General features: G+C 51.1%; 5 protein-coding genes across 13 annotated transcripts in view; 2 read left to right on the top strand and 3 right to left on the bottom strand.

Moving 5' to 3' along the window:
- The window catches only part of Rundc3a (RUN domain containing 3A), an 8,994-nt gene extending 1,555 nt beyond the window's left edge, over positions 1 to 7,439 (top strand). Inside the window, exons 2-11 of one of the 4 annotated variants that reach the window (XM_027947244.3) lie at positions 2,104 to 2,219; positions 2,578 to 2,726; positions 2,898 to 2,983; positions 3,886 to 3,975; positions 4,081 to 4,161; positions 4,303 to 4,468; positions 4,583 to 4,740; positions 5,467 to 5,604; positions 5,712 to 5,818; positions 6,837 to 7,439. In XM_027947244.3, coding sequence (XP_027803045.1) covers positions 2,104 to 2,219; positions 2,578 to 2,726; positions 2,898 to 2,983; positions 3,886 to 3,975; positions 4,081 to 4,161; positions 4,303 to 4,468; positions 4,583 to 4,740; positions 5,467 to 5,604; positions 5,712 to 5,818; positions 6,837 to 6,979 — 1,234 coding nt within the window. In that variant the 3' untranslated portion in view covers positions 6,980 to 7,439. Of the gene's footprint in view, positions 1 to 2,103; positions 2,220 to 2,577; positions 2,727 to 2,897; positions 2,984 to 3,885; positions 3,976 to 4,080; positions 4,162 to 4,302; positions 4,469 to 4,582; positions 4,741 to 5,466; positions 5,605 to 5,711; positions 5,819 to 6,233; positions 6,598 to 6,836 lie in introns of those variants that run through there. The other 3 variants (XM_027947241.2, XM_027947242.2, XM_027947243.2) reach the window with 3 other exon arrangements.
- Positions 7,440 to 8,407: 968 nt separating this feature from the next.
- Slc25a39 (solute carrier family 25 member 39) lies at positions 8,408 to 12,736 on the bottom strand. 3 transcript variants are annotated; one of them, XM_027947085.2, is made up of 12 exons: positions 12,632 to 12,736; positions 11,593 to 11,692; positions 11,410 to 11,469; positions 11,239 to 11,283; positions 10,855 to 10,988; positions 10,248 to 10,315; positions 9,983 to 10,107; positions 9,616 to 9,789; positions 9,416 to 9,525; positions 9,115 to 9,196; positions 8,957 to 9,037; positions 8,408 to 8,877 (listed from the first exon to the last, which is right to left on the bottom strand). In XM_027947085.2, the coding sequence occupies exons 2-12, from the start codon at positions 11,675 to 11,677 to the stop codon at positions 8,762 to 8,764; spliced, it is 1,080 nt and encodes a 359-aa protein (XP_027802886.1). In that variant the 5' UTR covers positions 11,678 to 11,692; positions 12,632 to 12,736; the 3' UTR covers positions 8,408 to 8,761. The 3 variants fall into 3 exon arrangements, with proteins under 3 accessions (XP_027802886.1, XP_027802887.1, XP_027802888.1); XM_027947086.2 differs by having other exon boundaries at positions 10,855 to 10,964; XM_027947087.2 differs by lacking the exon at positions 11,239 to 11,283 and having other exon boundaries at positions 10,855 to 10,964.
- Positions 12,737 to 31,240: 18,504 nt separating this feature from the next.
- On the top strand, positions 31,241 to 37,946 carry Grn (granulin precursor). 4 transcript variants are annotated; one of them, XM_027947062.2, is made up of 13 exons: positions 31,241 to 31,327; positions 33,879 to 34,023; positions 34,147 to 34,272; positions 34,385 to 34,469; positions 34,925 to 35,037; positions 35,138 to 35,273; positions 35,372 to 35,481; positions 35,716 to 35,839; positions 36,124 to 36,221; positions 36,311 to 36,556; positions 36,789 to 37,022; positions 37,114 to 37,344; positions 37,434 to 37,946. In XM_027947062.2, the coding sequence occupies exons 2-13, from the start codon at positions 33,886 to 33,888 to the stop codon at positions 37,584 to 37,586; spliced, it is 1,794 nt and encodes a 597-aa protein (XP_027802863.2). In that variant the 5' UTR covers positions 31,241 to 31,327; positions 33,879 to 33,885; the 3' UTR covers positions 37,587 to 37,946. The 4 variants fall into 4 exon arrangements, with proteins under 4 accessions (XP_027802863.2, XP_027802864.2, XP_027802862.2 ...); XM_027947063.2 differs by lacking the exon at positions 31,241 to 31,327 and adding an exon at positions 31,347 to 31,371; XM_027947061.2 differs by lacking the exon at positions 31,241 to 31,327 and having other exon boundaries at positions 35,375 to 35,481.
- A 107-nt stretch (positions 37,947 to 38,053) lies between these two features.
- Fam171a2 (family with sequence similarity 171 member A2) lies at positions 38,054 to 48,192 on the bottom strand. The gene is made up of 8 exons (XM_027947060.3): positions 48,010 to 48,192; positions 44,152 to 44,379; positions 43,828 to 43,920; positions 41,297 to 41,455; positions 41,037 to 41,216; positions 40,812 to 40,928; positions 40,564 to 40,690; positions 38,054 to 40,013 (listed from the first exon to the last, which is right to left on the bottom strand). The coding sequence occupies exons 1-8, from the start codon at positions 48,125 to 48,127 to the stop codon at positions 38,552 to 38,554; spliced, it is 2,484 nt and encodes an 827-aa protein (XP_027802861.1). The 5' UTR covers positions 48,128 to 48,192; the 3' UTR covers positions 38,054 to 38,551.
- A 3,613-nt stretch (positions 48,193 to 51,805) lies between these two features.
- Itga2b (integrin subunit alpha 2b) lies at positions 51,806 to 66,107 on the bottom strand. Its single transcript, XM_071604008.1, has 30 exons — positions 65,840 to 66,107; positions 63,937 to 64,058; positions 63,750 to 63,847; positions 63,476 to 63,641; positions 63,153 to 63,206; positions 63,037 to 63,078; positions 62,823 to 62,951; positions 62,402 to 62,449; positions 62,225 to 62,268; positions 62,016 to 62,069; positions 61,827 to 61,879; positions 61,434 to 61,645; positions 58,539 to 58,721; positions 58,252 to 58,297; positions 58,048 to 58,152; positions 57,909 to 57,964; positions 57,665 to 57,816; positions 57,351 to 57,476; positions 56,907 to 56,974; positions 56,628 to 56,775; positions 55,997 to 56,089; positions 55,656 to 55,735; positions 55,276 to 55,356; positions 54,945 to 55,044; positions 54,687 to 54,839; positions 54,453 to 54,575; positions 53,898 to 54,011; positions 53,568 to 53,669; positions 53,097 to 53,213; positions 51,806 to 52,042 (listed from the first exon to the last, which is right to left on the bottom strand). The coding sequence occupies exons 1-30, from the start codon at positions 66,025 to 66,027 to the stop codon at positions 51,989 to 51,991; spliced, it is 3,111 nt and encodes a 1,036-aa protein (XP_071460109.1). The 5' UTR covers positions 66,028 to 66,107; the 3' UTR covers positions 51,806 to 51,988.
- Between the last annotated feature and the right edge of the window lie 1,345 nt (positions 66,108 to 67,452).

Raw genomic sequence — 67,452 nt, 5'->3', positions numbered from 1 at the left:
AGTATATAGGAGCCTAGCCCAGTGCCTGGCACAGAGAATCAGTCCTGTCCTGATGCCACTTTTCATGTTCCTGTCTTGGCTTTTGACCTCCTAGGTTCCTCTCCTTTCTCTTGCCTATCAGGTGAGCTGGGCCCCTTGAGTGCATGGGAAAAGGAACGAACTCCCCTTGGCCTAGACTAGAGACGCAGAGGTTCAGGTAGACTGGAGGTAGCTTACAGCTGGGGGATAAGGTTAAAATTTGGGGGATTAGGGACATGAAAAAGGCTCAGAAACCTTGGGGGACCCCTGCTGCCTTTTCACTGTCACATGGTTCACCTCCGCCTCCCAGAACGGCTCCCTTTAGCAGGCAGCAGTCTCCCCTGGGCCCTGGCCTCCCTGTCTCCATGGCAACTTGCAGTCACTGCACCTCCTAAGAGGGAACACACCATGGGATTCCCTGGGGGCAATGACCAGCTCTGCAGCACCCCTGAGGACAGATGGTAGATGGCTGCCATACTGAGCCAGCCCTAGGCCCCTATCAAGGTGTGACCCAGATGACCCAGAGAAATCAAATTGAGAGGGGTGCATAATGAAACCCAGATAACTTCCTGAACACAGGATTCCTCCCAGCAGGGCCAGCCTTCCATTAGTGGCCCAGCTCTCATCACCCCTGCCCAGCAGCTTGTGCACACTTACCCTCCCCCATCCCTGCCTGGGATCTGAACCAAAATTAAATGAGGCAAGAACTAGTATTCCTGTTTTCACCCAACCAAATAGGATTTGAACTGAGCAGGACGACCCCCTCTAATGTGACTCAACACTGACCTGGCTCTGATCTCAAGCCAGACCCATTCTAAGCCTAAAGGGAAAATGAGGGACACAGGCTTGGCAATGCCATTGGCTTGAAAGCCTCAGAGGCCAATGCTCCAGAACTGGAGGGTTGCAGAGTGGAGGGCTGAGGAGTCAGAAGCTGTTCAGGTCCTCAGTAATTGTGACAAGCCGCCAGGAGGCCACAAGACATAGCAGAAATAACAAGAGCTTTGGAATCAGACATACCTGCTTGACTCCTCATTTGGCACATTATAGAACTTGATTAACAAAGATGAAAGGAGGGTTCCAAGGATGTTCCATATCCCTGGACACCCCACCCCTTCTCTGCCCCCCATAACAGGGAGATAATGGGATGCTAGAAGCCATGTCCTTACCCCTGCTCCACTCCACTGCAGGGGTGGCAGGTGGAGACTGTAGGGCAGGGACTGCAGAGGGAGCAGGAGGCACCCAGCAGCACTGGGGAGCGGGATGGGGGCTGCCTGGCTCCAGGCCCTCAGACTCACTATCTTCCCTTGGTTCCCTGCCTCCCTAAGAAGCCAATGTCTGGGCCCCCATTCCCCTTTCAAGGATCTGCTGCCAATGTCCCCTCCCACCCAATGTGCATTTCAGACCCATACCCTGCACCTCCCTCTACCCTGCTCTGCACTGCCTAGTTCTGGGCAGCTGGTATGTGGGTGACAAAGCCAGGAAGGAAACATGGGGAGGAGGACATCTGTGGGTTGAGAGCCCACCTGGCCACCCATGCACGCCCATGCTCCATGTGCATATGCCAACTCACATGCCCAGGCACAGGTGACTGGCCTCATCCCCTGAGGAATGGAAGGTTGCTCTAGCAACAACAGAAGACAGCTCAGGACAGGGTCACAAACCAGTTTCTGACTCCTGGTCAACCCTCAGCCCACACACAAGAGAATACAACTCTGAGGGTAGTCCAGAAGGAAGGGGTTGGGGACAGCCTCCTAGCTCTTGGTGCCTCATCTTTCTACCTATTGTTTCATCCCCTCTCATACCTTGTTCCTGAAGCTTCCTTTCTCTGGCTGTCACCTCTCCTGTCACCCACTTTGTCAGTCTCTTACCTGTCATCCCCCCCACACACATCTGCTACCCTCTCACACCACATGCCATGGCAAACCTATGGTCCTCCTAGTCTCACCTGCCTCCCCACAATATCCATGCCCTTCATGACCTCTTCTCTGCCAGTCACTCCCTCTCTGCCTGACACCTTTCCTCTACCACCATCACCCTATCTTCTCACCTGACCCCCCACTGCCCCGTCTCCCTACCCCCAACCAGGTTCTCTGTGAAAACCCTGCTGGAGAAGTACACAGCAGAGCCCATCGATGACTCATCTGAGGAGTTTGTTAATTTTGCAGCCATTTTGGAGCAGATCCTCAGCCACCGTTTCAAAGGTGGGCCTGAGTTCCTGCCCCTCATTCCCCAGCCCTTCCAACTTCCAGCCTTTAGCTTCTAGGCACCCCACTCTGATATCCTCCATGGATTTCTGAACCCTATTACTGACCCTGGCCCCCAATTCTGGGCCATATACAGCTCATGTGCACAGCTGGGGAAAGGAGCAGGGCTTCTGCCATCACTGTGCATGCAGCTATGTGCTGGCATGCCCTTTGTGTGCACGTGTGTGTGCACATACTTTTGGGGAGGTGGGATATGTGGGCGTGGCTTCTTACACTGATGCATGTAAGTGCCTCATTATGTGGATCCTCTCCAAACTCCCTGGTTTTTCTGAGCCCCCTCCCTGCCCTGGCTCAGCCTGTGCCCCAGCAGGTCCAGTGAGCTGGTTCAGCTCAGATGGGCAGCGGGGCTTCTGGGATTATATCCGGTTGGCCTGCAGCAAAGTGCCCAACAACTGTGTGAGCAGCATCGAGAACATGGAAAACATCAGTACTGCCCGAGCCAAGGTGAGGGGCCTGAGGTGAGCAGGGCCAAGGCAACTAATTCCTGCTCTGGACACAGTGTGCCTGCCTGCTCCTTGATCTTTACCCCTTGCCCAAAGCACTGGGGAGAAGGGCCACACCTGATGCTGGACATATGGGTCCCTCTGGGACAAGTAAACGTGAGCATGTTTGCAGGGTCGGGCATGGATCCGGGTAGCACTGATGGAGAAGCGCTTGTCAGAATATATCACCACAGCCCTGCGGGACGTCCGGACTACCAGGTCAGACCCATAGGCAGCTTGGACCATAAGTCCCAGTGTGCCCATTTATAGTTGCCTGAACATAAGTTCCAGCAACAACCTTTAGTACTTGGACTCCAAGTCCCAGCATGCACTGAGACTTGTAGTCCCAATGGGACTTTTTCCAGACCACTCTGGGTCAACCTTAGCACCATCACCAACACTTCCAGGTCACATTTTATTGCCCATTATTTGCCTTTATTTCCAGTGCCTCCCCCGCATGCATAGCTCTACTCTTGGACACAATTCTGAACAAGCCTCAACCATGGTCTGTTTTACTCCTTGGCCCTGTGCCATGACCTGTGACCCTGTGCCCATGGCCCTACTGAGCGTGAAGTTCTTCAAACAATGCAGCAGCTCTATACTTACTTCCCAAGAACACACAGACCCTATGTGGGGAGCTTTAATCCCTAAACTGAAGGTTCCCAGAGACGGGGTTCCTGGGGCAGGGGAACAAGGCAGAATGTGCTTGTGCAGGAAGGTTTGTGGGACACTGTCTGGGTACAGCCCTGGGCATGTACCTCCACCTGTCACATGGCCACACTCAATTTACGTTTTTACTACAATCTATCCCTATCATTTCAGAGTGATTTATTTTTTGAGTACCTACTGTATGCCAAGCATAAAATGCTTAAGATTTAAAGGATCAGGTGACCAAGTACTTGGTGGGGATTAGTTACCTGACAGGATGGAGAAGTCTTTTCTTAGAGAACACATTCCATTAAGCTGGGACACCGGCACTAGCCCCAAGGAGCCCCAGTCTGAGGGGAAGACAAGACCCACCCCCCGAGTACTGAGCAGGAAGTTTGTAGTAAACCCGATAAATCCTGGGAGCGGGGCTCCTCGGTCTAGCTGTACCTGCAGTCCCTCCCGGCTCCTCACAGGCGGTTCTATGACTCCGGAGCCATCATGCTGCGGGAGGAGGCCACTCTCCTCACCGGGATGCTGATAGGACTGAGCGTCATCGACTTCAGGTGGGTCGTGGGGTCTGCATGGTGGTAGCGGGGGCAAGGGGACTGTTTTCCTCCAAAATGTTCGCATTCCCGTTCCCTCCCCCAACTCTGGCTCTTCCGCCCCAGCTTCTGTCTAAAGGGCGAAGTTCTGGACGGGAAGACTCCCGTGGTCATCGATTACACGCCCTATTTAAAGTTCACCCAGAGGTGAGCGCCCGTTATTGAGGTGGGTACTCTGCTGGCGGACAGGAGGCGGGGCACAGCATCATCCTAGTCCACACCCCGGTGGGTATAGGACGAGGCTGGGGCAGTGCAGGGCTGGCCCTACCCACTGCTCCCTCCCGCAAGCTACGACTACCTGACGGACGAGGAGGAGCGGCACAGCGCTGAGAGCAGCACGAGCGAGGACAACTCGCCCGAACACCCCTACCTGCCGCTCGTCACTGACGAGGACAGCTGGTACAACAAGTGGCACAAGATGGAGCAGAAATTCCGCATCGTCTATGCGCAGAAGGTGCGCGACGAGTGGCTTGGGGCGAGGGAGCTGCCCGAGGTGGAGCTACCGGGTGAGCAGGGCCAGGGCAGTAGCTGGGACCGGCTTGGCTCAGGCTGTGCGGTCGCCCCACAGGGCTACCTGGAGGAGCTGGTGCGACTGCGCGAGTCGCAGCTGAAGGACCTGGAGGCGGAGAATCGGCGGCTGTTGCTGCAGCTGGAGGAGGCTGCGGCGCAGAACCAGCGCGAGAAGCGGGAGCTCGAAGGCGTGATCCTTGAGCTGCAGGAGCAGCTGTGAGCGCGGCCGCCTGTCCTGGCCCCTGATCCCCGACACATCATCCCGGTGAACCCCATCACCAGCCCCACTGGCTAGCATCACCTTTCCTGACACCAGCGTTCCAACTCACCTGCATCAGTTCACAGATGTCATCACCTCTGCCCTGAGATTTGGGCAATATCTTCCAAACATTATCCTCAACATAAGAGCCAGTGACCTCCCACAGTCCCCCTCAATTCCCCCCCCACATCAGCTAGAGTGGCCATCCTACATTAATGCTGGGACCCCAACATTTACTCACAGGACCTCTGTTACTCAGAGACCTTCAACGTGATTGTTATCATTCCCACTGTTTAACACCCGGATCTGCATCGTAGGTCCTCTAATGCCGCACACCGGAGACCCCTACTTCACCCCTATGGATCCCCATAAAGATTTTTGTAACTTTTCTTCCCTAATCATGACCCTTCAGCACCATCTCCTATGACTTACTATTCTCTACTGTCCCCCACACCACACACACACACACACCATCCCAACTTACTCCTACAACTCCATTCCAACAACCACTAGTGGCATCTCCATGCTTGCCTGGGTCTGCCCCAGTGACCCCAACATTGTTTCCACCTTTTTGCTACTCAGGTTTCCTTCCTATCCCCTGCTCCAACCCCTTCCCTGCTGAGTCTCCCTTCCCTATTTCTGCTCCCTTTCTCAGCCAGGCCTGACCCCCCTCCCCCTCCCAGGACAGGTCTGATCCCTGGTGACCACGCCCCCCTGACCCAGGCTTCCAAGGAACTCACAACACCCCTGGTCAGCCAGTGGCCCTCGCTGGGAACACTCAATGGGGCTGAGGGAACCAGCAAATCCAAGCTCTACAGGAGGTAAGTCCCAAGTAGGCTTAGCTTGGGGCTGAGTGCTGGGCCCCCAGGGAAGAATGGCCTGGGGCTGTAGGCCTCTGCCAGCACCATCTCTCTCTGCTCTACTACAGACACAGCTACATGAGCACCGAACCGCTGTCAGCTGAGGCCAGTCTGAGCTCTGACTCCCAGCGCCTAGGAGAGGGCAAGCGGGACGAAGAGCCCTGGGGCCCCATCGGTGAGCCCCCCACCCTGGCATTCAGCACCCCTCCAGGAAGGGCCTCAGCTGTCTGCAGTCAGGCCCTGGCCAAGCCCCTCATACTCTCAGCCCTTCTTGAGCATTTAGGACAGCCGTGAAGAGCTTGGTTTGGGGTGTCAGACAGAACCCAATGCAAATCCTGGCCATGCCTCCCCTAAGCTGTGAAAACTTAGCCAGTCACTTTATATTGCTGAGCCCTGTTCCCACCGGTCCAATGGCAATGTTGGTAAAAATGATCACCATTGTTGGCTTATGGCGAGGGCTCAATGGCTTTTTGATATGACAGCCTCATGGGGCTTACAAATTCTTGGGGAATCCCTCAGCCTAATTTACTCTTATGCACACTGTGAACTGCTTGCCTGACCATTGTTTCCCCCTTTTCTTTGGCTGCCAGGAAGCTCAGAGCCAAATTAGTGGCTCCCTTCGAGCGAATACCCAGGACTTCAACGCATGCGTTGTGTTGCCCTCACCCCTGGCTTCATCTTGTTTTTCCCATCCTAGCTCTCCCTGTGCTGGACTTCCTGTCTTTTTTATAACCACACTGTATTGGATGACCCTAGATCTTCTTTGAGACAAGGCAGGCTGTGGACATGTAACCCACCACACTGTGTTTGTGATTGTCTGTGTGTCTGTCTCCCCCACCAGACTGTGAGCTCCTTGAGGGCAGGGACCACGTCTCTCCGTTCTCTGTATCCCCAGTGCTTGGAACAGAGCAACTGCTCACTGCGTGATTAATAAAGGGATAAAAAGAGAACGAACCTCAGGGGGAGAGAGACATAAACTGATGATTACAATACAGTGTCCCCAGCATGGTGCATGACAGAAACAGGTGCTTAATCAAGGTTTAATTGAAAATGACAAATGCTCCAGAAGAGATCAAGAAAGTCTCAGTGGGTGACCTGAGGGCTGTCCCTTCACTGCCCACCCTGCATTCCCCTCTCCCAACTCACACACAAGCAGAATGGTTGGTCCCACCTCACCCGCCCTTTCTTCCCAGGAAAGGACCCCACGCCCTCCATGCTGGGCCTCTGCGGCTCCCTGGCCTCCATCCCCAGCTGCAAGTCCCTGGCGAGCTTCAAATCCAACGAGTGCCTGGTGAGCGACAGTCCTGAGGGCAGTCCAGCACTGAGCCCCAGCTGAGAAGCGGCATGGGCAATCCAGCCCCACCTGCCAGGGGCCATGGACACCTGCCACTTTTCCTTGAATCCCCCAGTCCAGGCTGCCCTTCCAGAGAATGCTGCCCACCCAGCCAGGGGTCTCTGAGGAAAAGATAACCAACCCCTGCTTCTTGCCTGTTTTAGCTTCCTGCCCAAGGAGGCCTGGGCTGTAAAGGGAAGCAGTGGGGGAGGGAGGCAGGAAGACCAAGGCCACAGGGAGTACTGGGGAAGCCACTCCATTCTTCTGGTGGTCCTGAGGCCTAGCTGAATCCCTCTGGACTCTCCTTCGCTCATCTCCCACTCTCAAGAGCTGACGGCCCAGCCTTGGCGACCCTGCTGCCCTGCCTCTCTAGTCTGTCCTTATGTACCCTCTGGAGTCACTCCTTCCTCGTCCCCACATGGGGGTTCTGGGGGGATCCGGCAAATAAAAACCAGAGGACTGAGGGTGGCCTCATCTGTGGGGGTCTGGGATAGGGCCCCATGCCAAGTTCAGAAAGCAGTAGAGCCAGTGCCAGGCCTGTAACAAGGCAAGGCTCACTGTTAGCAGAACCAACTTGTTTCTGTATGACATGTTGTAAGTAATGAAGTCTGCCCAGGGCAGGACCAAGACCTGAAAATGCCACTTCAACCTGACTTTCTTTTATTATTTTGGTACAAGGGATAAACCCAGGGGCACTTAACCACACCCAGGCCTTTTTAAAAAAATTCTGAGACAAGGTCTGGCTAAATTGCTTAGGGCCTTGCTAATTTGCTGAGGCTGGCTGTGAACTTGCAATCCTCCTGCCTGCCTTCTGAGTTGCTGGAATTACAGGCATGTACCACTGTGCTTGGCCAACTGATCTCTTTAAAATCTTTTGTTGTTGCTGTTTTTAGTAGTTTTAGATGGACAGCATGCCTTTGTTTATTTTTATGTGAGGCTAAGGATCAAACTCAGTCCCTCACATGTGATAGGCAAGCACTCAGCCCCTGAGCTACAGCCCAAGCCCAACCTGACCTCTTTTAATACCTGCTCATCACCAGAAGAGATAGAACCCTCTGGGGACAGGATAAGAGTCAGCCCTGGGGGGTGTTTCCATGCCACAGGTCCAACCATTTCAGCTTTAGCCCAAAGTTGCAAACGTGTCCATTAGCCGGAACCTGGCAGTTAAGAAACTGCCTGTCTTTCCCTGTCACCTAAGTGTGCTTTTGGGGAGATGTCTCTCTCTTCTAACACACTGGGTCCACACTGAAGGGACCTCACGGCCACAATGTCAACTTGTCACCTCCCTCAATTTTGGGTCTTCAACTTGACCCTCCCTAAGTTAAGGAGGGCTTCTTCATGGGTGCCACTCTGGTCAGTCAAAGCCAGCATCAGGATCCCTCCTAGGCCACTCCCCCCATGCCTGGCCGCAGCAGACAGAAGCACCACACAGAAGTTCATCATTTTTAGACAGCATGAAGAGGCAGGGAAACACTTAGCTCAGGGCTTCTTGGCTCCTGGAGGCCCAGCTACAGCAAACACAAGAGGCAGGCAAAGAACAGATTTGGTCTTGAACTTGGGGGTGGGAAAGTGATGATCCTGGAAAGGGGGAGCAACAGGAATCTAGCTGGGTCTAAGGAAGGCCTGGATGGCCCAGGGTTGGGGGACAGCCCTACCTGGGGCTCTTGGTTGGGAGAAAAGGGAAACGAGGCCCGTCCCCTGAGTGCTGAGGAAAAGGCACTTGACTCAGTCTCCTCCTGCCCCCGATCCACGGGAAGAGCTAGACAGTCCATCTCCTGGCCCCATTTAATGGCCCAGAGGCTTTTCTCGGTTGAGCCTCTGGAAGAAGCTTTTGCCAAACTCGTAAGTGCTGATCATGATAGCACAGGAGGGGGCAGCCTTGATGATCCTCGGGAGGAAGCCTAAAACAAGAAGGAAGGCCCAGGTCAGGGGTCAGGGTTCCAGACAAACAGATGCAGGCTCGCACAGACAGATACCCACCTGCAAAGAGTCCCTTGGTGCCTGATTCTGCCCGTATCCTCCGAAGCAGCAGCCAGGTGGAGTCAACGCGCGGGGGCTTCACTGCAAATTCAAGGCCGATTCAGCACGATCAACTTGGGCCCCTGCCCGCCCCTCACTCCACTTGCCTGGCAGCTCACCTCTTACAGCCTCTACAGCTCCCAGCGCTACCTGCCGCTGTGTCTTCACCACATCAAAGGGTAGAGTCAAGACGGCAGCCACCTGGTAGGGTGAGAAGAGGGCTAGCTCATCCCCATTCCCATGACCCCTATCCTTGGCACACTGGTGGCTCCTGGAGAGGGATAAAGGCCTTCTAGGTATGCCTAAGGACCCTGATGTAATGTACTGCTGGTGAGGACTCTTCTCCTGGGCATCTCCATCAACCCTCAAGTGCCCCCAGGGATACCTCCATTGGCCTCAAACCTAGTCCAGTCAACTCACCGTCCCTGAGATGCCGCCAGCTACGAAGCTGATGCCCACAGATGTCTGGTCCTTTGGTCTGGGCCCATTCAGCCATCTCTTCACCAGCTCATAGTTGAACCAGTACAGAGCTTGGGAAGTGGGGGGCACTCATAAGAGGTGAGGAGGCCACAACATTCCAGGACTCCCATACCCCACTCCCTATACTCCTGGATGCCTACCTGAGAAGGGTACATCTCGAAGGGCTGTAGGGCCCCAGCCCAGCCACAATGAGCGCCAGCCACCCTGAGCCACCGCAGCCCGGACACATGTACCTAGCTCACGGTATGATACGTGCTGAGCCTGCAGCTTTGTCCGTACAAGTTCCAAGGGACTGATCACTGTCACAGTGCCCACTGCAGGGGGTGGACAGTGCAAAGAGTTCAGATTTCAGGTCCCATATGGTAGTTCCCACTGCTGACCTAGGACCGGGGGGTCTAAAACATCCCCCCACCCTCAAGGTGGCAGTTTAGGCCTGGGAACTGGGACTGACTGGGCTCAGGTACAGGCAGGGACAGAGGGAGATCAAGGGCATAGGCCTATGCTCACAGCGAGCCAGTGCACCAGCAACCATAGGTGCATAGAGGTCAGAAGTCAGGGCTTGCCCACAGAGGAAGGTCTTGAGTTGATCATAGGCAGTGAAGTAGACGGCAGTAGCTGGCACAGTCATCACCCTAGGGATGTGGACAGAGGTAAGCTAGGACTCCCAAAGGCTCCCAAGCATCCCCTGCCCCAGCCAGCCAGCCAACAGAGAGAGAGAGCAAGGGATCAACAGGCACCAAAGGAAGGGAATACCCAGGACTTGGCTACTTACAAGGTGGCTGGGAGGCCACTCCACAGGGTCCTGGTGCCCTCATGCCTCACAATCTTCACAAAAGCATCCTAGCCACATGGGCACCAGAAAAAAGGGGAAAGAACAGACATGAACAAAGCCTGAGATGGGCTGACCAGGCTGGGCCCTGGCCTAATGCCCTCAGCCTCTGCTCACAGCCCTGAGAAGTAGTTAGTCCCTCAGGTCTCCATACCTATAGCCTACCAGTTAGCTCCAGGTGGACCCCAATTCCCCCTTCAAAACCTTTTGGGGGCTGGGGTTGTATATCAGTGGTAGAGCACTTGCCTAGCATGTGTGAGGCACTGGGTTCGATCCTCAGCACTATGTATAAACAAATTAATAAAATAAAGGTCCATCAACAACTAAAAAATAAATAAATAATAACAATAATAAAGCCTTTGGAAGTTTAGGAATATGGCTTAGTGGTAGGGCACTTGCCTAACATGGGCAGAGCCCTGGGTTTGACCCCAATACAGGAAAACAAAACGAAACAAAAACCTCAGAGGCACTAATTCCTCTGGGAAGCCCTTCCCAAAATGAACTGGCTGCCTCTACGTGCCTTGCAATATCATTCTTCCCTGCTCCTCACCAGAGTGCCAGTGAAGCGGGTAGGATCACGAAACCAGGTGGTACAGCGGGTACCATTTGGGCATAGGTACAGGGGCTCCAGGACACCATTGCAGTATAGGAGACACTTCCCTGTGGATGGGAGAGAGGAAGGTGCTGGGGAAGGGGAAGAGGTATTAGGATGACAGGGCCCTGGAACCTTGCAGGGAGGTGGTGAGTCCCCATCCTTGGTAGGCCAATTGAGGCTGGAATCCCTGCATGGATGTTCTTATATAGGACAGAGGGCAAGGGGACATAATCTGAAGGTAGTGCTAGCTCATGACTAGGGGGCCCACAATTTACCTGAGGACACTGGGACACTCCCTCCCTTAACCCTCCCAGGCTCCTTGTGGCTTGGGGCACTCACATTTGGTGTAGGAAAGGCTCCAGAGTCTGGAGGGACGTGTCAGCTCTAAAATACAAGGCAGCCCCTCAAGTCAAGAGAGCTACCCACCCACTTAAAGGACCCCATTTCAGGGAGATCCTCACTTTGTCCAGACCCCCACCCCTCCATTTGGCATCATGGTCAGGTACTCACCATTGGCTACTGAGGGGCGCTGAGACTGCAAGCGGACCTTCACCACATCCAGGGGTGTCGCTGGGGGAGAAGGCTCCTTTCAGGACCCCACCATTTCACCCTCCCCCAGAACAAAGGTGCCACCTTTGGTTTTTGGTCTACCCCAATCCCCATCTGCTCACATCCCATCTTCCCAGGTCTTACTGAAGAGAGAGGTGACCACAGCCCCAGCCCCTGAGGCCACCATTTGTTGGAAAGGGCTAATGCCCCCCAGGTCCTGGTCAGCCATCTTGTTGTTTCAATCCTGAAAAACAAACTGCAGTCACATGGAGCACCAACTTGGCTGGGAGTATGGCTCAATGGTAGAACACTTGCTTACCATGTAGAGGGAGCCTGGGTCCTATCCACCCAACAGAAACCAAAAGTTTTTAAAAATGGAATACCAAGCCTCACGGGGAGGGGTAGCCATGAGGCAGCTCTTTGGGATTTTAACTGATGCTCACCCCTATAGTGCACCCAAGCAATTGCCTCAATAATCCTCACAATAATCTTCCCAAACAGCTGGGGTCAGTCTCATTTTGCTAAAGTGGAAACTAAGGCTCAGGGAAGACAGGTGACCTATCCAAGGTTACTCCAGCACTTCAGGAGTAGTCAGTTAATGGAAATTATGGCCCAATGCCATTTCCTCACCCACACCACACATGCTTACTGTGCACTTAAGTGCAGACACCGGGTTTGGCCCTAGCGGCCCAAAGATCAAAACTACTGAGCTGCTCCCTCTGGACCCGGCTACAGCACCCAGTCCCGGGGGTGGGCACCTGCGCCCCTCGAGTTATTGGGCGAAGAAAAGTGGGGCTGGGCATCAAAGGAAATGTGTAAACAAATCTGATGTCGTCGAGAAAGGTCCATCCGCCTTTCCCCCGACTGCTGGCTGGGGTACCTGGCACTCCCCCCACACTCTGCATTCCGGGGCCGCACAGAGCAGGCCCTAAGACCTGGATAAGAAACATTTCCTCTGCCTCTCTCCCCGGAATACGAGATGGGGACAGCAGAGAGGTCACAGGCAGGGTCGAGGAGAAAGACCTGTTCCCGACCCTCCGGGACCTGCCCCCTCCCAGCGTTGGGTAAGAGGGCCCAGTGGCCCGCGACTCAGCGTTCCCAGCCTGGAATCAGTCCGGAGGGACCCCCAGACATCCCACTCCCGCTTCGGATCCCAGCCGGCCCCCAGGTTCGGCCCGCCCACCTGGCTCCAAGCCGGTGCTCGCGCGGCGCGGCGCCTGGGGCCCATCGGGCCCACAGCGGCTCCGCGGCCGGTGCAGGGTGCGCGCGCGCTCGCCCGCCTCGCACAGGGCGGACTAGGAAACTGGTCTAGCTGACCCCGCCCCCGAACAGCTTCTAAGCCCCGCCTTCGTGGGCCAACCGGTCTCCTACCCGGAGTGCTCCAGGTCCCACCCACTCGCTTTCTCTTGCCCCACCTGCCGTAGTCCCGCCTCTGCGCCGCTGTCTCGCGGGCTTATTCCATCCTTGCCCAGCGCTCCTTGAAGCCTGAGGGTCAAGGTCGCTGTCTCCACGTCGCTCTTGACCAGGCTGCTGCACCGCACTTGACGCGTGTTTTCACAAGCCCCACCCGGCCTACATCCCTGTGGATCACTGCGCCGGGAGTCTCAGCGCTCGCAGCAACTTTCCAGACGGCGTGGGTATCGTACGGTTCGCCTCTTCGGTGTCCTCATCAGTTCTTCGAGGTCGCTAGGAAATACACCAGTTCATAGGCAAACGTTGGCCAGTCTACGCCCTGCTGAAGTTTTACCATTTTATGGCGATAGTGTCTGGCAGGAATTAGCATCGCCCTTTTTACCGATAGTGAAACGCGGCTGCAACTCCGAAACTGCTTTATGAACTGCAGAGCAATTGCGAGTGTGCAGATAAGTTAGAGCCATAACCCGGGCCAGGCGTCCTGGACACAGGGAAAGTTGACCCGGGTGCCGGGAGACCTGGGTTCCATCCCCCTGAGACATTGGGCAAGTTTCAACAACGGGTTGGCTCAGGAATTCCTGGAGCACACGGTGAAAGCATTGAGTCGGGGAGTAAGGAACTGACAGTATTTGTGCTGGGTTATTTTCCCATAGTCTTCCAAGGCTCAAAAAACTTTTTTTGAATTAGGCTGCACCATTTTACAGGTTAAACTGAGGTTCAAAGTTAAGAGCCCGGAATTCGAACCTTCAGGAACTTTTCCCCTTGCACCCGGCTGCCTCCCCAGGTGAGGCGGGCTTAAATCCAGTGCTGACGTTTCTGATCCAGTTTCTCAGCGAGAACCTTTTCTTCTGCACAGCCCCGCACCTTTGACGCCACCTCCACTTCACCTTTAAAACTTTTGAGTCGTATGATTTTTTTTTGTCCTAACACACACACACACACACACACACACACACACACACACACACACACAAAACCGAGTTCGGAGTAAGCCTGTGCCTTTAAGGAGGATAGGCGGTGATTTTGACGTCACTACCTTCCCCGCCCCTCAGGCTCCAACTGGTCGGGACCGGAGCTGGAGCCTCCCAGCCGGCCAGGTTAGCACGTGGATGCCAAGGGGCCAACCATAAGCTTTCCCGGAGAAAAGGCCTTGCGGCTCTCCACTGCTCAAAACTCCCAGTTAACAGGGCGGAGAGCTTGCAATCCGATGAAGTAGTCGGGTAACTGAAGAGTCCAAGGGAAGTCGCCCTTTCCATTCCCTTCCCACCTCAAGCTGGGAAATGACATAACATCACTTCAAAGATCCAGCCCCCATCAAGGTCCTATACGACCTCAAAGTTAATGGTTTACCCAACAGTTTCACAGCCAACAGCGAAGAAATTATTCTTCCTGTTTCACAGAAAAGGAAACTAATACTTTCCTAATGTGAGATAGAACCCAGACCCTCCTCCACAAAAACACACTCTTCCATTTTACGGATGAGAAAACGGAGTCCCTGGAGGTCACTCAAAAAAAAAAAAAAAAAAAAAAGTAAAAGAAAAGAAAAAAGAAAAAGAAAGTTCTCAGTTAGGTGGATCTACTCCCCCAGCACCACTAGGGGAGTAGATCTGAGCACGTGTGTGCGTGGGTGGGAAGGCAGGTCCTGGTTTCCAATGTCTCACTACCTTCTTCAGTGGTTGTGAAGCAAGATTTAAAGTTAGGTAGTCAGTGTAGTAAGATCTAAAATGGAGGCCATGTTGAGAATGAATTCTGGGAAATGCAGGACAACTCATGGAATGTTAATGAAGTCCAGGAAAAAGCCCAAGGCTAGAGCCCATCCCAAAGAAGTGTTAATGAACAGCCCCCAGCAAACTTGAAGATGCTAACTCGGAAGTCCTTCCTGCCCAGATTACTTCTTTCGCCCACCTGTGTCCCAGCCTTCAGGCCTTCCCACCTACATTCCATCACTGAAAGAACTGTAAAAAAGGGAAACAACCGAACTTCCACGGATTCCATCTCTTGGGTCCCCTTCTTCCTCCCGGAGAAGTCTTTTCTGCTGTCCTTTAATAAACTTCTAATTTCTACTCTGCTTCTCTGGTGTTATTCTGGTGTTATTCTTCAACATCGGGGAAGCAAAGACTCATCAACAGCGGTAACAGTTTAGCAAGTATCTTAATCTCTGTAAACCTTAGTTTCCCCTTTTTGAAGTAAGCTGATAATAATGATGTGCTTACCTCAAAGGGATTATGTATTTAATGAGTTAATACCTATGAAGGGATTGAACTCAGGGTCTCTTCAGGCTAGACAAGCACACTACCACTGAGCTACAATCCCAACCCCTGTGAAGTCTTTTTTTTTTTAGAATTTTAATATTTATTCTTTAGTTTACAGCGGACACATCTTTGTTTATGTGGTGCTGAGGATCAAACTTGGGCCGCACACATGCCAGGGGAGCGAGCTACCGCTTGAGCCACATCCCCAGCCCCCCTATGAAGTCTTTAGAGTCCTGAGTAACATAGGGCACACACAAATCAATAATTACTATTACCACTACTGTTATTAATTGCTCCCCCCCACCACCACCTGTAACACATCAAGTTCCCTGAGGTTCTGGTCCCGTCTCTGCCTCCTGATGTGCAGGTGTGGATAATAATAACTCCTTACACCCAGAGCAAAAGTAACAAGAGTGGGGGCTGGGGATGTGGCTCAAGCGGTAGCATGCAGGATCCTCAGCACCACATACAAAGATGTTGTGTCCGCCAAAAAAAACTTAAAAAAATAAATAAATAAATATTTTTAAAAAATTCCCTCTCTTTAAAAAAAAAAAAAGTAACAAGAGCAAAGTGAGTCAAATCTGAGCCTCAGTTTCCCATACAGTAGAATGAAGCACTTGTACACCATTTCTGATTTTCTTTTCGCAGTGCTCTCAACTAGAATGCCTTCAAGATTTGTCACTGTGTTTCTTTCCTCATCTGAAAATAGACAATGTCCCATGTCCTACCTAGCTTACACATTCTTAGCTACATAAAAACTACATGTCAAGAAATGGTTCTGTGCCAGGCAAGGTGACAGATGCCTATTATCCCAGCAGTTCAGGAGGCTGAGACAGGAGAATTGCGAATTCAAAGCCAGCCTCAGCAAATTAGCAAGGCCTAAGTAACTCACCCAGACCCTGTCTCCAAATAAAATATTAAAAAAGGGCTGGGGATGTGTCTCAGTGGTTAAGCACCCCTGGGTTCAATTCCCAGTAGCCCTCCCCCACAAAAAAGAGAAAAGAAATGGTTCTGTAGACCCTACTAGGGGCTCAGAGCTGAGTAGATCACAGTTCCTAGAAGTTCTGTAGCCCTGGCTAGACATGCCTGCACAGAGGAGCAAGCCTGGAGGCCTGAGGAGGGGTAATCAGCCAGGGACAAACTGATCATGTGCCCAGTGGTCCCCCTCAGGCAGCATATGACCCTATGTGGCCATCAGCATCCTCTTCTTACAGATTAAAAGGCAAAACTCCTTTCAACTGCAAAAGGGGAGAACATAGCAGCTGCAGGATGACTGTAAAGACTGACAGATAAGGGCTGGGGTTATAGCTCAGTTGGTAGAGTGCTTGCCTCACAAGCACAAGGCCCTGGGTTCAATCCTCAGTACTACCAAAAAAAAAAAAAAAAAAAGACTGACAGATAAATGCTGCCTGACACCCAAGGAACTGGTTTATTATGAGACTGAATTCTTCTAGGGTAAGCCCTGGGGCAGGGGAAGTGTCCCCTCCAGCTCCCCTCACCCCCAAGGCCTAAGAGAGGGTGAATGTATGAAGTTTACAACTCAGTCTCAAATGGTTTAGCCAGTTACATGGGAGACCGAGGCAGGAGGATTGCAAGTTCCCTGCCAATGTGGACAATTTAGAAAGATCAAGACCCTGCCTCAAAAAAAAAAAAAAAAAAGGAGACAGGCATGTGGCACACACCGGTAATCACAGCTACTCAGAAGGCTGAGGCAAAAGGATTGCAAGGTCAACCTCAGCAATTTAGTGAGGCCCTAAGCAATTTAGCAAGACTCTGTCTCAAAATTTTAAAATTAATTAATTAATTTTAATTTTAAATTAATTAATTTTAAAGCAGTTGTGGGTGTGGCTCAATGATAAAGCACTCCTGAGTTAAATCCCAGTACCAAAAATAGATTGAGGGCTGGGGTTGTGGCTCAGAGGTAAAGTTTTTACGCTCACCTACCATGCATGAGGCACTGGATTCAATCCTCAGCACCACATAAAAAAATAAAATATTGTGTCCACCTATAACTAAAACAATAAATATTTTTTTTAAAAAATAGATAGATAAATGGGACTGGGAGCAATAGTGCATATCTGTAATCCCAGTGGCTTGGGAGGCTGAGACAGGAGGATTGCAACTTCAAGGCCAGCTTCAACAATTTAGCAAGGCTCTAAGCAACTTAGTGACACCCTGTTTCAAAATAAAAAATAGAAAAGGGCTGAGATGTAGCTTCAGTGGTAAAGCGCCCTGGGTTATAAGTCCTCAGTATCAAATAAATAAATACAATAAACAAGACTGGATATGTAACTCAGTGGTAGAGCACTCCTGGATTTAATCCCCAGGACCTAAAAGGAAAGAAAAAAAAAAAAAAGGCTGGTAAGCAGGTGGTGTTATGTGTTGGTGGAATGGGTACCTAGCATGTGGAAAGTCTTGGATTTGATACCCAGCTCTGAAAACAAACAAACAAAAATAAATGTTGTTGGACGTGTTGGCACATGTCTGTAATCTCAGGGGCTCAGGAGGCTGAACCAGGAGGATTGCAAGTTCAAAGCCAGCCTCAGCAAAATCGAGGTGCTAAGCAACTCAGTGAGACCCTGTCTCTAAATAAAATATAAATAAGGCTGGGGATGTGGCTGAGTGGCCAAGTGCCCCTGAGTTCAATCCCCGAAACTCCAAAAATAAATAAATAGGTAAATAAATAAATGTAATTGCCTGGACCATGTCAGCTGGGAAAAGTCCTCTCTGCCTTCCCCTCCCCAAAATCTGAGAAGGTGGGTTGGGAGTTTCTGGACACCAGAAGGGCCCTAGCTAAGATCTTCCAGAATTGCCCCACAGCCTGTCTCCCAGAGCTCTGCTCAGCTGGAGGAAAGCACCTCTGTTTTGGAAGACAGTTTTTGACCAGGCGTTACTATCAAATTCAAAATGCTTGAAACTTTGACTGGGCCAGGACCCTTCTAAGAGTTTTTCTCTAGACATCTGCTTGCACAATTGTGAAATGAAATACAAACTTGGCCTTCTTTGTTGAAGCCACGTTTTTAACAGCAGAATGTCCCTAGGGAGGGAACTGCTAAGTGCCTGACAGCATCTCCATATGATGAATACCATACACTTGGGAAGGAAGGCAGATCTCTATATCATGGTGTAAAACAATCTCAAAGATAGAGTTAAACAGCAGAGCTCTGGACAGTTGCTCCCAACAGGAGCACCACTGCCCCCTAGGGGATATTTTTGAAAAATTTGAGGCTATTGCCATTTTTGGTTGTCCGGAGGTCAGGACTTCTGGCATTTGATAGATGGCAGGTCAGGGATACTCAATGTCCTATAAAGTGTAGGATGTTCTAACACAACAAGGAATTTCAACAACAAGGACAGATCTCTCAATTTTTCTCTGTCTTTCTGGACAATTACAGGCATGAGAAACATGTTCATAATTATCAGACCTGGAAGACAACTCTGTTTTACCACATTTTTAAAAAATAGGGTTTTTTTTTTTTTAGGGGCTGGGATTGTGGCTCAGCTGTAGAGCACTCACCTAGCATGTGGGAGGTCCTGGGTTCCATCCTCAGCACCACATAAAAATAAATAAATAAAATAAAGATATTGTGTCCAGTTACCAATATATATATATATATATATATATATATATATATATATATATATATGTTTTTTTTTTTGCCTGGCGCAGTGGCTCATGCCTGTAATCCCAGCAGCTTGGGAGACTGAGGCAGGAGGATCGAGAGTTCAAAGCCACCCTCAGTAACTTAGTGAGACCCTGTCTCAAAATGGAAAAAAAAAAAAAAAAGCTGGGAAGTTAGCTCAGTGGTAAAGTGCCCCTGGATTCAAGCTCCAGTAAAACATAAAAATAAAATGAAAAGAATAATACTCCTGGCCCTACTTCCTCCCTGGGCTGCTGAGGTTTAAATGGAGAGGTGTGGGGTGGGAAAGGTGGTCTGTGACGGGAAGATGCCCTGGGAGGCCAGTTCCTCCTGCGGCGGCCTCTTCTCCGTCCTTCTTTGTGTTCTGGAGATGATGCTGAGCTATCTGGGAAGGGTAGTTTCTTCACTTAGACCCTGGCCCATTGCTTCAGAGACAAGTCACCAGGTTAACCAGAGGAACCCTTTGATGTCCTAAGAAAGAATGCTTGTTTTTAATGTGCCAGTTTACAAGATTTCCTCACATCCATTATCCTGTTTGAACTTCACATGACTGTGTGAAGGGTGTGCTGGGTTATTGTGTTACCCATTTTACAGATGAGGAAACTGAGGAGTTAAGTGGCCGCTCCAAGTCCCTCAAGTTGCTGTCTCCTGACACCTCCAGGAACTGCCTAGAGAAGGGGCCAGAAGTTCAGGTGGGTTGGAAGAGCTGTGGGCAGGATCTGGGCTGCCAGCTGAGCCGTTGTCAGCATCCAGCAGAGTCTGGTGACATGTGTGAAAGCTCTGGGATCTGACTAACTTGAACTTAGATATTGACACCACCACCTCCTGGTTGGGTGACTTGGGACAAGACTCTTAGCATCTGGCTCATGTGTGAGATGGAGCTAATGCTGTGCGGTGTCACTATAAGGTCTCAGCACAGACATTCAAAACAGAGTGCAGATCTTGTTCTCTCGGCTCCTGCCTCCTGCCCTACCCTCCTGAACTCCCAGCTCTAACAGCCAGTGAGTCCACAGTGGCCACAGCCCAAGCTGTTCTTCGTTTCCATGCCCCCAGCTGTCCACATACTGCCCTTGGTGACAGGGGGGGCTCCATCTTTAAGAGTCCAAGAGCAATTCAGAGGCCATTCACTGAAGGCTAGATGGTATGTAGTGGTGGAGCACTTGTCCAGCATGTGCGAGGCCCTAGGTTCCATCCCCAGCATCAAAAGCAAAACAAAACCTCAGAGACCAGTTGATGACAAGCCCCCAAATCCTCAAGTTCAGAAAAGCACAGGGTGGGGAAAGGTACTCCATATACCCACAGACTCAACACCCTGGTCAGACCACCGAGCAGGGCTCAGGCCCTGCAAGTCTTCCAGGCTCAGTGGTCATCCTGTCCCAGAGGAAGGTCATGGGATCCTTAGGTGTGAGCCAAAGGACACCATCGGGAGCAACTGGAGATAATTTAGAGTACCTGAGTGCTTGTGTTTTGTTTGTTTGGGAAGTCTTATTTTTCACTTTAGTAGGATCAGAGTCTATCTCAATAATTTTGCCAGGCATGGTAGTGCACACCTGTAATCCCAGTGGCTTGGGAGGCTGAGACAGGAAGATCATGAGTTCAAAGACAGTCTCAGCAAAAGTGAGGCCCTAAGCAACTCAGTGATACCCTGTCTCTAAATAAAATACAAAAAGGGGCTGGAGATATGGCTTGGTGTTTAAGCGCCACTGGGTTCAATCTCCAATATCAAAAAAAAAAAAAAGATTTTATATCATTAATTTTGTAAAGTTTAATTGGGAAAAAATTCCCTTGTCCTTGAATACATACAATTTGCTTGTGAAATTCTTTCAGAGAGACGTAATGGAGAAGGAAATAACAGTTTATTGAGGAATTATTATGTGCTCGGCCTTTTACATAGCAACTGTCCCACATTTGATCCTCCTGCACACCTTGGTGTTACCCCATTCCCCAGGTGAAGACATTTAGGATCAGAGCCCAGGTCATCCAGCTGGTGAAAGGCAGAGCTGAAGCTGGGCTAGTAGGCCGGGAAGATATCTGTCTGTCTGATCCCAGTCTACTTCCATGCTTGTGGGAATCTTATCTATTGAGTGAGGAAGGACAAAAACGCTGCTTTGGGTTATAATTCTTGGCATACCCAAAAATTGAACCCAGGAGTGCTTCATCATTCAGCCACATCCCCAGTCCTTACACTTTGTTAAAAAACAAAACAGTGAGTAAAAAGGAAACAAACCAGGGAAGTGACCTGCCCACCGTCACTGGGCAAGTTCTTGGACTGTGCTGGTACAGGAATGTGGTGCTGCTAAATTTATCCAGCACCTCTGTTCCCAAATACCCTACCACAGCCTAGGAACCAGCCTGGTCCTGCTTCCCCTCCCCACCCCCACCCACAGCTGGGGCCCCACCCCTCAGCTCTGGTTTCCCTTTCCTCCTTAAGAGGGACACTCTTGTGCAATGGGACTTCCCCTGCCCCACCTGTGAGCTGAGGACTCATCCTCTGCCCCTGCTGTCTCTACCTGACTGTCCTGTGGGTCAGCTGGACAGAAAGATGGAGCCAAAGGGGAAGAGGGGGTCACCCCTGGCTAGGGAGCTTCTGGAGACCTGGGTACAAAGCCCATCCCCATCTCTGGGGATTGAACCCAGGGGCGCTTTACCACTGAGCTACACCCCCAGCCCTTTTGATTTTTTATTTTGGGACAGGCTGGCCTCAAATTTGCGATCATCCTGCCTCGGGATCCTCCTGTAATTACAGGTGTGCACTCCATGCCGGGCTGCCCTGCTGGCTCCATCTTAAACTAAAAAATCCCTGCTTCTTTAGAGCGTTTGCAGTAAGTGTTAGGTCGGTGGCAGCGACTTGGTGGCGACTTAGTGGCAACTTATAACAAAGCAGCCCGGGCTGCACTTTGGTTGCTGCCTGCGCAGCCTGATCTGACAGTAGGCAAAACATTTTCTTAAGCCTACCACTCCCATTTGATCTTTATAATGAAAGAAGCAATCCCGGGAATCTGCATTGCATCTTAAATTTGAGGATGAAGAAGTTGAGAGGGACCTGGGCCTAGAACTAGGTCAGGTTATATAATTTGCATAGTCCAGAGTAGATGAAAATATGGGGTCCCTTGAAAGAAAATTATTTAATAATTCAGGACGGAGGGTGTAGCTCAGTGGTAGAACACTTGCCTGGTGCCTGTGAGGTCCTGAGTTCTACCTCCAGCACCACTAAAAATAATTTCAAGAACTGGACAAGAGAGCATTCAACCAAGCATAGGCCCCTCTCAGTACCAGGTTGGTCCTGGTTGCATGCATCCTGTGAAGCAGGCCCTGCCTCAACCCAGAACCCTGGCCTGGGCACTTTATACCTCATGAGTCTTCCAGGCCTTGGCCTGAGCCTGTCTGAGGCTCAGTTTCCTCTCCTGTAAAGTGGGGGAGCACTGAGCACTAATATCCCTTCCAGTATAGCTTTTTGGAACAGTTGAATATCTTCTGCCCACAGCTTCTGGGACTCTCTCTCCCCCTCCTCTACCCTTGAGAAATCCAAAAATCCAAAAAGGCTGTGTGACTCTCTCTGGGCTTCTGTGGAGGGGGAGGGGTCTCCTCAGCAAATAGGACTTCTGGGTGACTCATCTACCCCTGGAGTCTGCGGGATGCACAGCCCAGCAGGTGGCTGGTCAGGTGCACCACGAGGGCAGATGATGAGAGGAGGGGCCTCAGGAACTGGGGCAATAATTGCTCACAAGGTGACTCAGGCAGGAAGGGGCAGAGGAGGTGGGGGTGGGGAAGGCAGCTGTTTTTGTAACCTCTCTCCAACCTTAGCCTTCCAGAGTGGCCAAATTTAGCATATAAAGACACAATGTGGGGGCTGGGGCTGGGGCTCAGTGGTACAGCACTTGCCTTGCATGTGTGAGGTACTGTGTTCGATCCTCAGCACCACATAAAAAGAAAGAAAGAAAGAAAGAAAAAAAAAAAGACACGAGGTGGGGGGCTGGGTTGTGGCTCAGGGGTAGAAGGCTTGCCTAGCTCCTGTTGTTATGGGGCCTTCTGAAAATCTAAGGCAACAGGAAGACTCCCTTTTCAAACCTTGATTCTTGCAATCAAGTCAGAAAGATTTCAGACATATTGTAACAGGGGTTCACTTGATGCTTTGACTATATGCCTTGTTGCTTTGAAACTTACATTTTTTTTTTCATTTTCCAAGTCTTCTTCTCCCTGAAACTTCTCCTCCGTCAACTTCTTTTCCCTGATCTTCTCCTTCCTGATCTCTCCTCCCAAATCTCATTTTCTCTTAATCACTTCTTTAAAAAAAACCCTGTTCCTGCTGATGGGCAGAATCACAGCCTTTGGGACAGGAGTCCCCTGTAGTTCTCCTTTGCTAGCAAAGAATAAATCGTCCTTTTCCTTTTTCTCAAAACCGTGTCCTCATTATTGAATTGGCATCGGGGACAAGGACCGAGCTTTCAGCAACAATGTCGCTCAGTAATAGGAATGGTGGACACAATGCCTTTATTTTTATTTATTTATTTTTATGTGGTGCCGAGGATCAAACCCAGTGCTTCACCTGTGCCAGGTGAGTGCTCTACCACTGATCCACAAACCCCGCCCCATACCTCTTGACTTTTGACTGACAGCAGTGTGACATCAGACTTCCACTGTCATGGAAACACTAGGTGACCTTGGCTCTTGCTGACTGGTTCTAATGGATTCTTAACCATATATTCTTAAAGATTTTAAGGTTAGGAGGAACTATCCTTATCTCCCAGAATTTTAGGATTTGTTCACAAAAGTCTCCTTCAGGGCAACTTGGGTCCCTTTTATCCAGATTATTTTGAGCCTGCATTTCTCCTGGGTGAACAGGTAGTTTGCTAAGGAATGTGACATATCCTGTCCACTGAGGCCAGGCAGGGCTGCAGGCAAATTGCTTCTTGGAAAAGAAAGCAGGGGGGGTCAGGACAGCGGGCCCATTTTATGGAATTATTCTCTGAACCTCATGTTCCCACCATTCACGTCTGCCTGTCCCCTAACACTGTTACTTATGCAGCTTCGCTCCAGGGCAAGGCTAGTAAGTGGGGCGGCAGGAATGCAAATGGACCACAACATATTTGTAACCTCTTTCTTTTGTCATTTTTGCAGTGCTGGGGATGGAACCCAGGGCCTCACACATGCTAAACATACACCCTACCATGAACTCCACCCCAGCTCATATTTGTAACTTCTTAAGCAAAAAGGGGAGGGAAGCAGAAGCCACAAAGCAAAGACTGATAAATAGATTTCAGATGATAAAACACCACAAGAGATTAATGACAGACTGGGAGGAAATATCTGCAACATATGTAATATCTAGAATAAATAGACATGGTAGCACATGCCTATAATCTCAGCAACTCAGGAGGCTGAGGCAGAAGGATTGCAAGTTCAAGGCCAGCCTGGGCAATTTAGCAAGATCCCATCTTTAACAAGCCCTCTTGGACTTCAAAGGCACAGTTGACTTTCCTGAGTCTTGAATCTCCCCGACCACACTAAAAATTTAGGATGAGGGCTGAGAGGTGTAGCTCAGTGGTAGAAAAATTTCTTAGCATGCTTGAGGCCCTGGATTTCACCTCCAGCACCAGAGAAAGAAAAAAAAAAAAAAAGAAAGAAAAAAGAAAAAGATGGTTATAATAACAAAGACAGAGGATTAAACAGAAGTTAGTGAGGATGAGGAGAAATTGAAACTCTGATACATTGCTCATGAGAATGAAACAGTGGTATAGCTATTTTGGAAAACATGCTGGAGTTACTCAAAATGTTAACATAGAATTACTATATGACCCAGTAATTCTACTTCTAGGTATTCACCCAAGAGAAACAAAAACATGCCTATACAAAAACTTGAATAGCAATAGTCACAGCAGCACTCTTCATGTTAGCCAAAAAGTGGCAACAACCCAGTGTCCATCAGTTTGAGGTAGGTGGGCTATAGGGACAGACAGAGAAAGAAAGAGACCCTTACTACAGGGAGATCCGGATCTATGAGCGTGACCAGCCATGCTTGTCTCTTTAGATAAATGAACAAAACCTTCATTGTATGCTTGTACCAGCTCAACTAAAACAAACAAAAAATAATAATCAATTTAAATGTCACCAGGAGTAAAGACCTACACAATGTGCTCACAACTGATTTATGACTAGACTGCTTAACCAGAAAGATACATTCTGAACCCCAAATGATTAACAAAGGATTTGATTTTCACAAAAGGTTGCCTGGGAACCTGCAATTTCTTCCTTTTCTTTCTTTCTTTTTTTTTTTTTTTTTGGTACTGGGGATTGAACTCAGGGAGACTCAACCACTGAGCCACACCCCCAGCCCTATTTTGTATTTTATTTAGAGACAGGGTCTCACTGAGTTGCTTACACTTCGCTGTAGCTGAGGCTGGCTTTGAACTTGGGATCCTCCTGCCTCAGCTTCCCGAGCTGCTGGGATTATAGGTGTACACCACCATGCCCAGCGAACCAACAGTTTTCTTCCCAGAAAACTCCTGTATATTATCAGAAAGCTCATCCTTGGGGTGTCACTCCTCTGAGAAGCAAAGGGTATCCCCACCTTGCCTTTGGGGTATGTACACCTTTGCTTTGCTGTCCTTTAACAAATCTTTGCTTGTACATTGCTTTTGACATGTTCTGAATTTTTTTTTTAGCAGTGAAGTCAAAATACCTGCCCAGGGGCTGGGGTTGTGGCTCATTAGCAGAGTGCTTGCCTTGCACATGTAGGGCACTGGGTTGGATCCTCAGCACCACATTAAAAACAAAACAAAAACAAACAAACAAAAAAAACCTGCCTAGGCTGAGTTGAGGTCCCACTGCCTGCTTGAAGACATCTCCTTGGAACCCACCCTGTCCAGTGACAAACTGATGAGTGATTAAACAAATTTTGGTATATTTATATAATAGAATATTTTTTGGCAATAAAAAGGAACAACGTACTCAGATGTGCTATGATACACTTTGAAAGAAGCCAGTCACAGTTCACATATTGTGAATTTTTATTTCTATCAAATATCCCAAATAGGCAAATCTATAGATCTAGAGAGTAGATTAGTGGTTTCCCAGTGCTAGAGAGGGGTGGAGAGAATAGGGAGTGATTACTAATGGCACAAAGCTACCTTTGGCTCGATGAAAATGGTCTGAAATTGATTGTGGTAATGGTTGCACCACTCTGTTTATATGCTAAAACCACTGAATTGTCATTTTTTTTCAGTCCTAAAGATTGAACCCAGGGTCACTCTACCACTGAACTACACTTCCAACCCTTTTTATTTTTATTTTTTAATTTTTAAAATATTATTTTAGTTGTAGATGGACATATTTATTTATTTATTATTTATTTATTTTTATGTGGTGCTGAGGGTTGAACCCAGGACCTCACTCATGTGAGCTACAACCCCAGTCGCCCCAACCCTTTTTATTTTTGAGACAGGATTTTTCTAAATTTCCCAGGCTGGTTAAATTTAAGATTGTCCTGCCTCAGCCTCCCAAATCTCTAGGATTTCAGGCAAGTGCCACCACACCTGCCAAGTTTACCTTCCATATGGCTGACAACTCTCTATTATGAAAATGGATATGGGGCTGGGGATGTGGCTCAAGCGGTAGCGCACTTGCCTGGCATGCGTGCGGCCCGGGTTCGATCCTCAGCACCACATACAAAACAAAGATGTTGTATCCGCCGATAACTAAAAAATAAATATTAAAAAAATTAAAAAAAAAGAAAAAGAAAATGGATGCCTGAAAGGACTTTTACCCAAAAGGAGGAGAACTGATGCCAGGTTTCAAGGCGTTTGAGGACAAGATAACTGCCTTGCTTTCGGGCAGCGTTGCAGGCTGTGAACTGAACACTTTAAGACCTGGTGCAGGAGAACCCCAGGGCCTTGACTCACATCAATCAGCCCACACTGCCAGTGTGCTGCGGGAGCCCTCTTCCAAGATGCCCTTCTAATCACTAAGCCCGCAAAGTGGGCTACTACCCAAGTTCCCTGTCTCTAAATAAAATACAAAATACAATGTTCATAGAATAACATCTTTTCAATATTTTGCAAATCTAGGTGTGTGTAAGTACAACCTGGTGTTTGCACAACAGCGAAATCACTCAATGACGCTTCTCAAACAGCATCTTTGCTGTTAAGCAACACATGACTATGTATCATTTTAAAGCAGTTGTTTTAATTAAACAGCCAGATCCAGGTGTGGTGGCTTACGCTATAATTCCAAGAACTTGGGAGGTTGAGGCAGGAGGGTTGCAAGTTCAAGAATAACCTGGACAACTTAGTGAGACCCTGTCTCAAAAAATAAAAGGGCTATGAATGTAGCTCAGTGGTAAAGCACCCCTGGTTTCAATGTCCAGTACCACTAATAAACTAATTTATTAAATTAAATGGGCTGGGGATGTATGTGGTAGAGTTCTGGCTTAGCATGTGGGAGGCCCAGTACTACCACCCCACCAAATTATAGAACCTTATGTATCGTATTGCTTCACTTATATTTAATGGAAAAAACCCAAACCCAACTTTTTCTGTGGATGCAAATAGATGTCAGAGAACTGGAAAAGACACTCTATCACCAAACTGACAACAGGAGTCCCTGTGGAAGGCAGAGGGATAGGATTAATCAGGGAGGGGCATAGGCATATCAAAAAGCCTTTTTGGTGCATTTATACTGAATTATGGATTTCCAACAAACAAACAAAACAAGAAAAAAAGAGAGAGAAGAGAGGAAAGAGAAGGGTATGGGAGGAGAAGAAAGGGGCAGAGGGGAGAAGGGAAGTAAGAAGATTTAAAACCCCCAAAGGACAGAGGCTGGCTCCATGCTCAGCCCTCCCTACCTCTGGCCACCCAGGACTGCCCTCTCCACACTGAAGTCAAAGCAAATACAGTGCCCACCTTGGAGCCAGACAGAAGGCCAGGACATTCGGGTTAGAGGTGAGGCAGTGCCCTAGTTAGAGGTGGTTGCAATCTAAGCCCCTTGCAGCAGCCAAGGTCCTGCGCAACAGTAGACAGAAAGGAGAACTGACGGGGTTGCAGGGCATCTAGAGGTCGCAGACAGGCAGCACTGGTTTGTCCAAGGACCAGGGAACTTGGGTAGTAGATATGGAGGAAAGAGTATGTTTGTGGGGATTTCAGGCAGTGATTCATTTCCTCATGAGCAAATGTGAAAGGAGCAAAGGTTGAGGTACTAAGGCTCAGGCTAGCCCAGGTGGGACTGTGCCAGGAAAGATGGAAGCATCCTGGAAACCACAAGACTGGCCAAAGAAAACTGGGGAGGCCCCAGGGAAGGGACAAATAGGGACCTGCCCCTTGATGTTACACTCTTATGGTCCTGGAAGTTTGCTTCTCTTCAGTCTCCTTGTTCACAAAAGGATTCTCCATCTTTGAAAGCAAAAAGCAGTGGAAGAGGTTCCTGATTGGAACAGTGTAAGGATGCTGGAGGTATTCTTGGGGACTGTGGAAGATGTTCCACAGTTCCATGGTATGTTCCCCTGTACTCTCTCACTGAAGTGCCTTCTTCTTCTTTTTTTTTTTTTTTGAGAAAAAGGAAAAAGAAGGTCTATTACTTTGCTAGCAAAGGAGAAGCAGAGGGGACTCCTGTCCCAAAAGGCTGTGATTCTCCATTGCCTCCATTTGACAAATCTTTAGTAAATCTTTTCCACACATCCTTACCACAGTAATCAGAGTAAGTGCATGTTTCAAACTTCTGAATGCTTGAAGCTAATACCTCAATTGTTAATTACTGTCCTTTAAGACTGATGGCCTTAAAGTATCAATCATGACTCTTTGCCCCCATAATCAACATTTCTAAGATGCAAGACTTCTATGTTATTCAATCTGATTTTTGCAATTTTCCCCACTGAACGCTTCCAATGTTTGCTAAACTCAAGGAAACAACATTTATAAACTAAATCTTCTTTTTTTTTTTTTAGAGAATTTTTTTAATATTTATTTTTTAGTTCTCGGCGGACACAACATCTTTGTTTGTATGTGGTGCTGAGGATCGAACCCCGGCCGCACGCATGCCAGGCGAGCGCGCTACCGCTTGAGCCACATCCCCAGCCCCTAAACTAAATCTTCTGATCTTCCCTCAGAAAGGGGGAAGATGGAGACATACTGCAAAGTGGACATACTTGTGCTAAGGATTGAGCTCAGGGCATTATGTGCTAGGCAAGCCCTGTACCACTGAATTACACCCCAGGCCTGCCTTGATATTTCTTTTTTTTTAATATTTATTTTTTGGTTGTAACTGAACACAATATCTTCATTTTATTTATTTATTTTTATGTGGTGCTGAGGATTGAACCCAGGGCCTCCATGTGCTAGGCAAGTGCTCTACCACTGAGCCACAATCCCAGCCCCTGCCTTGATATTTCAATAATCTATGGTTGCTGGGAAATCAGAAAACAGCATTTGTTAAAGGTGTATGAAATAAGCTGGGCATGGTACTATATACCTGTAATTGGAGTGATACAGGCCAGTCAGGGCAATTTAGCAAGATCCTGTCTCAAAAAAATAAAAAAGGCTGAGGACATAGCTCAGTTAGAGCACTGTCTAAAGTGTCAAACCCAGGGTTTAATCCCCAAACTGTGGTGTGGTTTTGTGGGGGATTTCATTATTATGTAAATAAATACATGAGAAGCTCTGATTGAGGAAAACTTTGGCTCTTTCAAGGAGGAAATTTGTGATTCTCTAGAATAAGGCTTTTCAACCTCAGCACTATCCACATGCTGGACAGGATGATTCTTTGTTGTGTGGGGTTGTAGGATATTTGATAGGATCCTTGACCTCTGCCACATCAGTTGCCAGCATCCCTCACTTCCAAGTGGTGACAATCCAGAATGTCTCCAGACACTGCCAAATGTCCCTGGTGGGCAAAACTGTCCTATTTGAGAATCATTGCTTTGAAGATTAGACTCTTTTTTTTAAATTTATTTTTTAATTGTAGGTGGACACAATATCTTTATTTTATATTTATGTGGTGCTGAGGATCGAACCCAGTGCCTCACGCATGCTAGGCGAGCGCACTACCTCTGAGCCACAACCCCAGCCCCGAAGATTAGACTCTTGATGTTTTTTCAGTGGCTTTAGAATTCTGTTTTTTCCTGCTTCTATGTAGTTGTGATTAATAGGTTCATTTATTGATTTGCATTCTACCATTTCATGAAAAATAGAATGAAAAGCATGTGTGTGTGTGTGTGTGTGTGTGTGTGTGTGTGTGTGTGTTTCAGTGGAAGCAGAAGATATATTCCTTGGCTTTGGGATGCACAAGAAGGAAATCTAGACAAATATATCAAAAGGGTAAAGAATTGTTCTATATCCTTAGCAGGAATATTATCCATTTTCTGGGCCCTCTATAGTTTTCAGCTAAGAAACCCGCCACACAATTCCACAACTCTGCCACTCCTTCCTTGTCAAAGTCCCACTTCACCTGAATTTGGCTATTTGTCCCCCTACCCCAGCCTGGCTCTCAGCTCAAGCTCTTTGTTCAGCCTGCAGAGCTTTCCTTTCACTCTGCGAAAGCAATAACTGCCCTTCCTCCAAGACCCAGCATCAAGCTTTCCCTGGCCCATCTCCCATCACCCATCTCTGCCTGGCCCAGGCCCTTTGGCACTGAGCAATCTGGCTCCTGTCCAGGCTAATCTGCACTGCCTGGTAAATTTTCTCCCTTCACCCACCATTTCAATTCCTAGAAGGCAGAGAATAAGCTGAAACTAGAAGCTACTTGAACATCCCCCAACCCCCAGACCAGCTCTGTGCCAGGCACTCACAGCTCCTCAAGCCCCTTGCCTTGAACGCGGCATTCAAATTCTGCCCAAGGTTGCCCTTCCCATCTGGTTTCCTAATCTCTTCCCGACACCCCCACCCACCCACCCAAGTCTAACCACTTCTCCATCCCAAACCCCACTTCCATTTAAAGTCCTCCAAGACTCAGCTGATCGTGGCGCTCCCAAGGTGGACTTAAATCTTTCTTCCCCGCCTTCAGCCAACCTTCTCCCTTGGGGAAGAAAGGCCAGGGGGCTGTTTATCTTTGTCTTCACAACTATTCCTCAACTTCCTTCGTCACGGGGCTACCTAGCATTTAATCAAAGTTTGTTGAATGGAACAGGGAGCAAATGAACAAATATCCGCGATCCAGAAGCAAATATCCTGTTAATGACCCTGAAGGAATCCCTTCAGAGACAGCCCTTTTGGTTGTCAATGTCCCTAGACACGCGATGACCGTCTCTAACAAAAACTCTCTTAAGCGCCTGCAGGAGGAGAAAAGGCGGCGAAGCGAGCAGAGGCTGCCCAGCCGAGGCGGGCCATGTGTCATATGATTCTACAATCACATGATCCCTAGAAATGGGGTGTGAGGAAGGAGAGGAAAGGGGGAGGAGAGTGAATTGAGTAGAAAAGAAACAGCATTCTAGGATGGCCCCGCCTCTACGTCGAGAGATAACCAATGGGAACGTGGCAGCCCTCATTCCTGGCCAATGGAAACTGAGATGGGCGGGTCATCACGCAAGACGGGCCGTAGTCCGTGAGCTGACCCGCCGGGGCTACCCAGAGTGCGCGGACCCCGACGCAGGTAGGAGGGCGGCGGCGAAGACCTCTCCCCTGCTCACACCAGAGGTCTGGCTAAGGAGTGTGCGCTTGGGGTTCCTCAGAAATCTCATCCCGGAAACAAGAGTAGACCCGCTCATAGAAACTCTTTTGGGGATTTCTGGGTTTTTCTTTTTTTGGGGGTGGAGGGTAATTGCAGAGATCCCCATTAGAAGGGGGCTCTTTCTTTCCCCCAAATGCCGGGAAGCTGCAGCCCTTTCCCTCAAAGCAAGGAGCAGCCCCTCTTTGAGCCAGCTCCACCCTTTACAGCAGGTGCCGGCTCTTTTCCCTTCTGATGATGGTGGGTGGTCCCCGGCGGCGGCTAGAAGTGGGTAGACCCGCCTCCGATCCCGGAGCTGCGAGGGGCTGGAAGTGGGTCTCGGGAGTGGGGATTGAACTCATGGGTTGCGTCTGCCTTACTTCCTCTCTTGGGTGCTGAAACAAGCCAACTTCCGCCTCTCCCCGCCACTTTTTCCTACCCCTTAGCAGCTGAGTTGGCTCACCTTTTGGGAAATTTCACTCCCCTTGGCACTGGAAGTTGGGGGGTGCCACCTAGTGGAAGATTACGGAGTTAGGGGTTTGATGAGGCGCCTGTCCTCTGGCTGATTTAGCTGTGTGGAGTGGGAGTCAGAGAGGCCGCCGCTGGAATCCTAAAGGGTATTGGGCCTCCCTTCGCAGTCCCTGGTTTTGTGTGGCGAGCATGTAAGTTTTTTTGTGTGTACTCGTTTAAAGTAATACACTATATTCCCTAACCTCCGGATAAAAAGGAAGGAAAATACAGATCAGTCACTAGGGTGCCAGATTCACTTCTGCAGATTGGCATCCCTTCCGGCCAGCGCATAGTGACAGTATCCTGAAGGTTGAGATTAGACGTCCAAGGAGCAGGTGGGGCTGTCTGTAGATGCTTTGCCTGAGACCTGTGGGGCAAGGAGAGAGGGTGAAAGGACTAGCCTTCTGCATCCTGATTTGGCCCAGAGATGACCTTTTAGGGATGTTGAGTTTGAGTGGCTGGGTGGGATTTCCTGCCTCCACCTCTGCCCTGTGTCCACACATAGACGTTGGGAATTGAGGCACACAAACAGGGAGCAACTTCTGAGGCCTGCACTATCCGTCCATGGCAATTCTAGAAATAAGACCCAAGAGTGATTTCCAGGGCAATTCCTGTATCCCACCTCCCCATTCTGTCCTGCCTGGTCCACTTGCCCAAGAAACACTTCTGTCCCTTTGGCTCTGCTAGTACCTCAGATTTTTATTCCCCCTGGGGCTTGGGTTTCAGTCCTAGGTAGTATTAGGGGTGCCACTTGTGATATTAACCCATGTCTCAAATGCTCTGGAGCCCTCAAAGCCTGTTATCACCATGACATGTTACATGGCACGGATTTGTTACTTAGCATCATTGAGTTTCAGTTTCCTCCATTGAAAAGTGAAGGTAAGGGGCTGGGGTTGTGGCTCAGGGGAGAAGTGCTTGCCTGGCATGCATGGGGCACTGGGTTCAATCCTCAGCACCACATAAAAATTAAATAGGGGTATTGTGTCCACCTACAACTAAAGAAAAATTTTTTTTTTTTAAAGAAAGAAAAGTGAAGGTAATCATCACTATTTTGGATGGTTGTTGCAAAGAAATGAAGATAGCTGTGACTGGCTTCCTAGAGGGTCTCAGGACATTTTGCTCCCCTAGGCAGGGTAACATCACTCCACTGCCCCATGGAGCTGGTTGAGCCAATTGGGGGAAGACTTGTTAGGGAAGTGAGAGGCTGCTGCCCCAGAGACTGAAGGCTCAGTTCCTCCTGCTGACTCAGATGGGCAGCCCATGAGCAGGCAAGGTCTTTACAAATGCAACTGAGTTTTGCTTCCAGGGTGGGGGTTGGAATGTGTTTGGGGAGTTCAAAAGGGCCATGGTGGTGGTGGGGGCTCAAAGCACAGTTGTCTCAAAGGCTGATTCAGCCTCTTACCTGAGTGGAGAGGGGACAGTTATGGGCAGTTGGTGACTGTCCTCTGGGAAGGCAGTCCAGACTCCACTGGCCACCATACTTCCTTTTTCACAACTTTCTCAACCCTGTGGTTTCCCAAGTGATCATGTAACTGTTCCACTCTAACCAGGTGCAGGTGGAGCAGACCTTAGGCAAGAAGGCAGCTGGAGGGGTTGGCTGAAGAAGGGGAGCCCTGATTTACCCTAGCAAGAGGAGAGAGCCACAAAAACCACACACCTTCCTGACTTTCATAAGCCTGAATCAACACACCCATAGAGACTCAGGTGTCAGTCCATGGCTGGGGAAAGAGATCCATACATACGCTCACGTCAACATGGAGCTCATATAGACACGTGCTCATGATAGGCATGCGCTGGTGTATGTGTGACACCCATATAAGACACATGTAGGAAGCTCTCAAGTTACATCTTTCTTCCTGCTTGAACAGGAGAAGCTCAGCAAGTCTCAGCATTGGACCTTGGCTTGGGGAATGGTGAATGGCCTCAGAATTGAAGATGGTATGGGCTTAATTAAGTTGGGTGCCAAACACTCCTTGGTATTTTGCAGGCAGACCATGTGGATCCTGGTGAGCTGGGTCACATTAGTAGCAGGGCTGGTGGCTGGAACACAGTGCCCAGATGGTCAGTTCTGTCCTATAGCCTGCTGCCTGGACCCAGGAGGAGCCAGCTACAGCTGCTGCAGTCCTGTTCCAGTGAGTGCCCTTTAAGCCAGGCAAGAGTTGGTAGCCTAGATTTTCCCAAGGGTGATCCTGGATTGGCTGGAGAAGGAGGCTAGGCCCAGGTCCTTTGATTTATCCCCTCCCCTCTTTTTCCAGGAAAAATGGCCTACAACATTGAGCAGGCCTCTAAGCAGCACCTGCCAGACCCATGCCCACTGCCCTGCTGGCTACTCCTGCATCATCACCATCACAGGCACTTCCAGTTGCTGCCCTTTCCCCAAGGTGAGTGTGTCACTGGCTCCAAGGAGGGGTTTAGATCTGCATTTACTTTTCCTGTACCTTCCTGTCCCCAGATAAAGGACCTTGCCCATGCAAGCTTCTCTGTGTCTCATAGGCTGTGTCATGTGGGGATGGCAGCCACTGCTGCCCCTGGGGCTTCCACTGCAGTGCTGATGGGCAATCCTGTTTCCGAAGACCAGGTATGGCAGGGGTGCTGATAGAGGGCAGGTGGTGGGCAACATTATCCTGGTGTGCCCAGAAGCCCAGCCAGCTGGGTGGCCCTGATTCCTGCCCTTGTGTCCTTATTTGTGTGGTATTTGTATTAAGCAAACCTGTGCTCTGGACAGAGGGGCAGCTCTAGGAGGGGACAGGAGAAAATGCAGGATTCCTAGCATTGTGGGGTTGGGTCCCACTGGACTGAGTTAATGCCAACTAACTTTTAGTAGATTCTCTGCTCCCAGTCATCTTTCTGAGGCAGGGACTGGCTTGTCTGAGAAGTGGGCTAGGGGATCCTGGGAGATCATTAGAACTCCAGTGCCAATCCCGAGGTCCCCTGTAGCTGGGCCTGCAGGCCCTGGTGCCACCGGCTTCTTGAGTGATGGGGGAATACCTTCACCAACTGGATTGGTAGAATCCTGGATCATCTTGTCCACAGATAACAACCTCTTGGGTGCTGTCCAGTGCCCTGGTAGCCAGTTCGAATGCCCTGAGTCCTCCACGTGCTGCATTATGCTTGATGGCTCCTGGGGATGCTGCCCAATGCCCCAGGTACAGGTTTGGAGAGATGGAGGTGAATGGAAGGTGGTGGGGGCAGAGCTAGGGGCGGGGATTGAGGGAAAAAGATGGAATCAGGACCATCTCTTCTCAGGCTTCTTGCTGCGAAGACAGAGTACACTGCTGTCCTCATGGTGCATCCTGTGACCTGGTTCATACTCGCTGCATCACACCCACAGGCACCCACCCCCTGGCAAAGAAGATCCCTGCGAAAAGGACTAAGGGGGAAGGTGAGGAGGTGGGAGAGCATAGGACTGGGATTGCGGGCAGCTGGGAAAAAGTTCTCCTTCACCCTCGTTTCCCTTCTCATACCTTGCTCTTCTTCTAGCAGCTTTGCCCAACTCTATTTTGTGCCCTGATGCACAGTCCCAATGCCCTGATGATTCTACCTGCTGTGAGCTGCCCAGTGGGAAGTATGGCTGCTGTCCAGTGCCCAATGTGAGTAAGGGGCTAGAGCCAGCTTGGCTGTGTGCCCATGGCCAACTGGCCTGGACAGTGCTTTACAGGGGCTCCAGGGGCTGAGGCTGGTTGACTGGTGATGAGAGCCTGGCTGACTCAGGACTTGTGCTGCCCCCTAGTGGGGAATTGGAGCAGTGCCAGCTGTCAGCCTGAATACTTGTGCTCCCCTGAGACTAGAAGTCAGTCACTAGACTTACCCCTGTCCCCACCCAGGCCATCTGCTGCTCTGACCATCTGCACTGCTGCCCCCAGGACACTGTGTGTGACCTGATCCAGAGTAAGTGCCTCTCCAAAGAGAATGCTATGGACCTTCTGACCAAGATGCCAGCACACACAGGTACCAGAGGCAAATCATAGACCCCATTCCATCTGCACTATGAGGGCTCTCCTCTAAGTTATTCTAGGAACAGAAGTGGGGGTCAGTGCTGATGGACGCAGAGAGGGACCAGGCAGCTGTAGCCCCCTTTCCTCCACACTGGCCTTGCCTTTGGTTCACTGTGGGGTGGCATAAACTGTACCCTCCATCCTTAACATCTGCTTCTAGATGTGGAGCCCGCAAAGTGTGGTGCACCCTGAGGGTCCCTAGTGCCACTGCTGATTTGTTCTCTGCCTACTTCACAGTGCAGGAGGTGAAGTGTGACATGGAGGTGAGCTGCCCAGATGGCTATACCTGCTGCCGCCTCCAGTCAGGGGCTTGGGGCTGCTGCCCTTTTACACAGGTACTTGGGAGCAGTGGGTGGGCTGGGTTGAACAGAGATGGCAGCTGGCTAGACTCCTGTGCCCACTGGCCCTTCTCCATCCACCCTAGGCTGTATGCTGTGAGGACCACATACATTGCTGCCCAGCAGGCTTTAAGTGTTACACAGAGAAGGGAACATGTGAACAGGGGACCCTCCAAGTGCCCTGGATGGAGAAGGTCCCAGCCCATCTCAGCCTGCCAGACCCACCATCCTTGAAGACTGATGTTCCCTGTGATAACTTCACCAGCTGTCCCTCCTCCAATACCTGCTGCAGACTTTCTTCTGGGGAGTGGGGCTGCTGTCCTATCCCAGAGGTGCATGGGTAGGGGGACAGCAAGGTTCATGGGTAGGGGAGAGCACTGGGGGGACAGCATCATGGTCTGGGCAGGTGGGTGACCAGAATCCTGTTACTTGCTCTTCTATACCCTGCCGAGCCCACAGTGGCACCCAACTTTGTGATTTGTCTCCAGCTGTAGGAGCTATGAGCAGGAGAGGTGGGCCCTGCAGAGCTGCTTCCTATAATATCTTTTTCTGCCCATAACCCAGGCTGTCTGCTGCTTAGACCATCTGCACTGCTGCCCCGAGGGCTACACATGTACAGCCGAGGGACAGTGCCAATGGGGGAATAAGATAATAGCTGGACTGGAGAAGGTGCCTACACGCCAGGCTTCTCTGTCCCACTCAAGAGACATCGGCTGTGACCAGCACACCAGCTGTCCCGTGGGGCAGACCTGTTGCCCAAGCCTAAGTGGGGGTTGGGCCTGCTGCCAGTTGCCCCACGTGAGTGCCCACCTGCCTGTTATAGGATGAGGATGCTAAGTCCAGTGGGGTGGGGGGAACCACAGCAGTGTGATGCCATTTTGTCACCCAGGCTGTGTGCTGTGAGGATCGCCAGCATTGCTGCCCAGCGGGGTATACCTGCAACGTGAAGGCCAGAACCTGTGAGAAGGAAGTGGATTCTTCCTACCCTGCTGCCCGCCTGGCCCTCGGCTCTACTGTGGATGTGAGGGATGTGGCCTGTGGAGGAGGACGCTTCTGTCATGATAACCAGACCTGCTGCCCATATAAACGAGGGAGCTGGGCCTGCTGTCCCTATCGCCAGGTCAGTGCCACCCCTGACCCTGGGGCTAGATATGGGTGAAGGCTAGGTTCTGTTTTGTCCAACTCTCTCATCCTCCTCTGACCATCCAGGGTGTCTGCTGTGCTGATCGTCGTCACTGTTGTCCCGCTGGCTTCCACTGTGGGGCTAAGGGAACCAAGTGTTTGCGCAGGAACACCCAGCGCTGGGACACCCCTCGCTGGGATACCCCTTTAAGGGGCCCATCCCCGAGACAGCTGCTGTGAAGAGGGGCTGAGGACTGGAGACACACCACAGCCCTTGAGACCCCACTCAGAGGGTACCTGCTCAGGCCTTCCCAGCACCTCTTCCCTTCAAATTCTCCCTGCCCCGCCCCCCCCCATTCTCAGTTTCCTCATCACCATGGGAGGTGGGGCCTCAATCTAGTCTTCCTATCAGAAAGGAGCTGTGGCAAATGCCACGTTACAAACTGCCATCCTCTATCCCAATTTCTGTGGACTCTGTGGCCAGGTGCTCTCCCCTATCCACAGGTGTATGTGTGCTTTTGTGTGTGAGTGTGTGTGTGTGTGTGTGTGTGTGTGTACCCAGGTGCATACGCCTCCAATAAAGTTTGTACACTTTCTTAACAGTGTCTGATTTGGCCACCCTGCCTGCCCTCCCTAGGGGACCCCTGAACAGGGGTGCTCCTCCAGGACCAGCATTCCCCCTCCCCCATAAAAAGTCACACAAGGCCTTAACCTCACCAGTTTTATATTTGCTCTTGCCCACAGCGGCCCCATCACATTACCCCCCAGTCCCCAGGGCTGCCCCAGCCACCAGCCCTGTAACATGTAACCCAGAGGCTAGTCAGCAAGCAGCACCCTCTCCCAACCCAGGGGTACACAGAATGCCCCTCCCTTCCCAGCCCTCACACTAGCAGCCAAGGCCAGGTCGCCCCTCCTGCTCTCCATAGAGCTTTCTATGTACAACCACGTTTATACAGGCACTGCTTCCCCCCCCAGCCCTCCTCCCCAGCCCCTCCCAATGGGAGGCCTGACCCTTCCCACCTCCCTAGGCTTGGAGGCAAAGCCTGGGTCCCTTCCCAAAACATTACCCAGCACATACCACGGCCGGCTCCGCAGGCCCCTGGGCACCCTTCCGGGCTAAGAGTGAGTGCCCCAGCAGCTCCCCGGGGCGCGCAGCCTGGGGACCCGGTGGGGCGGGAGCGGCTGGGGCAGGCCCGGAGGCGGCGCTACTTGACGTTGAACACCATTAGCGGCCGCTCCTCCCGCCGCTGCCAGGGGCTCTTCTTGTCACCGGTCTCGTCGCCCACTTCTGCCCCCAGCTCGTCCTCCGGGCTGGTGAGCGAGTCTCGTCGCAGCTCGCTGGCGCTGCTGCGGGAACTGTCCCCACGGCTGCGGCCCCGACCTCGGGGCACGGTGGCCGCCCGGCCCTCGGGAGCCGCCACCTCGTCCAGCAGCGGCGTCAGCGAGTTGTCCTCCGGGGAGCAGAGGCCAGTGCGGCTCTCGCTGCTGCTGGGCTCCGTGTCCTCGCTGAGCGCCAGGCGCGGGGGTGCGGGGGGCGGCGGCGGGGCGGCGGGCGGGGCGCGCTCCCGCTCCTCCCGCGGGGGTCGCCGGCGCGCGGGCCGCGCTTCGTGCACGTCTACGCCGGAGTCCAGGCTGGCGTCGGTGCTGCGGCCCCCGCCTCCCGCCTGCAGGTCGATGTAGGAGTGGCGCACCTGTGAGTTGGAGCGCCCATCCAGGGACACGAACCAGGCGCGTGGATGAGGCTTCACGCCCAGTTCCAGCAGCTTCTTCTCGGTCAGCGCCTGCAGCTCCCCGTTGAGCTGCGCCATGGTGGACTCGTTGAACAGCACCGGGATAGTGACGGAGCCGCTGACGGGCGCCGAGCGCCCGCCCCCCCAGCCCTCGCCGCTGCCACCACCGCCGCCCTCGCCCCCAGCGCCCGAGTGGCCCTGCATCAGCGGGCGCTGGGGGTCGGGCTGGGGAAAAGGGCGCGCTGGGCCGGAGGCTGAACCCTCTGGCGGGGCGGGCTCATCGCCCACTCCTGTGGCCCCAGCCTCGCCGCCGAGGCGCACGTAGTGTGCAGGGATCACCAGGGTGGGCATGACGTTGCGGTAGACATTGTCCTTAAGATGGTCGATGGAGCCACAGAAAATGAGCTGCCCCGCCTGGCTGAGGGACGGCGGCCGCGCCAGCTGGTCCACCGACTGCGAGAGCAGGAAGTCGGGGGTCTTGCTTTCGGCTGCCCCCTTGTGGCCCAGGTAATGGTCGAAAGGCGGCGGCGGCGAGGGCGGCTCGTGCAGGAAGGCGGCGGCCCCCGTGGGCCCCCGCCGGTACTCCTCCAGGCCGGGCTCCAGTCCGCCAGGCCCCTCGACGGAGCGGGCGCCCTTGAGCCCGACACCCTCACCCCCGCGGGCACCCGGAGGCTCCGCGGCGGGGCGGCTGGCGGAGCGCGGCTTGGCACGGAAGAAGTCGTCTCGGGAAGCGGCCAAGTCCCTGGAGCTAGAGAAGGCCGAGTGCAGGGGTCCTGGAGGTGGGGCCTCGGGGTCCCCCGACGAGGCGGGCTCCAGGGGTCCTCCACAGATGAGGTGGAGCTGGGACATCGAGGTGGCCTGGTCTCGTTTGTTACCGTCAGAAGGTCCGGAGAGCTGCAGCTTGCGGTGCTGTTGCCTTGGCTTCAAGCATCGCCTCCTGGAGAGGGAGACTGTGACCCTCAGGAAAGACCGAGGGTGAGGGCCAGAGTGGCTGCCTAAACCATGCTGTTGCAGACCGAGGGGTGAATATAGTTGGAGGACTGGGGCTCGCGCCTGGTGCGTTCAGGAGAGATGGGGGGTCGGCAGGAAAGGGCCTCAGAGAGGTTGTGGAAGGGTTAAGGGTGCAGTGGGAGGCCATCCAGCAGCTGAGGTCCATCTGGGAAACTACATTCTAAGACCCTGGAAGGGCACCTAAGCCAACTAGGAGTGTGCCTGGAGTACCCTGGATATAAGAGCTGGGTTGGTAGGAGCAGCCGCAGAGCAGATTGTCTCTAGAGGGGTCTGGCCTGCAGATCCTACCACTTGTCCCCCCACTCCTCTTAAGCTGCTAGACTTTCTGGTCTTTACTTTTGCACATGCAGTCCTTTCCTGATGGCACTGCAAGGATCAGAATTGTTGGTGCATCTTTGGGCCCCCAGTGCCCAGCACAAGACCAGGCATACAGCAGGCCTCAGATAAAAGGAGGTGGAGGTCCCCCATACACTCACCGGCAATAATAGATGAGCAGACACAGCAGAATGAGCACCAGCAGGGCCAGGGCTGCCAGGATGGTGAGCAGGAAGATGGTATGGTAGGTGCCAATGTCCTGGATGCCTGACGTGATAGTGACCAGCCCTGTGCCAGACAGGGGCTTAGTGTTCAGGTGTGGATGCCCTTTCTGCCTTTCATAAAATGTCCACTCTTCCATCCTTCCCTTCCACCACTGTCCCCTGCCCCAATGCCCCACCACTCTCACCAGCCGTGGGGGAGGCCATAGCAGCCACCCAGTACCCCAACTGGGGGGAGATGAAGGTCCAGTAGAGCTGCCGGCCTTCCTTCCTGATCACACCAGTGCCATTGCGTACCCACAGTCCTGGGAGAGGCATGGTCTCATCAAACTCAATGTCCCTCCACCAACCGCCACCTAAGTCCAATTTTCCTTCCCCAAACTCCAGCACCTGAAGCTCCCTGAGACACTTACCACTCTTGGGGTCAAACCTCCAAGCTGGTATGCTGGTGCCCACAGCCAGGGCACGAGGCTCTGAGGGCACTGGCAGGGACAGGTGAATGGGACCTGAGAGCGGTACCTCTGTCCCATTGCCTGTCAGCAGGTGCACACTCACAGCAGCCAGGGGCATCAGCTCCAACCAGGAGCCATTGCCTGAGGGAAGAGGACACAGGGCTGAGGTCTAACTCCTGGGGAGGGGAGGGAGTCCCTGCTATACCAGGTACCTAGCATACCTGAGCTGGAGGCCTCGGTGCCCAGGAAGGCAGGGAAAGCCCGCATTTCCTGCTGGGTGCTGGCAGGTGTGAGCGAGGCCCAGAGCTGGCTGTAGGTGGAGCTGACAGGCAGGCGGGCAGCCCGGCGCTGGAACTGCACCCAGGGCTGGGATCGGGCTCCTGGATGGAGAGAGGGACTGCAGTGGCCTAGCCAGGGACCAGGGCAAAAAGCAAATATCTAAGAAGGGGGCCGTGGGGTCGGGCCAATTGGGAAGGCCAGGGATGACTTGGAGAGAATTGGGCAGTCCAAATGTTAACCTGGAAGAGATGTGGACCTGAAACCTCCAATCCTGTCTATGTGACCCTCGGCAAGTTACTTGCTGTCCTTGAAACACTGTTTCCTTATAAACCAATAAAATGATGACATTTAAAATGATGTCCTCAGGGAATTAATGTCTCCTGTATGGCAGGTACCAGGCCAGTTCCTGGAATGCAAAGATAAATGTGGCCAGCTTCCCTGCCTTCAGGTTCACAGTCTAGTGTGGTACTGCCCTTTAGGTACCACTGGAACTTTCTACCATGATGAATGATGATGATGACCATTACTATACCCACTAGACGCATATGGCTATTAAGCATTTGAAATGTGGTTAATGTAACTGAGGAAGTGGATCTATTTTTAATTTGTAAGGAGTTGAGGAATTTTTAATTTTGGTTATTTCAATTTAAATAGACACAGATAGTAGCTACTTCATTAGACAGGTGTGTGTGTGTGTGTGTGTCTGTTGGGGTGAAGGGAATAGACATAAACAGAATTCCAATACTGTATGGTTATAGATAACATTTATTAAGCTTTAAAATATACTGGGCACTGTTCTAAGCTGGATACTATAGTAATCCCTGTAATTAGCATAACAGCCCCTGAGATAGGTTGCCTTTATTATCAATTCTATTTCATAGATACGCAATGGAGGCAGAAGTTTGATAACTTACTCTAAGTCACCATCCATGATCCCAGAATGATGCCTCAGCTCTGGCACCAGGACCCACCCTCTCACCCCCACTCCATCCTGCCTCTTTATTAACTGCTGGGGGCGTCTGACCAGCCCAGCACTGGGAAGGCATGGAATGGAGTCTTGCAGGACAAGTGAGACTCTGCCAGAAAAGTGGGAAAGGACTTCCAGGAGGACTGGTAGGAGAAAGCTCTGCAGCCTGAGGCAGTGGCTGCCTGTCCTGGTGGGTGCTGCCAGCTCTGGGAAGGGTCTGGGCTTCTGCTAAAAGCAGTGAGCACTATGGGAGAGCTGTAGCTCTGGGCAGCAACGTCCATCTGGCATTTTAGAAACCTCCAGGGGACATTTAGAAGCCTCTGGTGCAAGGTCAGAGTGAATACGATAGCCAAGAGTAATTTGCCAACAAGGGTGCAAGCTAAGAATTTTAACTGGGGAGGGTCTTCTCCCACTCCCAAACCCACGGTTGCTCTCTAGTGGTAGCTAGATGGAATCTACCCTCAGCATGGCCAGGCCAGAACCTTTTCCAAACCCTCACTGTCCCCTTCTGCCACATCACCCTGATGACTTGGCCAGGTCTTACACTCAGCAAGCATCTCTCCTTGCTTTCTACTCCTGAGCCCAGAGTCCCACTGCTTCCTCCACCGAGTGCTCTAGTCCACTTGGCTCTATGCAGGTTAGGGCCTTCTCTGAATCCAGCTGCCTCTCTCCACTGCCCTATTAGTTCTGCAACCATTCCAAGGTTTGTAATGAGGTTTGTCTTTCTACTTGTCTGTGACTTTTTAAGGCAGGGACTTAAGTCTGTGACTTTTTAATGTTCTTTCTTACCATTGTGCCCCTGCACCAGCCACCATGCCTGGCACAGTGCAGATGCTGAAGTATTTAAGTGAGTGAGATTGAAAGCCTGTGGGTAGACAAGGACCACTTCAGGATAGCTCCAGGCCTTGCACTTGATCGGTGGTCAATACCTGTGGAAGGACCCTCTCATGGCCTCCTCACAGCCAGACACCCAGTAAGTGCAAAAATACATGATAATAAAGGTGGCAGGGAAGTAGGAGTAGAGAGAGAATAGAAACCACGAGAAGCCCCAACAGACTATAAACATTTATTGAATACCTTCTGTGGTTTTTTTTTTTTTTTTTTTGCATACTTAATGTATTTATTTATTTGGTACTAGGGATTGAATCCAGGTGTGCTCTACCACTGAGCTATATCACCAGCCCTTTTTAATTTTTATTTTGAAACAGGGTCTCACCAGGCTGAGGCAGGCCTTGAACTTATTATTCTCCTGCTTCAGCCTCCAAAGTCACTGGGATTACAGGCTTGAGTCACTGGATTCAGCACAATTGATGTTACTTACTCCTTGCCTCAATTTGATTAAGACATTATGTTTCCACATATTACACATGAACAAAGAATGGCTTAGAGAGGCTTGGGTGACTTGCCCAAGTGCACCCAGCTAATATGTGTTCAAGGAGATATTTTTTGCACACAGATCAGGGGGAAAGAAGTGGAGTTGGTGTGGGATGGAAGGGTGGGGCTTACCAGGAGAGCCTAGGAGGATGTGCACAAGGTCCTCATAGAGGATGAGGGTGGCTGGCCGCTCGGGGAGCAGGTAGAGGCTGACAGATGCATACACTGCAAGAGGGGTGGCCCGTGAGCTCCAGAAAAACACACACCCCCTTCCAGGCACCCCCACACACCCAAATCCCAGTGGTTTCATCCTCCCTCACCCCATTCTGCATACCCCAGCCCAGGGAGCAGCTGCTGGAAAGCCTGTCCCCTCCACCCCTGAGGACTATTTTGGGAAGGGGCTGATGGAGGATCAGCTGCTGCCCCCCTCCCAACTCCACCTGCCCCTCCACTCACAGGGCAGCTTGTCAACACGCCAGGGCACAGAGTTGGTGAGGAAGCCAGGGCGGGCAGCAGTGACCAGTACCCAGGTGCCCAAGCGGTAACTGAGAGGTAATGTGGCCACGCCCTCTGAGTCTGTGGTGCCGGCAGCCAGCAAGGTCCGGTTCCCAAACACATCCACGGAGGCCCGGGCCAGGGGCACCAGCTCCCCGCTCACATACACCTGCACCTTGATCAGGATCTCTGTGGGCAAGATGGGGTGAGGGGAGTGAGGAGCCGAGAGGGAGGATGAGAACTAGGGGAAGCCTCAAGATCAAAGGAATGGGCTGGGGATGTGGCTCAAGCGGTAGCGCACTTGCCTGGCATGCGCGAGGTGCTGGGTTCGATCCTCAGCACCACATACAAATAAAATGAGGATTTGTGTCCACCGAAAACTAAAAAATAAATAAATATTAAAAAAAAAAAATCAAAGGAATGGGCTGCTGGTTATGGGGGAATACGGGGCTGATGCCAGACCCGTATTATAATAAAAGCCAGTGTTTATTTACTTTTTTAGTGCTGGGGATGGAACTCAGGGCTTCCCTTGCACACCAGGCAAGAAGTACACTGAGCCATAGCCAGCAAGTATGGAGTGCTATTATTTAAGCCTAAATGAAGTCTGGGAAGTAGGTGGTGCTATTACTGTATTTCATCAAGTCTAACCCATGCAGCCTTTCACATTTTAATATTTCTGAACTTGAGGTTTATCTGTGATTGATGATGTCATCATTAAAATTGACAGCATTTTTTCTTTCTTTCTTTTTTTTTTTTCCAGTACTGGGAATTGAACCCAGTATTGCTCTGCCACTGAGCTATATCTCCCTGTCATTTTAACATTTTATTTTGAGAAATTGTCTTGCTGAGTTACTGGAGTAGGCCTGGAACTTGTGATTCTCCTGCTTCAGGCTCTAAAGTTGCTGGGATTACAGGCAAGTACCCAGTGAAAAATAATGATGCATCTTACAGTCAATGATGTGTTAAATTTGATAAAATATGCCCTTTCCCCATTTTACAGCTAAACTGAGACTCAAAGAGTTTAGATATATAGACTACAGTTGAGAAATCTGGGATCCAAACCTGGTAGTCATCACTAGGACATAAATTCTTAGCTATTTGACCCTATTGAGGACAGGAAGGGAAATGAGTGCTGAGAAAGGATGAATTCAAGGAGGAGGGGCCTATAGATAGAGATAGATGAGGTCAAGTTTGAAAGGGAGGATGGGGGCCAGTGTGGTGGCCCACACCTGTAATCCCAGTGTCTCAGGAGGCCGAGGCAGGAGGATTGCGTTTTCAAAGCCAGCCTCAGCAACTTAGGGAGGTCCTAAGTAACTCAGTGAGGCCCTGTCTCTAAATAAAATACAAAAGAAGGCTGGGGATATGGCTCAATAGTTAAGTGCCCCTGGATTCACTCCCCAATACCAAAAAGAAAAAAAAGAAAGGGAGGATGAAAGCTGGGTTGGAATTTGAGTTCTCAAAGAAGAAAAATTGAGAAGGGGACACTAAGGAATTGGACATTCCCATCATTCCCCTCCTTCCCAGAAACCTTTGCACAAGTCTCTTTTCCTTCAAATTTAGGGATACACTCTAACCCCTAAGCCTGAACAAGTATCTCCTGACCCCTCCCCTTCATGTCTATAGCTGGTCAGTGACAGTCAGTCACCATGGCAACGCCCTCATTCCTCCCAGGAGATCAGGCAGGGAGCTGGGGCCCTAGCAAGGGGAAGGCAATCTGGAGGGCCCACCAGACTCAAAGAAAACTGATAGGCAGGGAACTGGGATGGAAAGACCTTCTTCTGGTTTCCAGGGCTGCCTCTGCCCCAAGTCCCAGAATAGCCAGGCTGGGCTGGCCTGCAGAGATCCTAAACTCCACTGGCATGATGGGACCCGAGTTTTCCCATGGATTCTCAGGCAGGCTCTTGGATCCACAGCCCATCTACCCTATCGGCTTCCCTTCAGGAAGGCCTTACACGTGGAGCCTGACACTCAACAGTGACAGGTGTTTTATCTCAGGCTTCCAGTCCAGGGCCAGGACCACGCCTGCTGGTGGCATCCCATCCAGCTGTTCACCAGAGCCCACCTCCCTCTTCCCTCCCAGGCCAGAACACAACCCTGTAGGGTGGGGCACACACTCAGCCCACTCTGGTCTCCCCCAACACACAGTAGGAATTCTGAGAAGCTAGAAGGGCCTGGCTACTATCCTGGCTGGGAGCAGCTGGACAGAGCAGCTGGGAATAAGGGACCCAGCAGCCTTAAAAATGGTCACTTGAAGGAATGCCTTGGGCTCAAGGGCTCAAGAGTCTCAGAAGAGGTGAGGGGACTGGGGACACAAAATAGGGGTGGGCAGGTAAAGCCTGAGGAGATATCAGTGCCAAGCTGGGGGTGGGGCAGATGTGGAGCAGATTCCCTTCCCTCAACCTGGGCTCCCAGCCAGCTGCCTGAGAACCCCCTAGCTAGTCTCTATTTCCAATTCCCTGGGCTCTCTCCCCTGGGGCGTAGGGCCTTGACAGAGGGACTTTCTAAGAAACTAGGAACTCCTTCTACCTGGCAAAGCCTCCTGTCCTTCCTGGGAAATCAGGGGAGACTGAGGCAGAAGGAGATCCTTCCCCATTCCTCAAAGCCTAACATTCCATACAATGTCTGCTTCTCAGCTTCAGCCCTGCCTCGTTCCAGTAGGAAATGCGACCTCCTCCCTTCATCCGGATCCCACTTCCCTCAACCAGACCCCCACCCTGCCTTTCCTGCTAGCTTCTTGAAGGTGGTGGTGGGGGTTGAGGAGCAGAGAAGACGGTTTCAGGCAGAGATGGGGCCATCAGACAGAGGAGGCAAGTGCAGTATGGGGTGATGGCGCAGGAGGCTGGGAGGTGGGCGCAGGGCTGGGGTGGATGGAGACAGAAGCACCCAGGCATCGGTGTGGAGTCCTAGTCTCTCCCGCTGCAGGAGCCGGCCCCACCCCCACCTCACACACCCACCTTGGCTGGGTAAGGCGCTGGGAGGGTCTCTTCCATTGGGAAGGAGAGGTGAGGTGAGGAGGGGGTGATCTGGGAGCGGGAAGAGGACAGGAGTGGCAGGACGCGGGCTGGATGGAGACCCAGGCACCTGCCTTCCCAGCTGGCACTCAGCATGGCTCCGCGACCACAGCCCAGCCATGCGCCTTGAGTTGAGAATCACAATGTACTCCTTTTCTCAGAGCCCACCAACTGCAGCCTCACCTTCATCATGGGAAAATCAGCTCTTATTTGTGCACCCCAAATTCTAAACCTGGGGGGCCGGCTGGAAGCTGTCAGGCTCCCTGGGCGAAGAACCCCATTCGAGCAGTCGATCCCGCCCACAGCCTCACCCACTCCCCCTTTTCCCCTCCCCCCTTCAAGCTCAGCTCTAGGCGCCCAGCCCCCGTCCGGGCCCAGGGTGGCAGTCGATGCCAGCGCCCCCACCCAGCCGGGGTCTAAAGTGAGGAACCTGCGGGGGGCTGCGGAACCAGTGCCCGCCCCAGCCCGCCCCTGGGCGGGTGTCTTCTGTAGACAATGGCTCAGGCAGCAGCGCCTCGAGGACCAGGAGGGAGAAAAACAAGTCGGGAGGGGGTTGGCGGCGCCAAGCCTGGGTACCCGCGCCCTCCGCATTGTGTCTCCCGGAGACCCCCGCTCCGGACAGTCTCTCCCCCACCCATCACATTCCCCCAAAAGCGCCGACCCTAGGTCCCCTTAGCTCCCCCCCCCACTCCAATTCAGTGAACAGAATGCACCCCAATTCACGAGCACCGCGAAGAGGGGCTGGCGGGCTGGGACCGGATCCGGGGTCGCAGGCCCGCGATCGCTGCCCCTCCCGATCGAGACTCACCCTGCGGACTGGGGGGCTCCGGCTGCGACTTGCCGGGAGCCCGGGAGGCGCCGCCGAGCAGTAGCCCCAGCAGCGGCAGCAGCCGCGCGAGGACGCTGGGGCCACTCGGCGGCGGCATCGCGGGGCTCGGCTCGGCCCGGCCCTAGCGGTCCATAGCTCCCGCCTGGCCCATCTCGGCCGGCCCCGCTCAGCCCCAGCTCTGCGCCGCGCCGCGCCGCGCCGCGCCGCTTGGGCTCCCGCTCCGGCTGCGGCGCCCGCTCAGCGCGATTGTCTCCGCCCGGAGCTGCCGTCAGCGCCCGCTGCAGGCCTCTCCTGGTACCGCGGGCCTGCGGGCACCGCCCCCCTTGCGGCCCAGGCTCCGCCCGCCACCTCAACACGGCCCGCCTGCTGCCCACCCCATCCTTCCAGAATCTGAGCAGCCAGGGAGTGTTGAGTGTTGAGTCCAATTAAGGGAGTCTTGGGGTTCGTGAAACTTGGTGCAAAATTGGAATGGTTATTGCTTGCTTTCAAAGGGGTACGGTCATGATTGTCTCAAAAAGGTGTTAAGAATTCCCTGCCACTTCTCTCCTCAGACACTCAGAGTGTTATGCAGGTTGGACTCTCTAAAATTCTGAATTACTCAGATCTGGGGACGCATCTAGCCTCAGCCTCTTATTAAGTCAATTGAGAGTTAATTTAGCGTTATGGTCCTCAGTCATTGTTTGTCATGGGAATTGTAATCATCTACTTGATAGGGTTGTTGTAACAATTAAATGAGATGATGATGTAGAATCCAGCACAAACCTATCAGGAGCAGGTGTGCAATAAATGGGGCTGTGGTTGGCCTAGAATAAGGAGGGGGCTCACCTTCCCTTAGGTGATAAGACCCATTCCAGGGTAGACACCCTAGCTAGAAAGTTCTTCCAGCTTTTTTCTCCGAGAATCATCTGTTGGTCCCACTAGCTCTGGCCTCAAGAATGACAGCCTGGATCTTTTCTTTCTTCGCCAGTCATTACACCCCACATTTGAAGAGTAGGCCCAGCCAACCTTTCTTTTCTCTCAGTTCATTATTTCCAGCTGTCAACATCACTCAGCTTCTGCTCTGTATCATCAAATCCTCATCTAACTTGATGCTGAAACCCTCTCTTGATTGACACTGGCTAGTCACCTTCTCTTTAGCACAACATGGTGCCCAGGAGGGGACTGGATACTCAAGGCAAAGACCTTGTTCCCCAAAGGACAGCAGGCTTCCCTCCTGGTTAGGTCCACTGGATATTTATCCTTCTCCTCTTTTTTCCTTCTCCTCCCTCCTTGCTTCTTCTCTTCCTCCTCCTCTTTATCTTTTTTTTTTTCCCCTTCACTACTAGGGATTGAATCTAAAAGCACTCAACCACTGAGTTACATCCCTAACCCTTTTTATTTATTTTTAAATATATATGTATTTTTTAGTTGTTGATGGGCCTTTATTTTATTTGTTTATTTATATGTAGTGCAGAGAATTGAACCCAGTGCCTCACATATGTGAGGCAAGCACTCTCTGACTGAGCCACAACCTCAGCCCTGTTTATTTATTTTGAGACAAGGTCTTGCTAATTTGCTGAATCTGGCCTTGAACTTGTGATCTTCTTTCCTTAGCTTCCTGAGTCACTGGGATTACAGGTGTGCACCAGCAGCTCTATTTCTTTCAACAGAAATTTCCATCTAACCAGATTCCCAGTCTTATTCTTATGTAATCATTTTTTTTGGAACCAAAACACAGGATTTAGCACTCTTCCTTGGTGAATTTCATCTTGTTGGTTTCAACCCAACTTTACAATCTGTCAAGGCTGCCTTGAATCTACTTCAGTCACCCATTGTAATGGCGCCCCCTTTCTCCCCTTCACCCCAGCCAGCAACCATCTGCAGGGTGAAAAGTGGCTTCCTCTGCCTCCATGCAAGGAACTCATGACAATGCCAGACAGCCCAGGGCCACAGTGGAGCTTTGAGACACCATCATAGAGATTTAGACCATCAGGTCTCAATCCGAGTCTGTATGATCCAGCTCACGTTTCTGTCTTGTCTCTAAGGACTAATGCCAAAAGCTTTGCTGGATATAAGTTGTTTGGGGCCATCCAATTGTGGCGATGAAGGGGAAGTTTGGCTGGTGTTAACTATCATGGCTTAATCTTTTCTCAGATGTTCACAGTCACTCAACTAGAAACCTGTCCTGGAACTTCTCATGCATGGAGTTCAAATTATTCTTCTTAGAATTTACCACTTACCCCTTTGGTAAAATCAAATATCAGCCCTTGTGAGGTAAGTCTGTTCATCAATGGCTTCCCCCATCACTTAGCATCAAGTCCAAAGTTCAACCCATGGCCGCAAGCTGTGCCTACCTGCCTGCCCTTCCCTACCTCTCTGACCTCCTCTCCTGGACCTTTCACCCAGCTGTCCTCCTTACTTTTGTTGGAACACACACAATTTGCTCCTGAAGGCCTTCTCACTGGCTGCTCTTTCTGCCAGAACACCATCTCCATGTCACATGAATTATTCATCCCTCTCTGCTCACCTCATCAAAGACACCTTCCCTGACCATTCTCCTGAAGATGGCAGCTCCTCTCAACCCCCACGGGTGTTCTATCACTATTTCCTTTCCTTTATTTTCACCCATAGCACTGACCACCACTGACATATTTATCTATTTTTTTTCTCTCTTTCTGTTTATGTGTGTGGTACTTGGATTAAACCCAGGGGTGCTCTACTACTGAAGTAATCCCAGACTTTTTATTTTATCTTTTTGAGACAGGATCTTGCTAAATTGCTAAGGCTGTCCTTGAACTTGCAATCCTTCTGCCTCAGCCTCCCAAGTGGCTGGGATTACAGGCATGTGCCACCTTGCCCAACTGTATTTATTTCTTGCTTTATTTTTTGGGGGGGAGGGTACTGGGGATTGAACTCAGGGGTACTCAACCACTAAGCCACATCCTCAGCCCATTTTTGTGTTTGATTTAGAGACAGGGTCTCATGGAGTTGCTTAGCATCTCGCTTTTGCTAAGACTGGCTTTGAATTCTTGAGCCTCCTCCCTCAGCCTCCCAAGCTGCTGGGATCACAGGCATGCACCACTGCGCCTGGCTTCTTGCTTTATTCTTTCTCCACTTGAATTCCAGCACTGGAATAGTCCAAGGCACATGGTAGGTAGGTGCTCAATATTTATGGAACACATGAATCAGTTGGAAAATTGTCTACCACTCCTCACCCCCTTATTAACAGAAGACCCTTCTTGTCAGTGGGGAGGAAGGAACAGCATCAGGGTGGTAGTAGCAAGGTTTGGGGGTAGGTACAATCCTTGCTGTCCTCCTTTGGTGTGACACTGCCCTCCTCAGGCTGAAAGCTCTATCAGCCTCCCTCTGCCCTCCTCACTCTGAACACAGTTTTACAGGCTTTTTTTTTTTTTTTTTTTTTTTTTAGGGGTGGAGAGAGGCCAGGAGATCATGTTATTTTCCCCAAGCCTCAGAGTATTTTAGATTTCTCTCTTCAAAATCATGAAAAATATTCTGTTTAAATCTGCCCACCAGGCACCCAGCCTTCCTTCTCTGCCTCTCCCAACCCCCACTCACACATACACCTGCAAACACCCTTACCCTCCTCCAGTTTGCCTGGAGGCCCTGCCACCCCATCTCTCTCATATCTGCTGCCCCCACTCTGATCCTTGACAGTAATTTGTAACATGTGCCCTGGCAGAGACACTCTCGCTCAGACTTCTGGTCCCCAGAGAGATATGCAAATATCTCTCCACTTCCCCTCTTTCTTTGACCCAAGAGGAGACAGCTCACTAGGTTTTGGGGGTCAATGTCTTTATTAGGCAACATGAAAGGAGGTGATCCTACTCTGTTGGAAGAGGAGGGACACCAAAAGGCCAACGTGGAACAGCTCCAACCCGTAGAGGTCAGACCTAGGGAGCAAGCTGTAGATGAGGCAAAGCAGGCACCACACACAGTCAGAACAGCACTGGGCTGGGCTTCACTCCTCTTCATCTTCTTCCAGGGGTGGCCGATTTCGCTTGAAGAAGCCAGCCTGGGGGTGCACAGGGGTTGGAGTCAGGAGTTAGAGATGATCCCTATGCTTCAAAGTGTCAGTAAGAAAATGTGCTGGGCTCCAGCAGCCACAGATATTTTCCCTGGACCAGCACAGTACCTGAGACCCACTGCGCACAGCTGGCAACCTTTCCCTATTTAGAGACAAGGCAGGCAACTAATAGTTGGGTTTCTGAAAAAAAATTTTTTTTTCTCCCCTGATTTTTTCTTTTTCTTTCGGAGTATTTAGGATCAACTCAGGGCCTCAAGCATGCTAGGCAAGTGCTCTAGCCCTGAGCCACACCTCAGCCCTTTTACAAATTTTATTTTTATTTTTTTGTTGTTTACTTGTAGATGAACACAATACCATAATTTATTTATTTATATATTTTTATGTGGTGTTGAAGATCGAACCCAGTGCCTCACATATGCTAGGCAAGTGCTCTACCACTGAGCCACAACCCCAGCCCCACAAATTTTATTTTTGAGATTTAGGGTTTCACTAAGTTGCTGAGGCTGGCCTCAACCTTGCTATCCTCTTGCCTCAGCCTCCTGAGTTGCTGGGATTACAAGGTTGTGCCTCCATGTCCAACTCTGATTTTGTCTTAGATATTGAAGTTTGTCTCTAACTGACTCAAGCATGTCATGTGATGATTACAGGTTTAATGTGTGCTTTCCCTAAAAGCGCCACATCTTCCTAGGGCTTGGGCACTATTCTCCAGGAGCAGAGCAATGAGTGATCCTCCAGGGCCTCCTAAGAAGCAAGGGGCAGGGACAGGACCATTCCTTTGTTCTCTCACCTCACTAGGGGAAGGGAAGGACAGAACTGGAGGAAGTTAACCCTATCCACAGCCACCAGGAATTCTAGAAGGCTCTTCCTCAAAGGGTCTAAAGGCCTTAGAATTTCAGTTGCCACCCCTTCTAGGAGTTTATGCCCTGAAGAGGTCCTCAGAGAATGACATTCCAATAGTAAAGATGTACACAGGACAGGCCTGGTCTTTCCCTGCCTCCTAGTTTGTGCCCACCTGGGGACTCTACCACCCTTTACATCTTACCTTCCACATGGCCAGGACCAGAATGGTGAGCAGCAGCAGGCCACCCAGAGCTCCCACCAGTACCCACCAGATGGGAATGGGCCGCTCCTCCAGAGCCCGAAACAGCTGTGTCTGCACCTGGGGACAAAACTGGTGTCTCCTCAGACTCTTTTTATTATTATTACTATTATTACTATTAATTTATTTATTTATATGTGGTGCTGAGAATCAAACCCAGTGTCTCACACTTGCTGGATGAGCGTTCTACCGCTGAGCCACAACCCCAGCCCTCTCCTCAGACTCTTGACATCCACCTTTTCAAAGATTCACACCTGGGGCCTTTTAACCGCGCCCCACCCCCAGCCAAGCCATCACCTCCCCGTACCACCCCTCAGCTCCAGGGAGACCCTGCCCCCACGCTGGCTGGGCACCGACACAGGAATACCAATGGGTCTTGCAGGCCTCATCTCCCCGTGGTCCCCTCTCGCTCACCAGGGCTTCTCCGCTGGGCAGGCTGAGCGCAGGCACCGCGTAGGGAAGGGAAGAGACGTTGAACCACGCGTGGGACTGCAGCACAAACTGATCCAGCGGCCTCTACCAAGGGTCGGGGTAAAAGGCACTTGCACAAGCCACAGGACGCCTCTGGGCCGCGGAGTCCTCTCTGGGAATACCGCCCTCACCCCCGGAGCGAAACCTCGTCCTCTCCCTTTCCCCGCCCCCGAGGCTCCGCCTCCCCTGTCCCCGTCCCCGAAGCCCCGCCTCTCTCCCTGCAAACTCGGGTCCCGCCTCCACAAGGCCCTGCCCACCCGCGCCCAACCCCACCTGGCGGAGGCTGGGCAGCGACAGCAGGGCCAGCACCGTGACGGTGGCTCGTTGCCCGCGCGCCATCTCCTGCAGCTCACACTGCACCACTGTACAGGACGCCGACTCGCAGCTCTGAGAGGATGTGTCATCAGTCCCCAGCCCCTCCTGGCCCTTGTCCCCTGCCCCTCACCCCAGGGTCCCAACACAGAGAGGACCAGGAGGGTCAGGAAGCTCAGGCCTTCCCCTCGGGAAGGGCCTCAGGTTAGAGCTTCGGATGGTGTCTCTACATGCAGTTTGCTCGACAGCCCGGAAACGCAGGGACAAGGCTGGAAGGAGGAGGCCATCACACAGCCTTCAATACCCAGAATATTTGCAACGTTGCTTTGGCAATTTTTTAATGTACTGGGAAGTTTAACTGCAAGTGTCCCCCAGCCCACTCCAGATACCAGCCCGGCATCATCTTTCCTGTTCCCTTGAAGTACTTTATGGGTCCCAGGGGGGCTCTTCCTGCCTCCTATCCCCTCTGGCTCCTGGGCCCAGGCAGGCCCCAGCCAGAGACCACAGGGTGCTCACCACCAGAACTGGATCCTGTTCTCCCGGCTGCTTGAGCCCTGGCAAGAAGGCCTGTCTGCGGTCCCGCTTGCGATGGACTGGTTGAGTGGGAGAAGGGCTGGGCGTGGGCAGCCTCCAGTCCAGCTGGGGAGGCAAGGGAGCTATCAATTCCCCCGTGGTTTGTGTCCCCAACCTCAGAGACTGTGGTTGTTGGTCGGAGGATTCCCTCAGGTCTTTCACCCACCCAGTTCTCACCTTGAGGGGGTTGGGAGAAGGTTGTGAGGAGCACCGAAGGTCCCCCTGGGGCTGTATATTCAGGATGTAGAGGAGGTCTGAGGGCTGGGACTGGCCAGGGAGGTGGATGCTGAGGTGGAGGCCATTTGCAGTACCAGGACCCTTGTTATGGAGCTTTGGGGTGGGGTGTGACAGTAGGATGAGCAGGGAGTTCAGCATATCACCCACAGCCCTTAGAACCCTCTCACCCTAGCCTGGGTCCCAGATGCTCCTTCCTACCTCATAAGTGTGTTCCACTTTGGGGATCCAGCTGTCCAAGCTATTCTGTTCTCTGTCACTTTCTTCTGCTGCCACCACGAGAGAGGCTGGGAAGGAGTTCCTGTAGGTGCCCAAGCCTCCAGAGTGAGTTTGATCCCCTGGAGGGTCTTTGGGGAACCCTCAATGGCCCCCTAAATTTACTCCTTTGTGTTTTTGTCTTTGAGGTGCTGCAGATAGAACCCAGAGCCCCACACTTGCTAAGCATGCACTCTGTCACTGAGCTGCATCCCAGCTCCTCACCTGAACTTTAGAGCCCTTCCACCATCTCCCCTTTCCAGTCTTGGCTGCTCACCCTCGCAGTTCCACTCTGGCCTCTGCCCGGACTGGCACATCCAGCAGCACAACCTTGCTGTTTGGATTCTGGCTGTTCTTGCTGGAGGGGAAGGGTGAGAAGAGGCAGGTCAGGTAGACTAGCCCAGCGACTCTCTGGGGTGCAGCCAGAATTTCAGAGGGCTCAGAGAGAGCTAGTTTCCCAAACAGCATGCTACACTGTAGATAGGCCTGGGCAGGTGTGGAGGGGTGTCCTCTAGGGCTCCAAGACTCAGAAACAAGTCCCTGAGGAAGAAAGGGAACAGGGAAATGCAAGACAGACACCACTGAAGACCTTTCTGTAAGAAAGTGTCCCTGCATGGGGGGGAAAGTGGGGGAAAGGAGGGCTTCCCAGTCTAGTACCTCCTTATCTGCAGCTGGAAGGACACATACTCTCCAGCTTCTTCTAGGTTTTCCACACTCACCAACATTGTGATTCCTATCTGAGAGATGCAGAGGACCAAAGTCACTGCCAAGATGTCCACTCCACCCTGCGCAGCCCTGCTCTGAATATGGCCTCCAGCCCACCCACGCCAAAATTAGCATTATATCTCCATTTTACCCAGAAGCCCACTTGGAGAGGGAAAGTCACTCACCCAGGAACATGCTGATAGGGAGTATGAGACAAGATTCCAGCCCAGAGCTACCTGACTCCAAACTCAGTGTCCCCTCCCCGCTGTCAGCGCATGCCTCGGAGGCCTCACCCGGGTGTTGTTCTTCATGGGGTTTCCCAGCTCGCACAGCACCATTTTGGTCTCATTCTCCTTCTTCTGGTTGCAGATGAGCCTCCCAAAGCCCTTTTTGGAGCAGTTGGGAGGCATAGGTGGGTTACAGAGCATCCCATGTGTATCTGGCACTTTCTTGGCAAACTGTGAGACTTATGTGCCAAGATGGGGGGCAGGATTCTAGTTTCTGTATTGCTGTGCACTTTATTACATTTTAAAGTGAATTTTCATTTTGAACATTAAAAAGAACACAGACTAGTACATAGAGTAGAGCCCCATTGTTATAAAATACATCAGCAGGATGGAAAACAGATAACCATGTAAGTACCTGCCAATGTTGGAGTGAAAGACTGGAAGGAAATCAAGAAGATATTCCTGTTAACATTTAGTTCCTGAGCCTTATTGGGTGTTTTATAATAGCCTTCAATTTTGTGTCATTAGCAAGTTTTTCTCTTCCATATATATATATATATATATATATATATATATATATATATATTTAAAAGTAAGTCATCTTTTACAGCAAAAGGTAAGCGAAATGGGAGCTCTCCTGTGGGAGTTGAGAGTCACCCTCCAGGTCCCTGGCAATGCCACAGGGTGGGGGACTCACCTCAATGTTGCTGAGAGCCTGCATGTAGTGGGCGCCTGGGGGCAGATGCACCGCCAGCTCTGCCTCATAAGCACCCTCGCCCTCATTGCCTGCGTTCACCTGCAGCTCCAGCACATTATCAGCCCCAAATAGGAGTGGGGAGCCCATCCTGTGGGGGGAAATGGGTGAAGTCAGGAAGGCTCAGTCCAAATACAGGGTCTGGGAGGAGGAGCCAGGACCCAGGTGGGAAACAGGTTTCATGGGACAAAGGGTCAGGGTTAGAGTGGGAGGTTCCCTCACACCATGGCAGTGAGCCAAAGCTGGGGCACACACAGATCATCTTCTCCACAGTCCAGGATGATGCGGGTCTAGAAAGGACACAGCAGGGTTTATGGATCAGCTAGAGGTGCTTGAGATTTTGGGGTTTGGTGGTTTACATCAGGGTTAGGAAGACAAGAATAGGCTTGGGATTCATGTCAGAGCTCAGGGAGTGAGACAACCTGAGATGAGGAACGTGGAGATCTCAAGTCTTTGGGGTTGATACAAGCTATAGGGCTTGGTGGTGATGTCAGGGTTTATGAGTTTACATTAGAGTTTAGGGGATATTGAGATTTGGGCGGTTCATTAGGGTTTAGAGGTGACATCAAGGTTTTGGGATTCACATTTCAACTTGTGTACTAACCTTAATCCTGATTTCCTGTCAGGAATCTTGCACCTCCCTTGCCTCCCCTCTGCCCCACCCACCTGCTCCTGGACATGTGTGTCTCCGTGTAGCACAAGAGCAGGGGCTACTCCAGTCTTCTCGAGTGGCAGGGACACGTTGAGGCTGAGCACAATAGGACTCAGCTTATCCCGGAAATCTGTCTCATCCTAAGAGGAGGTCAAGAGTTGGACAATCCTGCTACTTGTACATCTTGCCTTCCCTGGCCAGTAGGGACCATGTCCTACTGACCATTTCTGTACCCACAGCACCCATCCCGGTGCCCCAAGGCTGGATGAATAAGTCTGGTGGGTAAGCTTGGCACACCCAGCCCCATCAGTCCCTGGCCTGGACATACTCGAAGGAAGGCTCTAATGGTGTGGCAGATGGGGCTGTGCCTTCCACTCAGATCGAGGCTCAGAGTGATGGCCACCTGTTGAGAGTCCAGCAGTAGCACCCGCCGGCTATGGCGGGGCTTCTGCCGGTCCAGCTGCAGATCAGCATTTATATCTGGCAGGGCAAACAATAAGGATCAGGATCTCCCTGGCCAGCCTCTGGGAAGCCCAGACCTGCTTCCCTCCAACCTCCTCCATGACACTCACACAGCTTCTGAGGAATGTTGTGCCCAGTGGCGCCCACACACATCTGGATGTTGAAGCTACAAAGACATGAGTTGGTTCAGGGGCTAGAGCCTCTCCAAGGTCCTGGATCCTGCCCGGCCCATGCCCTCCACCACCTCACCAGCTCACTGGTGTTTTGGTCTGTTCCAGAACACAATTCTTCACAGCAGGATTCAGTGAGTCTTGCACCAGCAGCTGGACAGTGGTCCTCACTACCGGCTGAGCTCTGATGGGATCAGGGGAAGCCTGCTATTGTGACCCTTCCTGACGTGGCCTCCTCTGATCATATGGGCCTTCCCCACCCCGCTGTTGGACCAGTGCTCACCTGTATACAGCCACCTTGCTGGCCTCATAGGCTCCCACCAGCAAGTCTGTAGACATTGGGAGAGGAGTCAGAAGGGGCAATTAGAGAGAGTGTAGAGTTCTCATGTCATCTTCCCAGAGGTGCCTCATACCATCTCCCCCACGGAAGGCTTGACTGGCTCCACCCCCACAGGCATCCCAGAGCCCTTGCTGCACTAGGTCAGGCATTGGCCCCCAGCTGTATCTGTCAGCACTTCTGGCAAATGCCATAAGGCCTTCCTTGTCTTGCTGGAGGCAGTTCAGGGGCACCTGGGTATCCATTGTCATCGATGTCCATGGCACCTCGCAAGGAGAAGCCAAAGCCAGAGCCTGTGGGGAAGGGGCTGTCCAGGACCTGGGCAGGGCGTGAGCTCAGCCCCTCACTTTGACCCAGGAAAATCAGCACTTGGCCTCGACCACTAGGACCCCCATAGGGGGCAGCCACTGCAACATCTGGAAGGAGTAAGAGAAAGGAAATGTTTGTCATTCAATCACCCTAGAGATTCTGTAAAACCTTCCTGAGCTTCTTCTGTGGGCAGACCGGAAGAGTCAAGAAAGCTACAAAGTCTGGGGCAAGGAGGTGGCTACACTGTCTTCTGGGAGTTTGCAATCTGACAGGAGAGAGACCAGTCAAGTAGAATTGTTATCAAAATAGTAAAAGCCCTTACTATCTACAGAGGAGAAAATATTGACAATATTTCCTTTCATTCTGAAAATCTAGCATTATTACTTCTACTTTATTTTATTTTTATATTTTTTAGTTGTAGGTGGACACAATTCCTTTATTTTATTTTTATGTGGTGCTGAGGATCGAACCCAGTGCCTCACATGTACTAGGCGAGCGCTCTACCACTGAGCCACAACCGCAGCCCCTATTACTTCTATTTTAGATGCAAAAACTGAATCCCAGAAGACTAAATAACTGAGACTTATTAATATTGGTCCCTCTTCCTTGATGGACCCTTTTTTTTTTTCTATTTTTTTATTCCACTTTCACCATGCAAACTTGGAGCCACATCACCACCAGCTTTTATCACTATTTTTTTTTTCTGCTATGGAGGATGGAGCCTCAGGCCTTGGGCATGTAAGGTAAGTGCTCTATCACTGAGCTACAACCCCAGCACACTAATATTTTCATTGTAAAATAACCTTATAAAGTTCTTTGGATAGGCACAATGGCACCTGCCTGTAATCCCAATGACTTGAGAGGCTGAGGCAGAAGGATCACAAACTTTGAGGCCAGCCTCAGCAACTTAGCAAGACCCAATCTCAAAATAAAATAAAAATAAAAAAGGCTGGGGATGTAGCTCAGTGGTAGAATGCCCCCTAGGTTCAATCCTTAGTACTGACCAAAAAAGAAGTCTTGGCACAAGTTAAGAATTAAGGTCTTGGGGCTGGGGATATAGTCAGTTGGTAGAGTGCTTGCTTTGCATGCACAAGACTCTGGATTCAATCCCCAGCAGTGCAAAAAAAAAAAAAAAAAAAAAAAGAAAGAAAGAATGAATGAATTAAGGACTTTGCTATATGTGTGACAACTATCTTTTCTTTGTCTTCTAATTTGGTTTATGATATGTTTTCTGTATAGCAGCTCTTTACTTTTAAATACCATTGTTGCTTTTCCTAATCAAACTACACAGAATTCATCCAGATAAGAGCACCCTAACCACAGCCTATCCTCATGTTGTGGTCCCCTCTCTCTCCTGATCCCTCTCTCCCTCCTCTCATTTCCTGAGCATTTTATCTTCCTTGTTATATCCTTGGTCTTGTTGCCCTGTTGCCAGTTTTCACTTTGGATTCCACTTTGGGCTAATTCAGATTGGGCATCATGAATTCCAGATCTCCAGCCTTCACTGGGACCTTGAGGCTCAAGGCCTCACAGCAGTCTGAAGAGTTTTCTACTCAGCACCTATTTTGAAACTTCTTCATTCTGACAAGCTACCTGCACCCACTTCCTTCAGTAGGTGATCTCATCTTTACTTCATAAAGAGGAGCAGTGTAACTGTTGTCTTATAAATTTACACCTGCTTTCTCTCCCTCTCCTCATATGATCCTTGAATAGGTGCTCCTCCTTGACCCTGCCTCTCAGGGACCTTCTTCTGGCTTATCCCTAAGTTTCCTCATAAGACCATTTTCCTTCACATTCAACATACTCCTTATTCTTCTGAATTGAAATAATCTTCTCTTGACTTCCCTCCTTTCCATGATCATCCTTTTGCTTTTTGCTTTCTTAAGTCAAACTGGTTGAAAGAGTCTTCTATACTGCCTGCCTCCAATTCTTCACCTTTATTCATACCTTGCCCCATGGTATTCTAACTTCTGTTCCTACCCCACCCTTGATTGATTCTTGTTAGTCTCACCAGTGACCTCCTTCTTGATAATGCCCATGGGATACTTCCCCAGACCATCTAACTGTACCTTTCAACAGCATAGGCAGCCAGTGATCCTATCCTTCCTCCTGCTTAAAGCATTCTCTTCCTTGGAGAGAATTCTAGGTCATTGGATCTCAAGGTTCTCCTTCTATCTCCTCTGGATACTCTGTTTCTGTTTCTTTCTGATTCACCTCCTCTGGGTATCCCCTAAATGCTCCTACTCCTGAGGGCTCTATCCTGGGCCTCTTCTCATTTCACAGGCTAGACCTGAACTGTTCTTCCCAAGTGTCTACCTCTCACTCAGTCCTCTCTCCTAGAAGTGGGGGAAACCATGTCCAAGGATTCCCTGGACATTTCCACCTAATGGTCCCAAGCCCTTCAAGAGGTATGGACCTCCTTTCTCCTCCAGACCTGTGCCATGGCCTGAGTTCCAGGCAGTGAAGAGCACCACCAACGCACCCAACTCCTCTCTCTCCCTTACCCCATATCTCACAACCCATCAAGTCCTAGTAATCTAATTCCTAATTATTTATGAAGTCACCCTCATCTCTAACTTCACTGCCAAATTCTGCTGTCCAGGTGGTCATCTGTCCTGGATTAGGGCAAATCCATTCTAATTGATTCCCTTTAATTCTCCTATCTGCTCCCACTTGGCAGCTGGGTTTTGAAACCACATTTAGGATAGTGTCACTCCTTGCTTGAGCCTTTCCTGGCTCCTGCTGCCCAGAGATCGAGTCCAGCTTTTTATGATGGCTGTCAACCCCCCTGCAGCAAGTGGGGTTCCTCTCTTCCCTACCATTGTAGCCATCCCGGTTGAGGTCGCCCAAGGGTGCAATAGCAGAGCCAAATCGCCCATAGAGCTGTGTGCCGGTCAGCAGGAGGCTGGGGGCACCCAGAGCGTGGGGGCCTCGGGGTTGCAGGTACAAGTAAACGCGTCCCACCTCTGCCAGCTTGCGGTCGGCCCGGCTCTCCATGTACAGTGGAGCGCCCACCAGCAGGTCGTGCCTCCTGCGAGCCAGATGGATGATTAGGATTCTAGAGAGGAGGGCCAAATCTCACCCACCCTCTTTCTCCTCCTTCCCTAGGTAGTCACAGGAAAGGAATGGCTGAGAAAAGGAGAGATGGAGGCTAGCTTCGGCCTCTGTTAATTGGGGACCCAACTGGATAGGGGTGGGGCTCTCCTCCTCACCCATCTGCATTAACATCAGTGACGACCACGGAATGCCCGAAATAAGAAGCCACCTGCAAGATGGGGAGCACCTTAGTTCGTGCCTCCAGACTCAACACCCTCTGTTAGACATCTGCCCTCATATCCCATGAAATATTTGGGGTCTCAGCTCCAGGGCCTCTGCCACTCCAGCTGGGACGTGGCGCCCACCTGCTCTCCGTGCAATCGGTGCAGCGTCTGGTAATAGGAGTCCAAAATTTCCACCTGCACGTAGAACGCAATGGAGCCCATTATTCCTGCTTCCTTGGAAGCCTCCAGCTCCCACTGAGAAGGGGCAGGAGGTTTGGGGGCGCAAGGAAGTTGTCAGCATGAGGATTGTCAGGTTCTGAATGTGGAGTGGCAGGGCAGGGGGCACTCACCGCTCCCAAGGTAGAGCTCCAAGTGGGGGCACCGAAGACATACTCTGGGGAGTCCAGGGAATGAGATCTTCAGAACCTATCTACCCCTCCCCTCCCGCATTCCGCACCCAGGGGAGATTCGGGTAGATGCTCCTCCCTGTGGGCTCCCCAGCCCCGGCCCCTAAGTGGATTTCTTGCCTGTAGTGTTCAGATCCCCGTCGAACTCTCCCACGGCTACCGAGTACCCTGAGAACAGCACACGTTAGTGTTTTCAGAAGCGTTAAGCAGGGAGGGGAAACCGGAGACAAAGAAGGAGGGAACTCAGAAGCCACCAAGTTCAAACCCTGCGTTGTGTAAACGGGAAAACTGAAGCCATCAAAAGGCTAAGTAAACCTTGCTCGAGGCTTCACTGTGAGTGCAAGGAGGAAAAGGAGAGATGGGGTGCATCAGAGTTGAGAAAAGGGCGGGGCGGGGAGAATGGCTGAGAACTGAGCTGGGGAGCCTCTGTTCTGGGGCTGGCCAGCTAGGATTGGAGGCTCAGGCAGAGAGGATCTGACAGCTGAGGTGGGCGGTAACTCTTAGAATGCTGGGAAGCCCAGAGGGGAGGTGGCAGGTTTACCCCGATAGCCGTCGAAGTACTCTGGTTTGCTAGAGTCGTAGGTAAAGCTCTGGGTAGGAACGTTCCACAAAAGAGTGCCTGGACGGTAACTCGAGATGATATCGGCAATTGGAGCCCGGGCCAGAAGACCTAACAGTGGGGGACAGGAGGTGTGTGTGACCCAGTGCAGGGGAGACCAGGCGAGAAGGGAGAGTTGGTATCGCTGGGCACTTACCTAAGAAAAAATAGCCGCCAGGAGCCCCAAGCACCAGCTCTCCTGCCTGAAAGGGAAGCACTGAACGTGAGAGGGGGTCCTGTTCGGGGATGCCCCACATCACTTTTGGTCCCTACTTGCCTGGGTTACCACGGAGCTGAAGCCCGCTTCACAGTATCGCTTGTCTCCGTCTAGAGAAGGCGAGGAAAAGGGATCAGCAAAGGGGCGGAAGATGAAGGATACTCTCCAACCTGAAGCCTGGAGGGAGCCGAGTGCCGTAGGGACCCAGCCTTGGGGAGCGGTGTGGAGGCGTGGCTTTGATCAGAAGGGGCGGGGCCAGGAGTTGAGCCGACGCCTGATGGAAAGAAGGACCTGGGAACAGGACCTAGGGAGCTGTCCGCTTAAGGGCCCAGCTAAAGGGCAGCGAGTGGGAGGAGCCAAAACGAAGGGCGGAGCTTACTAAAAAAATTTTCTACATAAACCCGGCTCATGGTATTGGACCGACAGGGTGAGTACTCCGCGCGGCCCCCGCCTTGCAGTTGAACCACGACGCAGCCACCAACGGGCGTCTTTTCAGCTTGTTGAGTCTTTTCTAGGACGTTCCAGTGTTGCCAGGGGGCGCAGGTCTGGAGCAGGGCCACAGTATAGTGGAGAATGGCATGAGATTCAGGCTACCCCACGTGTCCCTGTTCCCCGCCCCCGACGGCTCCTGGTGTCCTGTCTGCAGCGCCTACCACAATTACGTCTTTCCAGCTGACCACCGATGCCCCAAGTCCTTGCCGGGCCTTGAAGGTTTGGAGAGTTTGGGAGCCAATATTTCGGGTCTCATCATCTGGAGGGCACAAGGAGGAATGGGGCGTTGAAGCCTTGGTCATTCATGTCTCTCTGGTCCTTCATTTTACCTCCATTCCAGGGACTCACTGAAATTGAAGGACAGCGGGGAGCACTGGCCACCCGCAGCATTCCAGGGGCACAGGAACACGCCGCCAGTTTCCTCCTGGTTTGGGCCCAGGTTCCGCGGGGCGCCCACCACGATGGCCACTCTGTAGAAAAGCTGGATGAGCGTGGAGCAAATTTCTGCATATCCTGCCTGGTAGCCCGCCCTGGGAGCAGTGCTGGGAAGGCCGTGTGGCCCGGGGAACACTGGACCATCTTTCCTCACCGATCTTCATTTTATGGACAGTGAAATGGACTTTCAGGAAGGGAATTCACATGCCTATTGTAACCCAGTTAGCTGGACTAAAACCATTTGGTTTGATTTGAACACCAAATGGTGTTTTTCTTCTGCTGAAAAAGCACTCTAGAAGGCTGATCACTGTCTCCACCCTCCTACTACCAACAAAAACCAGAGGTTCACATGCTTCCTGGAATGCCTATTTAGACTGTCACTAGATCCCTTCTTGAGAATTGTTTTTGGTTTTTTTTTTTTTTTAGTTGTAGATGGACACAATATATTTATTTGTTTTTATAAGGTGCTGAGGATCGAACCCAGTGCCTCACAGGTACAAGGCAAGCTCCCTACCACTGAGCTACAACCCCAGCCCTTTAAGACTTGGTTTTAATGGTGAAGAATGAGAGAAGCTAAAGTGGGATATGGGTGCTGATAGAGCTGAGGATCTAGGTTTAGATGACTGTTCTGCCTTATGTAAACAGGGATAACACCAATTAATTCTGTCAAGAGTAAATGTGGGCTGGGGAAACAGCTCAGTTGGTAGAGTGCTTGCCTCGCATGCACAAGGCCCTGGGTTCAGTCCTCAGCAGCACACACACACACACACACATAGTAAATATAATAAACGTATGGGGGAAACTAGGTGCAGTGTGATTCCTGCGACTCAGGAGGCTTTGAGGAATTCTAAGTTTGATGCCAGGCCAGGCAACTTAGCAAGATCCTTTCTCAAAATAAAAAATAGAGCTGGGATGTAGCTCAGTGGTAAAGCAACCTGCATTTAATCTCCAATACAAAAAAAAAAAAAAAATTATAAAGGGTATTTAGCATGGTCCCAGTCAAGCACTTTTGAAAAAAAATGCATGCTTCTCATTGATCACACTCTTTGAATGCAAGCCACCTTCAGAAGAGGACCTGACTTTAGGTGAAGTAATTGTCTTTAGCAGAGGAAATCCCCCAAATGACTGTTACTTGAAGGCTATCTGCCATTACCAGTCTCCAAAACTGGATAATCCAGTGTCAGCCACAATAAGTCATATAGCTACAGAGACTGATTCTAAAGTCTGATCAATACTAAGAAGCACTTCATTGCTTCTTTTCAAATATCTACAATTTGTATGGGGAGGAGGGGATATATTTTAGGATGTGTGCTGCCCCTGCCTTTTGGTCCTGAAGATTAAACCCAGGAGTGTGTTACCATGCCCTTTTAAGTGTTTTGAGACAGGGGTCTTGCTTAGGTCCTCACTAAGTTGCCAAGGTTGGCCTGGGACTCACAATCCTCCTGCTTCTGCCCTGAGTTGCTGGGATTACAGGCATGCACCTTTGTGCCTGGTACTCCTTTATGCTTTTTGATGGGATGAGGATAAAGTGTCATACAATTGACACTTAAGGAAAAAATAAGGAATTATCTTTTGTCTTCTTGCTGTAGTTTCAGTGCCCATCTCTCCATTGGTACTCCTCCCTGACATCCTCACCTGAACCAGTATCTCCCCAGCATTCCTGACAAGAGCTCAACCCAAATAAACTCCAGAATCCTCAACTACTGTCACAAATGGGGAACTAGAAGCCCACAGAAGCAGTGTAAGTGTGTGTATGTATGCGGGGGGGGGGGGGGGGGTCCTTTCTCACCACTACCCAACTCCCCCCAAGGCTCACCTTCCATGGTTGTCCTTGTGAAAGTCCAGTGAAAATCCGAAGTGGCTGTTATTGGGGCCTGTATAGAAAGTGAGTCCCACAGGGTCCAAGTTCAAGGCCAAGGCTGCTGGGACAGCACTAGGTCCCAAGAGCAGTAGTGCCCACTCCAGAAGCCAGAAGGCATGTAGTGAACACAAAGCTCTGGCCATCCTTCTCCCACAACCTCCTGAGCAGAAATGGGCAGCTCTTTCCTCTTTCTTTCAATTTCCACCACAGGAAGTCTTCTTATCAAACTAGAACCCAAAGTAATGTGCTGAGCAGCAGGCAGAGCAAAAGGGCTATAGCTCCTGGATCATATAATCTTTAGGATTACTAGGAAGGGGATGAGGCCATCCTGGGGGGTAGGAGCTTATGGTGGGAAGCCATGACTCCTCCCTTTTCCTGTGGGCAGCAGCATATCAACTCCTGTAGTTTCAGCCTCCCCACTATGTCTCTTTGAATATTCACCCCACCTCTCATAACAACACATTAGTATAAAACAACTGATTGGGATAGTGTAACTGTGATCTAATAGGCCTGTAAAACTATATTCTAGCTCATAATTCTACAGCTACCCCTTCTCCCCCATCCATCTGGTTACTCTGCTGTGGCACTTTGTGACTTAGCCAGAGGTAGGGGGAGTAAGGAAGCTGCTGTCCTCTGATAAGACCTGAGGCTGCCATCTTTTTGGATAAGGCACTTATCCACTTCCTCCTTCTAGGGCTTTAGGCAGCCTCATTCAGCCATATTGAGAGATTCTATTGCAGCAGCTTCCTCGCTCCTTCTCCATCTTAAGCTAAGTCATAGTGTAGCTATAGCAGTGCAGCCAGTGCTGGGGAAAGGTCTTGTTTGTCTTAAGGGGCAAGGAGATGGAGAAAAGGTGGAGTCAGTACAGGGCATTACGGATCACAGGCTTTGGGATTATGCACCACTTGTTCAGTTGGAAGCAGGCCTTCACTCCTTGGGTGACAGAACTTTTGTCCAACTATCAAGACTTGATTCTTGGGCTGGGGATGTGGCTCAAGTGGTAACGCGCTCGCCTGGCATGCGCGGGGCGCTGGGTTTGATTTTCAGCACCACATAAAAATAAAGATGTTGTGTCCACCGAAAACTGAAAAATAAATATTAAAAAAAAAAAAAGACTTGATTCTTATTGGGGTTCATTGCCTAGAGGAAGCCTTCAACTCTTCAGGCTGGCACCCTAGGCTAACACACATGGGCACAGCACTGACACACTGGTTAGGTGTGGTTCGTTCCCTGGATTGTGTACGTGAGTCCCACAGGTTCCTTTCTGTAGCTCCAGGGCCTAGCCAAGAGCCTATCATGTAGTAGATCTTGCTGCAACACTGAACAGAAGCATGCATTGAGAGCAGAAGATGAAAACATAGGTTGACAAGTGGAAAGTTTTGAGCGGAAAGGCAGTCATTTTCTATGGAAGAGGATGGGAAGATTAAGAGTGCCAGTCTTACTGGCATTGCATGCCTTGCCAAAAGGCAGGTTCTCAGGAAGGCAATTTGAGAGGTCTGCTAGGAGTAAAGGAAAATCCATAGCCACATCCTCCCTTTTTTTTTTTTTTTTAAATAAGCACTCTACTG

The sequence above is a fragment of the Marmota flaviventris genome, chromosome 17 (genome assembly GCF_047511675.1).
Source record: "Marmota flaviventris isolate mMarFla1 chromosome 17, mMarFla1.hap1, whole genome shotgun sequence".
Lineage (NCBI taxonomy): Eukaryota > Metazoa > Chordata > Mammalia > Rodentia > Sciuridae > Marmota > Marmota flaviventris.
This window is presented reverse-complemented; position numbering and strand designations above follow the sequence as displayed.

Coding starts and splice junctions, on each gene's coding strand:
- Grn (XM_027947062.2), top strand. CDS start 33,886: ATGTGGATCCTGGTGAGCTGGGTCACATTAGTAGCAGGGCTGGTGGCT. Junction 37,023..37,113: donor CCTGCTGCCAGTTGCCCCAC/GTGAGTGCCCAC, acceptor TTTGTCACCCAG/GCTGTGTGCTGTGAGGATCG. Junction 37,345..37,433: donor CCTGCTGTCCCTATCGCCAG/GTCAGTGCCACC, acceptor CTGACCATCCAG/GGTGTCTGCTGTGCTGATCG.
- Slc25a39 (XM_027947085.2), bottom strand. CDS start 11,677: ATGGCTGACCAGGACCTGGGGGGCATTAGCCCTTTCCAACAAATGGTG. Junction 10,108..10,247: donor AGTGGCCTCCCAGCCACCTT/GTAAGTAGCCAA, acceptor CCACATCCCTAG/GGTGATGACTGTGCCAGCTA. Junction 9,526..9,615: donor TCGAGATGTACCCTTCTCAG/GTAGGCATCCAG, acceptor CCACTTCCCAAG/CTCTGTACTGGTTCAACTAT.
- Itga2b (XM_071604008.1), bottom strand. CDS start 66,027: ATGGCCAGAGCTTTGTGTTCACTACATGCCTTCTGGCTTCTGGAGTGG. Junction 64,059..65,839: donor CACAAGGACAACCATGGAAG/GTGAGCCTTGGG, acceptor GCTTTTCTACAG/AGTGGCCATCGTGGTGGGCG. Junction 53,214..53,567: donor TGCCCAGCGGAGAAGCCCTG/GTGAGCGAGAGG, acceptor TTTTGTCCCCAG/GTGCAGACACAGCTGTTTCG.
- Fam171a2 (XM_027947060.3), bottom strand. CDS start 48,127: ATGCCGCCGCCGAGTGGCCCCAGCGTCCTCGCGCGGCTGCTGCCGCTG. Junction 44,380..48,009: donor GGAGCCCCCCAGTCCGCAGG/GTGAGTCTCGAT, acceptor TCTTGCCCACAG/AGATCCTGATCAAGGTGCAG. Junction 40,014..40,563: donor CTGCTCATCTATTATTGCCG/GTGAGTGTATGG, acceptor CTCCCTCTCCAG/GAGGCGATGCTTGAAGCCAA.